General features: G+C 38.7%; 2 protein-coding genes across 2 annotated transcripts; one reads left to right on the forward strand and one right to left on the reverse strand.

Annotated features, from left to right (window-relative positions):
• Window positions 1-9,243: 9,243 nt before the first annotated feature.
• SLC28A3 (solute carrier family 28 member 3) lies at window positions 9,244-33,374 on the reverse strand. The gene is made up of 18 exons (XM_053467237.1): window positions 33,141-33,374; window positions 29,214-29,297; window positions 28,951-29,024; window positions 27,381-27,472; window positions 26,171-26,360; window positions 24,759-24,903; window positions 23,573-23,686; window positions 19,720-19,797; window positions 18,462-18,542; window positions 16,329-16,409; window positions 14,779-14,904; window positions 14,355-14,485; window positions 13,687-13,855; window positions 11,405-11,602; window positions 10,914-10,995; window positions 9,965-10,063; window positions 9,613-9,739; window positions 9,244-9,375 (listed from the first exon to the last, which is right to left on the reverse strand). Exons 1-18 carry the CDS (start codon window positions 33,189-33,191, stop codon window positions 9,255-9,257), a joined length of 2,043 nt encoding a protein of 680 aa, XP_053323212.1. The 5' UTR covers window positions 33,192-33,374; the 3' UTR covers window positions 9,244-9,254.
• Window positions 33,375-42,068: 8,694 nt separating this feature from the next.
• On the forward strand, window positions 42,069-44,083 carry LOC128503208 (derriere protein-like). Its single transcript, XM_053473271.1, has 2 exons — window positions 42,069-42,321; window positions 43,248-44,083. The coding sequence occupies exons 1-2, from the start codon at window positions 42,069-42,071 to the stop codon at window positions 44,051-44,053; spliced, it is 1,059 nt and encodes a 352-aa protein (XP_053329246.1). The 3' UTR covers window positions 44,054-44,083.
• Window positions 44,084-72,089: the final 28,006 nt, after the last annotated feature.

The raw sequence follows: 72,089 nt of genomic DNA on the forward strand, positions 1-72,089 counted from the left end.
TGTTTAACCCTATCTTCCCAAGAACCCCATGATATACGTAATTCGTCCAGTTTTGTGTGACTCTTGTGTGTTTCTGTGGGTCTGTTTTTTAAATTCTTTACCCTCCTGCAACTGTGTCGCTAGTTGTAAGTTTATATAAGATTACTTGGCAACAAATGAAACTTTTTTCTGACAGCAATCAATTCAGTTGAACATTTATACTCTGTAGAGATATTAGGGATTTCATCAGGCTACTAACCTGGCAACTGCTGCTTATGTTTGAATGTGTTTAGTGTTGCTGAGGATCTCTTGACCCATGAAATATCATTAGTTCAACGGGCAGCTTTATTTTATTAGTTAACCATTTCCTTTATTTTTAATGAAATAGTAATAATGTTTGCATTTTCTTCTGGGGTAACTTTCCTTACCAGTCACAGCCTCTCGTTTTGAAGCAAATAAAAAAAAATATATATTTTATTTACCCTTTGGTAAAACCGATCGCCTAGGATCTTATACGATAAAATGTTAAATAGGAAGGATAATTTTAGCAAACAAGCTTCAGTTGATCGTATAACTCCTCACAGATCCTTCCCCAAGCAGTTGTATTGACCATAAGCATCAAACAATAAAATATTTAAGCACTTTTGAGCAGAGCTCCTCCTCACCTTTCTGTAAGTCAAATTGTTATGTTATATACTACATGTTATGTCCTGTTTACCCATTGTACAGTGCTATGGAAAATGATGACCCTATATGAATACAATGAATAATAAATAATAATATAATCTGTCTTATCTTATCTTTTAAAAATGTCATCATATTGCCCCTAGATTTATAACTAGTTTTTAGAACTTTTAGTTTTATATCACATTTGTCATGATAAACAATCCTAACTCATCCTCTTTTGTATTAGATACCCCTTAACCATGTCCTAGCCCACCATTATTTTACCTAGCTGTCAAGATAAGTCAGGATTTACATTCACAGATCCCAAATATTCTTCATATGTTGCCACTATAGTCACTCTGTAAGTAAGCTATTCCGAAAGGGGTTGGAGTTGAACGCTACTTTAAAAATAACTGGTGCTTGCTGGATAACAATTAACAAATCACATCCCACACTAAATTAACCACATTAAAAGGGAAATCACCATAAAATTACCCATCATAATCAGCAACGTGGCCGGTTGCCTGCTAGCCACATTAATTAATATGTACCAGTTTTTGTTTTTTTAATACCATAATGTTTACCTTGGAATTCACTCATAAGCACTTGAATAATGAATGACAAGCTCCTACATAGTGACTTGTAAGCTCCTGCTCCTTGACTCCTTGCATGTGAGCCTCGCATTCACTTGACTGCATTTCTTTTGTGAATTTGTAAGTTTCTGTACGAGTTGAGTGGTTGTTACTTACTTTGAGTCATGTTAGTTGAGTTCACCCTCTTAACTCAACTCATGATATCATTTTTCAGTGATTCCATTGTTTCAAACTAAACATTGTAGCAAATAGAGATTTCTATTCTGATATACAAACAAACATTAAATAATAGGTATTGGAAATAGACATGAAGAGTTGTTGTTTTGGAAACAAAATAGAAGGAATGCTTGAAATTGTAACTTGTGGGACAAAAATATTGTCTTAAATGGCTGAACTTGGAACTATGTGTATTGTTTGTGATGATTCTCTTGGATCAACCAATATCTCAGGAGTGACATAAAAAAACATTATATTGTACCAGTTGTGTTTTTAACAGACTTGAAACAACAATAGCCATGGGGCAAAACACTTTTACAGACTCATGCCCTTATGGACTTTTCTTTTTTCTTCTATTGACAATGTTTCTGTATTCCTGTATTTTTAGTCATTGTGGACATTTTTAAGAGATTTTTTTTCCTTTCCTTATTTTATAGATTAATCCTTGTTCAATTATTCATGTTTACAGTTGTGTTTCCCTTTACAGGAGAGTTGTCGTTACATTAAGCACGATAAAGGGCCATCCCTGGTAAGTCTCTCCCAGATGAAGGGATGAGAACGACTTGCATGAAGAATAGTTTAATTGGTAAGGTGACACCTTTTTGTTTTATAAAGTTCTAAAATTTTTTTTTTAAATGGTAGTTCATAAGCTAAATAATCAATAGAAGTCAATGATTACTCTAGTTCCGAGTCTTCTACGGGTGATCTAATTTTATATGTGGGGTAAATAGGAATCTGAGTGCTTTCCATTCAGCTCCAGAAGATTAAGTCTAATTTTAAATCCATTATCACAGTGCACAAAAATTGGCAGAACTAATTTGCAATATTTTTTAATAGAAACTGTTTCAAAGAATATTTATACCATCTATTTTTGTATGGTCAATGGGAGAACTGGGTAATGAGTCCTAAATGGTCTTTTGGTAATAACTCCCCAATGAAATTAATGTTTCAAAGCCCACTTTCTATTAGACTAGCAAGATGATGGAGGGGGTTAAGAATATCTATAAAAGGGAAAAATTCCAACCCCCACCCTCTAAAAATCACTTATTACTATATAATTCAGTTACAAAAAACACACTAAGAAACATAGTAATGTACTTTATAATATTGCCCAAGATCTTTCAGTCTTTTTTACCTTGTCTAGTACTGCCCTGCATGGTCACATATATGTATTAGACGACAGACATGGTTGTATTGGAAGCTTATACTGCTTTCTTTAATAAGAGATGTTTTACATTTTGCATAAAACTCTGTTTCATAAGTCAACTCACCCTAACTTATTGTTAGTAGAAACTGAATGTCGATTTTGCAGAGATGATTCTAATTATGTTTTTGTTTAGTAATAATTAAAGACATTGAGCTTACTGCAATTACTGTAATGCTGTTTACAAACATAGGAAACAAATGTTAGGACCATGACGTTGAATGTACATTGCAAAATCATACCTGAAGGACCAATGATGTGCACCATGGTACATGTGCGTAAGGAAGTGCCTATGGAACAAATCACCTGAGGTTGTAGAGGTCATGGAGTCTTTTCTTTGTAGTTTTTATTCACTGCCTTTACTATGCACAATGAAAGGCAAACTCTGACATGTTTCTCTTGCAGTAAGGGCTGACCTGGCCCTATATAATGACCATTCTAGAAATCTCACTGATTGAACTACGCATTATGCAGTCCCAGCATAGTCCTCTTTACAAGAGAACATTTTCAGAGTTGGCATTTCATTATCTATAGAGAAGTTGAGTGTTGAAGTTGAGTGTTTAGTGAGTAAACATGTTACAATGGTTTTGTAGCAAAAAGGCTCATAAAATATTTCCTGAATTTAAGCACTTACAGACAAAAAACACTGACATTTAGAAGAAAATCAATAATTTGCTATGGATCACATCCTCTGAATGACACCATGGTAGAAAAAGGTACAGTGAAAACTTAATATGACCTAACAACCCTTTTCTAAGAGTTGAACTATGACATTTTTATGTTAGTTTATTCGTCATTAACACAGGGCAAATAGGGCAGCTGCCCTGGGCACAGGTTTATCATAGAGCCCTAAAACTGAAGTCCCTATGGTCCTCACAGTGACCAAGCTGTCATGTTTTAAGTATTACCCTGTCTCATTTGTAGGTAACAACATGCAGAGGGATCATCAGAGCTGACTGCTTGCAACAAGTACAACTGGGTTGGGGGCTCACATGTAGAGCATGCCCAGGCTCCCAGGATCAAAAGGCCATGCTATTTGCGCTGTAGTTAGTGATGAATCAAGAAACCAAATTAAAAAGATAGTCTCTTATGAGGGATCATGGAATGGGTGAGTGTTTATTATATGTAAAATATTTACAGCTAAGGAAGTATACAAAATTAAAACATGTATTTTGTACATTCTCTATTAATTTACCCCATTCTCAAAATTATAATTACATTTGTCTGTCTAGGATATAAAGATAACATAAAATCTAACCCAAGTTGGTGAGGAGAACATAGAGTCGGTTTGGGTTACATTACTATTTGGTAAATGTCCAGTAACTCATGTAGGTCAAAGTTTATAGACCCCCTGGACAAGTAGACCAGATGAGGAAATAGCTAAAATGACAGCGAAGGGTGAAGTTATAATTATGGGGAACTTTAATCTTCCTGATGTGAACTGGAAAACCAAATTAGCTGGAATTATCTTTAAAACAAATAGTCGAGGAGCCAACTCATAAGGAGGCCATATTAGATTTAGATGAACGAACGGTGAAAAAAGCTGACTTTTCTAAAATGAGAATATATTGCTTTCTTCACCCAAACAGCAGGGCCGGACTGGCCCACCGGGATACCGGGAAATTTCCCGGTGGGCCGGAAGGTCCGTGGGCTGGGCGGCCATGAAGACAGCCGCTGAGCTGCCCCCCAGGCTGCCCGAAAACTAATCAAAGCGGCCGCTGGGTGCTGATGCCAGCATCAGCACCCAGCAGCCGTGTGCGATGGCCGTCTAGTGATGGGAGCAGTGTGAGGGGTGAAAGCTCCGCCCCCCCGCACTGACCTTTCACCCCTCACGCTGCTCCCATCACTATGCGGCCATCAGATTGCTGGGAATGTAATCTGAACGGCCGATGCGTGCTGATGCCGATCCAGCTTACCATATAAATTAATAAAAAAAAGTGTTAAAGTAGCTCCGGCCGGCGGCATCAGCACGCACCGGCCGTTTAGATTACATTCCCAGCAGTCTGATGGCTGCATAGTGATGGGAGCAGCGTGAGGTGGAAGCTCCGCCCCCTCGCGCTCAGACTGCTGCAGCACCGGATGTCAGTGGCATCCTGTCAGCATAGAGGAGAACAGTGTGCAGCTACCAGGAAGTCAAGAGAAGTAGAAGGTGAGTAAAATAATGTATTTTTGTACTGTATAATGTTTTTTGTATTTGTTAAAAACAAAAAAAATCGGCATGTGTGTGTCTGTAAGTGTGTCCCCCTATATGCCACTCTGCCTCAGAAATGCCTTATACCCCCCTATATGCCACTCTGTCCCATGATATGCCTTTTAACCCCCTATATGCCAGAGTTGCATATAGGGGTATAAGGCATTTCTGGATGCAGAGTGACATATAGGGGGTCAAAAGGCATATCTGGAGGCAGAGTGGCATAAAGGGGGTTAAAAGGTATATCATGGGGCAGAGGAGCATATAGGAGGGTATAAAGCATATAGGGGGCATAAGGCTTTTCTGGAGGCAGAGTGCCCCATGATATGCCTTTTAACCCCCTTCATGCCACTCTGCCTCCAGAAATGCCTTATACCCCCTATATGCCACTCTGTCCCATGATATGCCTTTTAACCCCCTATATGGCAGAGTGGCATATAGGGGGTTAGAAGGCATATCATGGGACAGAGTGGCATATAGGAGGGTTGAGGCATATCGGGGAGGCAGAGTGGCATATAGGGGGGTATAAGGCTTTTCTGGAGGCAGTGTGCCCCATGATATGCCTTTTCACCCCCTTTATGCCACTCTGCCTCCAGAAATGCCTTATACCCCCCTATATGCCACTCTGTCCCATGATATGCCTTTTAACCCCCTATATGCCAGAGTGGCATATAGGGGTATAAGGCATTTCTGGATGCAGAGTGACATATAGGGGGTCAACGGCATATCTGGAGGCAGAGTGGCATAAAGGGAGTTAAAAGGGATGTCATGGGGCAGAGGGGCATATAGGAGGGTATAAAGCATATTGGGGAGGCAGAGTGGCATATAGGGGGCATAAGGCTTTTCTGTAGGCAGAGTGCCCCATGATATGCCTTTTAACCCCCTTTATGCCACTCTGCCTCCAGAAATGCCTTATACCCCCCCTATATGCCACTCTGTCCCATGATATGCCTTTTAACCCCCTATATGGCAGAGTGGCATATAGGGGGTTAGAAGGCATATCATGGGACAGAGTGGCATATAGGGGTATAAGGCATTTCTGGATGCAGAGTGACATATAGGGGGTCAAAAGGCATATCTGGAGGTGGAGTGGCAAAAAGGGGGTTAAAAGGCATATCACGGGGCAGAGGGGCATATAGGAGGGTTGAGGCATATCAGGGAGGCAGAGTGGCATATGGGGGGTATAAGGCATTTCTGGAGGCAGAGTGACATAGGGAGTAAAAGGCATTTCTGGAGGCAGAGTGGCATATAGGGGATTAAAAGGCATATTATGGGGCAGAGTGGCATATAGGAGGGTATAAATCATATCAGGGAGGCAGAGTGGCATATAGGGGGGCATAAGGCTTTTCTGGAGGCAGAGTGCCCCATGGTATGCCTTTTAACCCCCTTCATGCCACTCTGCCTCCAGGAATGCCTTATACCCACTATATGCCACTCTGTCCAATGATATGCCTTTTAACCCCCTATATGGCAGAGTGGCATATTTGGGGTTAGAAGGCATATCATGGGACAGACTGGCATATAGGGGGTATAAGACATTTCTGGAGGCAGAGTGGCATATAGGGGGTTAGAAGGCATATCAGGGGGGCAGAGTGGCAAGCCTGGGGGCAGAGGTGCATAACTCGGGGGTAGGTTGTCAAATGAAAGGAAATAAAAACCAAACATGTCTCAATCATAGCTTTTATTAAATATGGAAAAAATAGTCTACATGAATTAATAAAGAAATAAAAGTTTCTTACCAGAATATCGTGAAGAATAATGTGATCAGTGTTTTGTTCCACTGAATAAAATGGAACTTTTTCATCTAAAAATGTTCGCAGTAGTAAATGTTTTGATCCCATTATGTGTAATGTATTTCATTTATTAGGGCCTTTTAACACTTTTGCTTTCTGGCATTTTAATACAAATAATGAGATAAAAAGAATGGCACATAGTGTGACTCGGGTGTGTATAAGGGGTGCGTGTGGGTATAAGAGCTTCACCGTGAGATAAACTATATGGGGCTGGTCTCCAAATTTTTCCAGGGCTGCTTTTCAGTCCCAGTCCGGCCCTGCCAAACAGTGTTGCTGTAATGCCTCAATGTCAAGGTATTCAGCAACATTGAGATCGGCAGTAGGGGCCCCATGTGGCCCCTTCCCCAGATGTCAGCGACCGCCATACAGTGTATGGTGATGGACACCTGATTTAAAAAGAGCTTAGGAGCCGATCAACGTACACTTCCTAAGGCTAAACTGTGTTGCGAAAATGCTTCAATGGTGTTATAATTTAGTAAATAAGTCATACTTTTCTATATTTTGATCACATTCTATGATTTGCAATTCGTACATAAAGACAGAAATTGTACACCGTTCAAAAATATTAAGTGTTTTGTTAAGGATCCTATATTATTATTATATATAATTATGCAAGTATTATTATGCCATTCAGGTTCCCACACAGTTTTATAAATAATGTTTTCTGTACAGCACAGTATGTTAAATATTGCAATAAAAGAAAAAATGTAGTGCTGGGAAAAATGTGATTGAAGACACCTTCTCTTTAACCGATACAAGCTACATCCATCTTTTTTTGCTCTATGCATGTATGAGAAAACAGAGTTTTGGCATCACCTAGTGGCTAAAAACTGTTTTTAGAAAACCACACATACAAGCTTGTAAAAAAAAAGGTGTTATTTAGTGAAATAAGCTCAGTTTACAAAGAAATACGCTGGTTTACATTGTAAATTGACAACATGGGGTTTGGTTGTGAAATGTAACGTTTTAATTAATTTAACTAGGTTGACCTTTGAATTTGTAACTAAGAGATATTTAAAGTGGTTAAATGGGTTACTCTTTACATTTAAATAAAAATAAAACTACTAAACCAAGTATTTTCTGTTACATAAGTAAATATGCACAAATGAGAGGTAATAATTGCCTTCTCACTTTCTGTTTGTGGTATGGTTTGGAAATTCTGTATTAGAAATCATTGTGTTATAAAACTAATTATAAATTAAGTACAAATGAGGTAAATTAATACTTCTATTATTATACTAATATGTAACATTTAACAAGCAATGTTATTACAAAAATATTTGGGTTATATAGGATGAAAAAAGACATGCGTCCATCAAGTTCAGCCTTTCCTATATCTGTTGATGTGTTGCTGTTGATCCAAAAGAAGGCAACCCCCCCCCAGTTTCGCTCTTTCCAATTTTGCACTAATCAGGGAAAAAAATTCCTTCTTGACCCCAAAATGGCAGTCAGATTTCTCCTTGGATCAATAAGCTGTTTCCCCATAGTTAAAGATTACATGCCTGAATGTTATGTTTTTCCAGGTATCCATCCAGTTGCAGTTTAAACGTCTGTACAGACTCTGATAAAACTACCTCTGCAGGCAGAGAATTCCACATCCTTATTGTCCTTACTGTAAAAAACCCTTTCCTCTGCCTTAGACTAAATCTCCTTTCTTCCAGTCTAAATGCATGACCACGTGTCCTGTGCATAGTCCTGTTTATGAATAGATTTCCACACAATGGTTTGTATTGGCCCCGAATATATTTATATAATCTTATCGTATCCCCTCTGAGGCGACGTTTTTCTAAATTAAACAGATTTAAATTTGTTAACCTTTCTTCATAACTATAGTGCTCCATTCCTTTTATTAATTTTGTAGCCCGCCTAATTCTAAATTTAGTAATCACCCAACTTTAAAATGGCTGCCATCAGCAACAATATTTTCCTGACTGAAACTTACTAAGTACATACAACTAAACAGGCTCTGGAGACTTGGAAGCATTTTACAAAAGTAACTATGCTTTTGGTTATAATTTCATGTCATGTATGAGCCTCATACTTCTAATTTGATACACATACCATGTTTCATTCTTTTGATAGTAAGTATAAAGCAAGAAATTTTACCACTTAACAAGTTTATTACATGACGCACAATATATAAAAAAACACATATAAAAGTATTTTGAAGGAAATTGTTGTGGCTTTCAAATTTCAGCCAAATTATTTATCTGCATATATGCTTTTTTCTTCTAAAACATGTTTTTGCACTGTACACAATGAAAAATGAAACTGACATACTCCATTACAAAATATACATCTACTGTGTATTTAACATGTTGTGGCTACTCATTGCAGTCCCTATATTCTATCAAATAATAATGCAGGGATTGGGGCCCTGAGTTGGTACCCTGCCAAGGGGCCAATTGTATCTTAAACTGCCAATGTAGTTTGGGCCTGTCAGACCTGGTTTAGATAAGGTCTGAACCAGCCAGCCAAACATTTATTTGATGACATAATTGGTTCTAAAGAAATCCATTGTAGTGGCTCTGAGAAGGAGTGCTCATACCCATATGAGCACTTTGATAATACTGTCTACAACATCTTATTTCCTTTCCACAATCAACTTAAACTTATGGTAACAACCAGCTGCAATTAAAAGATGTAGATTCTGTCAAACGGCAGCAACCGGTTAATGCACCAATGCTGTAATTTCCTCCGATGGAAACATTTCCTGGACTTCCAGCGACTGCCCTACAAAGAAGAATGTAAACAATGTGATCATCAATATTTTCACCTCAATAGACAAGTAACATGCAAAGAGAGGACATGAATTAACTCACTCTTCTTGAAAGGTCACAATTCTGAAATTGGTATTTACTATTAACTAGTATGGAACACTGCTTATCTCTCAGTAAAGCACAGACATATAGATAATATATATATTAGGCTATTGCAGAGAAATATATATATATATATAGATATACAAACCATTTATAGAGGTCCAGGCAACAGTCAGCTATTTCTGGTGATTTAGTTGGTAAACTTGTTGAATTGATAAAAGCATTTTCTAAGATGTCTTGGCACGTGTTTTGTAAAACCGGTGGAGTTAATATTCCTAAAAAAAATCAGGTAGTAACGTGTTAGTTACATTCACGAGATTCCTCAACATTTGTATTTCATAACTGAAACTGTCCAAAAAATTTAAAAAACTACTATTGACCACAATAGTATTAGAAATCTAATAGCTGATTATCAACACTGACCTTTTTTTTTTTTTATCAATTTCCAAATGCAATATCAAGCTATCCATGCATTAAATGAATATGCAAATATAGAGTACCTGCAATGCAAGCAGTCATGAAACAGGCTACCGTGCCAGCAATCATAGCTCTGATGGCACCTCCTGCAATGTCCCCTTTTCGGCTTGGAGCCATTGAGGCTGATAATAGAAAGGACAAAGTATTTTATGACAGAAATTCTGATTTTACTGTGCAAAAATTTTTTTTTACATTTTTCATGGTTTTCGTTAACGGGTTATGTTACAAGAAATTGAGAAGTGGCTGATAAAGCTGACTGTGAAAACTGGTTGTGCATAAACAAGGGCAGTGCATTCTGGGATTTGCACTGTGGTCCTATCACTGCACGCTGTGGTCTCTTCACTAAAGGGAGAATTGACAGAGGAGCTTGTGGGAGTGTTGAGCTCCTTGACTTCACTATACATTATGAAGGAAGAGTCTGCTGCAGGAAGAGCTTGATTAGCCATGTATAATGTATAGTTAAGTCATCAAGATCATAGTCTCTTCACATGTTAAATTATGCATTATATCGGGCCAGGTCGATCCTTCATCCTACTGGAGAAATGTGCTACTGTTGGCCCTAGACAGCTATAATTGACAGCGAGGTGATGGAACTAAAACCATAACTTTGTCAACTCTCACTTTAATGAAGTTATATTTGCACAGCAAAGGCATACATATATTATATAACATGTATATTAGAAGCAATTTATTGCTCTCAAAGCAGAGATCATTTTTATTCTTTTTTCTTTGTTTGTTTATGTTTAAATGTTCCCTACTGTCATTTACACAAAGGATTAGCTAAAGCATGTAAGGCTTCCAAACTCTCTCCTGCTAAAGCAGCTCTAAAGTATTGCACACATGCATAATATGCCAAATGGGAAATCTGTTTCCTAACAACAGCACAAAATCACCATAAGTATAGAATGATAAAAAGTATACATTCATAGGTAAATAAGTAAATGCACACAAAAAAAATAATATCAACCCTACTTAATCCTCCAATAGTAATTCCTAAAGAGCCAAAGTTTGCGAATCCACATAAGGCGTACGTTGCAATTGTTTCAGAACGAACCTGTTTGAGCAGACACAATAAACCCAATTAGTTTTAACTAAATGCAGAATAAAATCGGTTAAACGCACAATGAATGGGCAAAGCTTAACAAGATACCCTTATTGAGTTGATATGGATTTCAATTTAAGATTCCAGAAAAATTAATTTAGCATCAAAGAACCTGCTGCAGGGTTGCCGGGTCTGTAAAACACAGGGATTCACCTTGAATTTTGGATCTGAACTATCCTATATGTCCAATGTGATACATGAAGGATGTCTTTTTACTGTAATACTGAGTGAACTAAGAATTGTTTGAGATGCTTCTGACTTTTTTTTTTTATTTCTTAACCTTCCTGAATGAAATAAATAGTTCAACAAATACCAAATACAGATAAACATAAAAGGGAAAAAACAAATCTGCAATACATACCGACATAAATTGTTTGATTCCATCTATGTAGAGGGGTCCACCTTCTTTCCGCTTTGTGATCAGACCAGCCAGGTATTCATAAGCCACAAACTCATTAAAAAATGTCTTGTATCCGATAAGTTTTCCGACTATGAAACTGTCTTCCCAGTCCACTCCCATCACAAATGAAAATGGCATGAAGACATATGAGCATATTACCTGATCAATAAAGTTATTTGATTATAGTTAGATATAATTTTACATATTAAACGTATACCATTTTCAAATGGGACTGTTATTTTACAAAAAAAGACATCTGTCATCTTATAGTTCTCCTCTTAGTCCTCATGGACCAACAATAGTCCTGGTTTTATGTCAGTTCCTCTTGAAATAAAAATGGACAATCCCTAAATTTGTTGGTGGTCATTGAGGACAGGTTCACAAACTAGTTAACTAAGGTACAAGTTGTTGATCAATTGAAAGGGATAACTTGAATGGTAACTCAAAAGTTACCTCAACAAAAACTTGTAAATTCACAAAAAAATGATTGAAGAGCTGTCAGTCAACTTGGCTTGAGTTGCTGCCAAGAGTTAAACATTAAGTCTATCAGATGTCAATGTAATTTCTGTGAATAGATAAATTGCGATGCTTTTTATAACCTAATCCTCTATGAATGAATACTGTTTATACTGGGGTACTGTTTAAAAAGTGTTACATTCAGCAAAGTAAGTGGAACAAATAACAGACCCCAGCTTAAACAGAATAAACATTTCTAACCTAATCAGTTTAGTTGTTATTGTTTAAATAATATATTTAAGTTTAACTTTTTCCATTGGAGAACAAGCAGAAAATATTTCCTATGGAGTAGACACTATTTGTAAAATGATTCTAGTAAATTATATTTACCTGTAACTCTCTTACATTATATGCAATTTAGATTTCATAATGGAGCTTTTTAGTATTGTTCCATTTGAAACGATGAGAATGAAGGACAAAGCCCCCTTTCTGGCCATTAGAAGGATTGAATGTTGGCTAATAATTAGATGTAATTATTTGTAACCAGAACCTTAAAAGTGGGAACATAAGATTATCTAATGTTCAGTAGAATAATGCGGCACGTTAGACTAACTAAAAGGGACTGCTATAATTTTTGGTTGTTTTAGTTGCCTGCCTTGGCTTAAATCTATTTGATGAAGAAGTATGAAATTAACAAATACCAATTACAGCATTCCCTTTCCTGATATGATTAACCCATAATTAGTAAAGAACACCTATTATTATTATTATCTTTTATTTATATAGCGCCAACAATTTACGCAGCGCTTGATACAATACATATATTCAAGGGGTATGACAAGATGAGAATTGACAGACTAAGACAAACCTATGTTAATAACACCTTTGTAAATATAGAGACTGAAAGAATAATGTGTAGTACACTCTATAAAAGGGGTTGATTAACAATAGACTCCTCTAGTATGTGGGTAACCCACTCTGCCACAGCCAGTCCAATCAGTGCTTCAATGGGTCATTATTATTATTATAAATACTAATAATAATACTATTATCTTTTGTTTATATAGTGCCAACAATTTATGAACAAGAAAAAATATGACTGGTATGAAGCCACATATATCTTTACATGCTTGTAGACATACTGTTTTATTCTGTTGATCTTCACATCCTGGGAGTTATATGTGAAAAGTAATTTTGGACAAAAAGTTTGAAAAGCAGTTGTTTTGCCGTAACAACTGATGTAATGGGTCCATTCAACTGGCATTCAACTGGCTTCTATACTTGTTCTGGAATCAGTTTTTATACAAAACAATTTGATCATTTTTTTAGTAAGTGTATATCTAGTGGGAGAAGCAGGACTATTGATTCCCTGAGATGCATGTTTGCTCTAAGGGTTCACGGGGCTTTTTTGTCCTTCTTTCGCTTGTCATGGTCTCTGCATCACTGAAAGGAAAGTAGTGCTGGGATATGACATCACAGCTTAACTGCATAACTCAACTATGCAGACCCCAGGAACATATGGGAGAGAGAGCGCTAATCAGCAGCACCCAACTTGCCCTTGCCTAAGAGCAGCCATGCATGGCATCAATGTTTATACAAAATTGAATAGAGTAGATTATGAGAAGAAATTATGGGAACAGGCAATTCTATGCACATACGTCAGTAACACATTAAGATAAAAATAATTCTAAAGTAGAAAACAATTGTTCAGTTGGGTTGATGCATAAAACCTCATTTATAAATTGAATACAAGTAACTTGCTTTATTGGCAGCAGACTAATACGTACCTCAAAACTTAACTGTGGATAGTCAAACATATTTCCTAGCCAAGAAAGGACTGCATTGAAGAAAGCCAAGAGTGAAAGGAAGGCCATCAGGTTTACTGCTATGTTCGCCACCAGAGGAATAGAGGCAGAAGCACCTTGACTTGCAGCTTCTAATATATTTCGAGCATCCCTGATGGCAGTAAAATATAATATGTAAGAGATGGAAGCACAAACAGACGGTATAATACATAAACCAGGGATAGGCAAAGTGTCCATACAAGGATACCAGTGTCCGTGGCATGGAATATGATGGAAATGGGTGGGTCTGTAGACTTTATGGACACAATTAGTGTACAGAGCGGTCAAGATTTAGTAGCTGGGTACGTTGAAGTATGCATTATATCTCCACTTGGAGATTGAGGTACTATATTGGATAATGTTTCATATCAGGGCTCAATATTACAAAACAATTTCATATGAATCTGTGTTTTTTTGGAGACCAAACAATATATTTTGCAAAATGGACTTTAATGTTCACATAAAATGTAAGCTCTGCATTACCCTCCTGTAAAGTGCTTAATATAGTACAGCAATTCATTATACCAGTGCTGCCAATATGTAGATGGACGCCTGGTTTTGACCTATTTTCCCATGATTCTTGGAAAACGTTTGACAGTAGATCTACTTGCCCTTTCTCCAGCTTAAGTCCACTTTGCATATTGACTCGTACAGGTTCTGTTTCTGGCCAAAAAAGCTTTCCCACAGCCAGTGCTGCTGGGGCGGACATCACAGAGGCTGTTAGCAAGTGGGAAGACGATACCTGCAATTTCACAATGAAAAAATGGATAGACATTTGATACTTCATTGACCTTAAAAAAAACATACAATATACATCAGCTAGTAATTGAAAGAGAAAACGAATGACATTGATTTAAATTGTACTTGTTACAATTGCTGTATTTAGACAAAATAACCCATTAAGCAACAAATCTACATTTTAAAACATTACATTTTAAAAGCTTGTTATCAGGTAGTGACACAAGAACAACTTGCAACGTTCTTACTGAGTTCCAATGGCTGTTCGTAAAGACAGCGTTTGATGTCTGTACTCACTCCAAAAGAAATGTATGCTCCTAGAACACTTCCTGCAATTGTAGCGAAGCCTGCTGTCATAACTGCATGAATTTCAGACTTTGTTAAGTCTTTTAAGTATGGTCGTATCAAAAGAGGAGATTCTGTCTAAAACCAACAAAAACAAATTCAAATGATTAAAATAATAAAGTATTGAATAATGATATAACCATGTATGAACAAAGGAAAAGGGGAATGGATCAATACAGAGGGTTCCACTAACAAAGGTTCTACATGATAAACACATTGGATGAACGGAATATATCAATAAGTATTGTATATCCCATGAGATGTCCCAGATGGATGCATTTTTTTTTAACTTTCATTATTGGTAAAATACATCTTTTAACACGTATAAAATTGGATAATAACATGTTAAAGGTTCCCTTTTGGGTATATTTTTTCAAGTCACTACGCTTTTCCTAGGGTCCACTTTTTCCAGAGGCCAAAATCTGAATATATGGACAGACCAAGCCAGATTTCATTTCTGCAGCCATACCTAATCCAGGCTATACAGACCAGGCTTTGAGGACTAGTGAGGCTACTGTCATCAAACTTAACACTTGCAATTCAAAATAGTATGCACAATCATAGAAGTGTTTACATATCTTTTGTCATATGTGCATTTTGTACATGAAGTAGTTCAAGCTAGTGGTTTAAATGAAGAATACTGTAAACATTTATTTTATTCATGGGAATTTGACCAATTTCTCAATGGCTCCAAGTCTTTCCCACAACCTCAGAACACCACTCCTAGATCAAATGTGCAAAATGTCTAAATCATATACTAACAAGATGATCTAGCTATAAATCACGTTCTAGCATGCAGACTTTTTTATGTTACCACAGTTACATTCAGATATTGGATGGTGTTCTTGTTTTTTCTTACACCATCGGTCACTGACTGATGAGCAGCTTTCTCCCCTATTTGTCTGAGAACTCGCTTTTGAAGGTGGAAGCAAGGTTACCACATATAATAGTGTCACATTAAGCCATCACTAAGGGGTTATCCTGTGACCAATTTGCAATCATATATGTCACATGTGATAGACATGTTTAAGGTTAGCAGGAACAGTTTGTGCATAATTCATAATTCAAGTTTTTGAGATAAACCACTTTGCCTTTTTGGGTCCTTAAATGCTTAGAACTTGTCATGTTTACTAAAGATCATATTGGCAGTTAAGTTAATGGTGTAACTTGAGTGGGAATTGTACAAACCCTGCATTCATTTGCAAGCCACCATTCAACAAACAATTCTTGAAAACTGATACGAAAATTGATGTTGATGCAAATCCATTTGAATGGAATGCAATATAGATCAGTTGCTGTTGATTGAACAGTCAGTTGGGGATTACTGAATGTGTAGAGTTTTAGTGAATAAGCATTTATTAGAAGGAATGAGACATGATTTGGATCTTTGCATGCGCAAAGTACTTATTTCCCAGTGAACAAAAATACATCAATATATTTAATTCAAAATAAATATAAATCAATACATTTTACTTCCTCTTAAATCAATATAAAAACATTACCTGTCCAACAAATATGTTCCCAGCTGCAACCAGTGACTCAGTAGGAGTTGTTGCCATGGTGATTTGCATGATCCAACCAACCTTTCAAAAATCAACCATATAATTAAAACATTCAACCTAGAAAATAATTCTATCAGATATTGCTCTGTAAAGTTCTAAATATTATTATTATTATTATTATTATTATTATTATTATGTGAGTAACATTAACAAAAGATATTATAAACTGCAATACAATAGGAATAAGAGTGATCTTTTATACTGAACAGCACATCCTTACAATAATAATGATTTATACTATATAAAGCCATGTTATAGGGTTATGAACCAATAGATGGTAATGCCCCCATTGAATTACTTTTTTGGAGAATGGATACTATATGTCACATGCAACTTATCATGCTAAACATATAACACAGGAAAGATAGTAAGGCTAGGTTTCCACTTGGGTTTTTGTCCGGCGTTTTTTTCTTGATGAAAAAGGCCAGGAAAAACTCCAAGAAAACTGCCACTGCATTTACCTGCGCTTTGGCGTTTTTTCTGGCGTTTTAGCCTTTCTGTGGAAATTGCTTTTTTTGACCTTAGGCAGTTTTTCCAGCCTTTACAAGTTAGAAGTTTCAGCTAAAAGGGATTAGGATAAATGGCAAGTATCTGCCCTCTCCTGATGTCATTTACTTGGTAGAGTTCTACTTAAACGCCCCGGCGGACCCTTTTGTCTCTTTTCTGTGGTTTGTAAGGCATGCTTTATTTCGAATGTCTGCTCCTCTGGGAAGATTGGCCCCAAATGATGGTGCAAATTGTTTGCTGTTGCTTTTGGCACGCAGGATCCAGTTGATGTGTTGGGTATGTTTGTTTGTAATGGCATGTTTGTTCCAAATGGTGTAAAATTCAATATGAACCAGTCCAGGACTTTGTTTTGTGTGAAACTGTTTGTTTTCAGCCTATTTCTCGTAGGACACACAGATACTGGGTCCATCCTCTGCATTGTAACTGTGGAAAAAACGCCATAAAAAACGCCAAGGCAATAAACCCACATGGCTTTTTCATGGCGTTTTTTCTCTCCCATAGACTTCTATTGGAGAAAAACGCCAAGATTTCCTTGCAAAAAACGCGTGTCAACATGCTGCAGTTTTGAAAAACTGCCACAGAGCCCAAAAAAGCAGAAAAACGCCAAAGAGGACTGAAAAAACGCCAAACAGAAAAACGCCAAGTGGAAATGGCATTTTGCGATTTCCTATTGAAGAACAGCTAACATCTGGCTGCTGCGTTTTTCACTAAAAAAACGCCAGGTGGCGCTATTGGCGTTTTTATGGGCGTTTTTAGCAAAAAAAAAAACCAAATGGAAACCTAGCCTAATGCTGATTTGAAGGGTCATTTGTATGAAAAGCAATATTCAATGGTCTAACAATGGGAATAGCATGATGCAAGTGTTGGGGGCCATCAAGTCTAAGAATTGGCTATACCTGCAATGACACTTGTCAGTTTTTCAGCCTCACTGTAACATTGATAGACAAAGGGTTTTACATTTGAACGTGTATATTATAGATACAGACAGCTGGCATGGAATGACCACCGAGAATCGACAGAATCCCCCATATACATGTGTTCAGAGCTATTTTCCTGGCACGTCATATGCTTACCGCCAGTCAGCCCCAGTGCTTGCGCAGTGAGCATCGCGGGGGAGTCAAATGAGAACCTCCTGGGTGCATGCATGTATGGAATCAATGGAAGAGCTTTCCTGCTTCAAGCCAATCAGCTGCTTGGAAAGTCAGCTCACAGAGGAGGAGGGGAACTGCAGTATTTTTTTTCTGTAGGGTATTGACGTGGATTAACAGTGTCTGCTTTTGCTAAAAGGCTGTTCCACTTATCTGTCACTCTCTTAGTGAAGTCAAACATCTAAAACTCTGATCCTCCAGTTTTAGACTATCGCGTTTGTCTTAACATTTTTCCTTTTTTGGAATATACTTAACTGTTGTACTTTGTATTATTATTTAATGCATTTAATTGTTTCTATCAAACCCCTTCCTTCCTCCATCTATTTGGCTTTCCTGGCAATTTTCTATCCTGCACACCATACGCCATATATGTAGTCTTTCTCTGAAATGGTAATAGGACAGAGAAGTGCATGCTTACCTTTTTAATGAGCCATTGCATGAAGCCAATGTGATAAAGCATTGACATAACCGTGCTGAAGAATATCACAATAGGAAGAACCTAAATTGTATAAAGAAAATTAAAATAGGAAATTCCACATATCCATGATATCGACATATCCATACAGCCCCTACCCCCAGAACTTTTCTCCATGGCCACCATCCTTGCTGTGAAGTGCCGTAATATGATGTCATATCTCAGTGCTCCACCTCAGAAGGAATTGTTGTGGCAGATGCACTGTACTATGGAGGCTGTTACGGCTAGGCATAGACTTTCATAGAGCAAATTGGCCAGTTACAGGGAGAGATCTTCTGAATTGGTTTATTGCACAGCGATGAACTGGAGAGTCTGATCACCCAATAAGGCTATCTGCCCTTGATTTTTGTTGCAGAAGGATCACTACCCCAGACCTCTCACTCTAGGTGGAGTGTTACGCCACTGATCATTACCCAACAAGTAACTGTTGTAAGTTAATTAGGTTTACTTGATGCAATAAATTACACCCTTTTACAAATAAATTGTGCATGATGGCACTATATAACTCAGTAAGTAATGGGCTTCTCAATAGCCAATATGAAATGGTACATGACTTTCAGTCCATGTTTAGCCCATGGATGGTATTCTTAAACCTCTATGCTATTGGTTGGGGTCTAATTAAAATATCTACATAGAGAGATGCTGCCCTTACCAGTCATCATTGGGGCCAGAGTCTCATTTACCTACTCTTTGATACTGTTTCTTTATACCTCTATTTTGTCAGAGTTGTGTTAGCTGTGACTAGCAAGTATCTGAACCTAGTTTTGGGAGCTGTGGCATGCTTTGGCCGTAGGGGGAAAAGCTTGCAAGGAGTCTGCGTAATAGTAATGGCTACAACAGCCTTCAGCCTTCATGGCCTTAAGGCCATGCCCTATTCAGCTGAATAATTGGTAGTGACATTATTGGATATGAGATATTGCAATCATTGGTTCATTAGAAAAATCTATACATCCTTTACTACGATTGCTCAAACAATCATGGTGTATTGAATGTGGATTAATTGGTATATACTACTGAAAAAGTCTGAACCCCATAAAAAAGAAAACAAAAAGTTCATTAAGGTGTACAAAAGCTGCCTAGTCCCTCAGAGCCACATTCTGGAGTTTCAGAATAACATTGGATTGTTCATTTAAACAATGAGGTTAAATGTTAGATGAGACAATTTGTACAAAAAAAGTACCAGTAACTTTAATTGTTTTACCTTAAAGGCAAAAAAGTGGTCAACATATTTTTCTCCAAACACAAATTTGGATCCAGTGTCTGCATACTCCAGGAATGTCTGAAAAAAATGGTGACATATTAATTTTGTTATATAAACTCTACCATACCTTAATTTACAGTTAGTGATGTGCTGGCTCTAGGCAATTATATTTTATTAATTTAGCTCCACCGTGTTTGTTTTGTAATACCTTAATTATTTTTAATGATGTTCTTGGTCATACAGGTAATTCCACACTTCACAGTCAGGTGGTGGTTTCAATTAAATGAACTTAAAAACACCCTTGTACTAAGAATTACTCTAGCTGGTGTTCTACTGTTAAAGTACAACAAATTTACTCAGAAGCTATAATGGCAATAGCATGGCTAGTGTTTTTATTTTTGAAAAAAAATGACAACAATGCTGTGGGAATAATTACTTGGGTATATTCACTAAGAGATTGAGGGGTCCAATTAAGAATGATACACTTGATCACATATGTCTAAACATACAAGATGTTTTCAATTTGCCTGCAACTTTAAATTTTGTGAGTCACATGCAAGGGCATGCAGCTTAAATAAAAACTTCACAAAATGTAAATACAGAATGTGACAATGTTCTCCTTAAACATTGTATCAGTAGGATGCAACGTTTAATAACTGAGCAACCTCTCCTGAGTCCATAAATAATCAGATACCTATGCACCTCTGCCACACAGATGCTTTATTAATGGTGTCCAGAGGAGTCTCATTGAGTTCAAATGCAGCGCAGTCCCACTGATTCAGCTCCTTGGTAAGCAATATAGCCATGTAAAATTAGATAGGACTTGCCAAACTTGGGGTACTTTGATGTAGTGGCGAGCTAAGCAATATACGGCCATATAGTATGAAAAAATCCTCAATATTTATGCCTTAGATTGATGGTTTTTTTAATAGTATTCGCTGAGAATGCGCTGAATTCTTGCTCTGTTTTGTGTCTTTAAGTTCACCGTAAAGATATGCTTGAGTTATGTTTTTATACTCAGCTACTGCTACGACAGATGGGGTGCTTTCACCAGTGTCCCACCTGGCAAAAGTCAGACTTAGTCCGGGCTACGCGTTTCGCGTAGACAACCTCCGCTCAAGCGACATATATTCAGGCTTTTTCTTTTTTTCATAAATTAATATTCAGATTTTGGGGGGTCGTCTTATAATCGAGCAAATACGGTAATACCAAATTTAAATAAATTTCACAATATTTTATTATGCAGGTCATTATATAATTATTAAAAACTAGATTGTTTTATTGTTGTCTTCGTAGGTAAATGGCAGGGATCATACATAACTAGATTTTCCTGTTAAACTTGTTATGTATTGCCAGGGGTAAAATGTTACTAGATTTGTATATACAAAAGTTTTTATCCATGGTTCCCAAACCAGTTTTGATTTTCTGCGCTTAGTTTTTGGAATCTTGTACATGCAATTACTTTTAATTACATATAAGTAAGCATATTGGCTCATTGAGGTTTAAAGGTGTAAGTGATCTTTCTAACACTATTTATTTTGTGCTTTCATGACACACAGGAAGAATTCAAGTTAAAGTTCAGTAAGATACAGGATTAGAAACTGAGACAAACAAATGGGAACAATAACCTATATCCCATGTAAGAAAAAAAATAGTGTATCCATATAGTACAAGTAAAATGTGCTTACGCACATAAAGATACATTTTGAGCAATGTTCGGTTTAATTGAACACACATACAAGAGAATCCAAAGGAGAATAAGTACACTCAAAACCAATAAATTATTTTAGGGAGGTGCCACCAGTCTTGACTTGTACAATGATATATTCTGTATTGTTGTTACAGCATAAACTGCATTAATTTGATCAACCAAACCGGTCGGTTGTCTTAATTTGCAGAGCATGAGTCAATGAATGTGTTAAAACTCATACTGTCCTGGTAACCTGTTCACACCCTTGTCCTTTAAAAACAATTCACCCTTATTACTCAGCACAGGTCTTCGAAACGTTACTGAGGACATTCGCTTTACTATATGAGGAAATTGATGAATTGATTGCATTTAACTACAACAGTAGCAGAAACAATACAGTGGCATCCAGCATGGTGAGTGGCCCTCAGGGCAAAAAAACAGAGGGCTTACCTCTAGTGATCAGGTGGCAGCAGCTGGCCAGTGCTGAGTGGGTCATCTAAGAGTGATGAGAGGCCTGACAGTCCTCCCCCTCCGTCCCTGCCTTATCAACTAAGCCACTTTTGCTATGTTCTTGGATTAGGCCTACTATCTCAAGGGGAGGTAGGTCCAGAAATACATATGTTCCTTGTTCGCAGGCCTCTCATGATCTACACCTGGCTCCATTTGGCATTTAGATCCAGGGTGACTGGGATGCTGCGCAATCTCTCTTGCTAGTTTCCTCAATGGCTCAACTGTGCCATGGAGCAGTGCAGGTGCAGCAGGGCAGTTGCAGTTAGTTTGTGGGGGTGGTAAACCTCAAGTCACAGGCCAGGCGTTAGTGGGGCTGCTGCCGGTTGTGCAGGGCTTATTGGACCAGCTTGGGTACCTGGCTGGCCACGGGGTGTGCAGGCGTTGCCTGGTGCAGATGGCCATATGAGTATGGTCTGCGGTTCCTCCGGTGAGAACCCAGGGCATGGAGCACAGACATTGCGGCGGTGCCTGCCCCTGAAGCCCCTGAAGCACTGCCTGCAGTGGGTATTGTATGTGTACAGACACCAGAGCGGACTATGGGGAGTGACCCCCCGGCAGCAGAGGTAGCCCATGGGCCCGCATACATGTACTTTCAGGTCCTCTGGTTTCCTTACAAGAAATTAAGGAGAAAATGTGGAAAAGAGATATTCTCTCTCTTTCCTCAGGAAGGTGTGCCTCCTCCAGATAAGGAGTTGAAAGAATCAGAAAGGGATATGGAAAAGTACCATTACAGAAAAAGACTTTTGGGATCTGGATATGGGCTTTTTCCTTATTGGCCAGTATGTTCTGCAAAAAGACCACTGAGCAGTGCTTGGGGCCCTTTTACTACCAGGACATCATATGGAAAGCCTGCTGTGTGTATGGGGGGTTTTGGTTGGTGGAGATATGACAAGCCGTTCCCCCAGAGGCTGGCAGTTCACTTATTGTTGGACTGAGACCAGAAGGACATCGCCTTAATGTGATCGCAACAAGGGAGGTCTGTCCTTTGGACAGAGCCGCACCGGGTGCTGTTGGCAGTTTAACGACAGCCAGCACAAGTAAGGTAGGAACTGTAGTTTTAGGGATCTGAAGCATGTTCCCTAGGGTAATAAGACTCAGGAACACCGATTTAGAGCAAACTGTATGATTTATCTGCAAGTGTACAAATCAAACACCCCAAAACAAAATCATAAAATAAAAGCCTAGCCTTGGAAAGCTTTTACTTTGCTGGCCAGCCCAACTGCTTCACTTCCCTACCGGACCCAGCTAAGCCAGGTACTGGAAAACCTCCCCCACACAAAATACACAGGTCCAGGCAGGTATGCCACACTTGGCTTTGGGATCTTCTTCGGAGCCTCTCCTTGCCCTGGGAGCAATGAAGAACTTCTTCTCTTACAACAGTCTCAGTGATTGTTAGGCTACAGGGGGGTTTTCATGCCCAGCACCTGTGCCTGATACAGGCTTCATCAATGTCCTGTACTGAATCATACGAACCTGGCTTGGGCAACCAGTTTGCTATAATACTCCAAATGCTTCACCCCAGGGACCCATAACTTCTAAATGTCTAAATTATCTATATATATAGATATATGTAGGTGGAAACGGCCATAACATGACATAACAATAAATGTGTTTCATTTATTACATGAATTAAAAAAATATCCTAAAACTCACCTGCACTTGTATACCAAGCCAATCAAATGCATCAAATCCTGGTTTTGTTCTTAAAATAACAAGGCCCAACAAGAACTGAAGTCCAATGCCCCAGAATACCTGCCGCCAATGTACCTACAAAGTAAACTGTTATCAAAATGTTGTTTTTCTAATTGGTTGCATATAGATTAAATACAGTATTAATCCAGCAGCCCACAGATCAAAGATTGCCACCAACTTGAACAAAGCAGAGAGTGAAAAACACCAAAAAAACCAAGCTATGCAAACTTCACATGGCACTATTTGTCCTGTGTATATGCATATTTTATTATTACTAAATTTTATTTATAGAGCACAGGGAGATTATGTAGCACTATCACAATGATGGAAGAATAGAAAATTAACAATAACATTAACATGCATATCTATAGCTTTTTTTTCCATTGGTTTTATAGGTCAGGGACACAGTAGCTTGTCCTGTGCCTCAGTTGACATGCCTAAAATATATAGGTGTCCCAAATTACTTTTATATTGACAGATGCAAAAATACTATTACCTAACATAAGAAAACCCAGCTTAATCTATACGTGTAAGCCGTATAGAAGGTCAAAATAATTATTTTTGTATTATGTACTATGCATTGGAGGCCCATTTTACTACACGTTAACATTCGCAATCTAAAACAGAAACCGAAAGCAATATTTTGTGTGCTAGACATGGGTCTAAGTAAAAAGATAGATATCGTAAAAATGAAGAAAAAGTAACCTTATTTAGGTACTCAGGAAGCATGTATGACAATGACTGAAATATTTTCAGATGCATGACCATTGTCCAAATCATGACACTTGTGCTGATGGTGTGGCGAAAGGCGAGGGGGACTAGCCCCAGAAGTGGGTAAGAGGCATGGGCACCAGCCCACCTTCCCTGGTTAGCCACTTCAAGATAGTAGTGTTGCAAAGAGTCAACTTGGGAGCTGCAATGGATGTTTGTACTGAACCAACACAGACTTTTATTAGTTTTAAAGCTCCTTGTGCTGGTCAGGAACGATCCTGCTCCCCGCTGCCCGCAAAAGGCTGTGATTTACGGGGACAGTGACTGTTGGGAGGTATGCAAGTGATATACTATATAGAACAATCATGTGGTTAAGTTCTGACTAAGAAACAATCAAAAGGAATAGGTCTTGCATATTGTTCCATACTGCACTTACCTTAGTCGGATGCTTAGAGAATATGAGCATTAAGAGAATGTACATCACAAGTCCACCAAATGATATCAGCTGATTGGCTCCCATTTTTGCAGTGTCAAAAATAAGCCAGCAAATAATCCCAACAATGAGACTTATCCAAATCACCCTAAAGCATAACAAAGAGAATAACTGATCTAGATGAATATGAAGCATAACTTGCACAAATCAAATTCCAAATAACATGTTGTTTTACAGACGCTAGAAGCATTTTGGGTTGTCCTCATGACAACACTACACTACACTAATAATAGTGTGGTATGCTTCATGATTTTGGTAGAGGCAGCTGGGGGAGGAGTTAAATTACTCCAAACTGTAAGAGAGCCCACACATTTTTTACATGATGATAGGGCCAGAATGAGAAAACTGTTTTGGTCATACTTTTTCTATATTTTTCCTTTACTGTGTTTCTATCATTATACATTGGTATCAGACTGCCTCTGTTGGCGGTTTATATTTTTAAATGTTAGTGGGTTAACTTGCTTAAAGAGATACATTTCTGAGAAATATATATATATATATATATATATATTGTGACAAACCCTATAGCATGCGGGCCATACATGTCTCTTTTAGGGGTCCTCTAGGGCAATCAGAGTCAGGAACAGCAGCTTTGAACAAAACAGCACTTTATTTTAACCGCTTAAACCCCAAAACCAAATCATAAAAATAAAACCTAGCTCCCAATTGGAGCCCTCTCTAACTTAACTATGCTGGTCTAAACTGACCAGCCTAATCACCCACTACCTCAACCTCCCAGTCAGACCCAGCTACGCCAGGCTCTGGAAAACCTCCCCCAAACAACACACAAAATGTCCAGGCAGGTATTGCCTCACTTTGCTCAGGGATTGTCTTCTTCAGGGCCTCTCCTTGCCCTGGGAGCACAGGGAACCTCATCTTCCCCCAACAGTCTCCCTGAGTATCAGGCTCCAGGGGTTTTTAATGTCCAGCACCTGTGCCTGATGCCGGCCCCATAGGAATCCCGGACCGGATCCTGTGGACTTCTTGCCGCCTGGAAAACCCGGCATGGAATTTCCACAAAATGGGGAAATGGAGCATTGGCCCACCCTGCTCTCCAATTGCTCCACCCCAGGGACCCATATTTACGATCTGGATAGCACCTGTACCCAAATGCCACACTAAGCATCTCCCTGGGGTTTACACTGTCACAATATATATATATATATATAAAATATCTACTGTATATATATATATAATATATATATATATATATATATATATATATATATCTATATATATATATATATAATATCTACTGATAGCTCACAAAGTCACAAAGTGTATTGTAACGACACACATAAAGTGGAAGCATACCTCTTAGGCTATTAAGAATGTTACAAGTTATCCTAACTCACCATTTCATCCAAAACCACTGCTTCTTGAAAAACGTCCCGACGGGAGAAAAGCACTTGACAATTTTCCCTTCATATCTGTCCATGAATAAATCCCAGCACACAAAAAATATGGCTAGGACTGTTAGCACAAAGAGTGCTAAAGCCCTTTTGAAGTTCAGAGCGCAGGCTGCAATCACCATTGCCAGAAAACCTATTAGAGACATACCCTTTCAGTTATCCACTGGAATGAAATGCTCTTTATAAACACATAGATTTATTTATGGTTAAGTGTACATATTTTAATAACTTTAATTATATTACATCAAACATTTTATATATTAATGTAAAAGGGGTCTACCCTGGTTTAACTTAGTTTTGTCATGTCAGTCATATAATTGCATCACCATGTCCTGTCTCCTCTTTCTTTTCTACATGTTATCCTCAATTGCACCTACCTGCAAAATTGATGTGCCTAATTTGGCTAGGAATGGCTCAATAGACATAGCTCTGCCAAGTTATACAGATTCCCTGTTGGCATCGAGTTACTTTAATCACTTCTATCTCCAGCTCAATTGGGTGGGACCTTGGCAACAAACATTATATTTGACCTAAAGCAACGGTCCAAGTGGTTGATGGATGCCGTCACGTTTGACTGCAGACTCGATAATACCCTAATTCATAACTGTATTGGACAATTGCCTACTTAGAATGAATGTTAGTGCTAGGGCTGAGGAACAGATCCTTAGGGCTAGAAGGAGACCAAATATGCCTAATAATATAAAATTGATTTATCACTGTTAAAATGCTTTACCAGAAAGTAACTGAATAGTAATCCAAAAACTTGGAAAACTTGGTGTAGCTTCCCAGAAATCCATCTCTGGTGTTCCTTAATGGGAGGCAGAAAGGAGGTGTTTTTCAGGTTATTGAGGGGGGTAGTCATTGGTAGGGGCAGGGAATTAAAGCATATAAGGGGGCTGGGGGGGCAGGATTGTGGCAAGACCTGGGAAGGAAGTGGGGCTAACATCATTCCATTGACTCCCATTGACCAGTAATCAGTTCTTATTTCTAGAGCCTATGGAGAAATCTGGAGTACCCAGGTTTGCTAACAGGAAACTAGTATTATACATATTCTTGTATCTTCACACTATTGACTTTCTTATTAAGAAAATATTTGCTAGGTCACTTTCTTTTCAATCTGTAAGTAGATAATGATATAACATTTTCAACTCACCTGCTAACAGAATACCGTAGATTATATGTCTGATTATGGTTTTGTGCTTTCTGTAGAAACCACATACTGCATTGTATATCTTTTCCAAGAAACTGTGTAAGAAAATAAAAAGGAAAGCCATAATTAAAGTGACATACTGCCATGAGTTAGCGCTAAAATAATAAAGAACGTATAGTCCCAGAGGTCTCTCAACCAATCATAATTAAAATAATATGATATAGCTGAGAATTTATTAAAAAGACTCTAACTCTTTTTTTAAGGTAAAGTAAATGAAGGGTGCGTTAAAAAGTAGCATTATACCAATGTGGCTGAAACTATTGTACAAAGCAGTATGTAGCACCAAAATCACATTGTCTGCTTATCAGTTTTTTAAGGGCATATCTTAAAACACAATATATCTAAATTCAGTACATTTAAATATATTTTAATCTGTGATGGTTCTACCATAAACAGTTTCAGCAGATGTTTGTGGTACCTTACTGGTCTTCAGTGAGTTTCACTTAACCTTGTAAATGCCCAATTTGAAATAAAGCATTCAGTCTGATTAATGTGGATACCAATTCACAAGATGATGTCCATTTAGCTCAATAGTTTATTTCCTCTTCATAATGTCCTCTGCATTACGGATTCAAACAACTGAAGGTCATGTTTTTACTTTGCCAACAGATGTGCAATTACAATGAAAGTAACAGAATAGTGAATGTGATTGGTTTCTTTAATTAATTGTATCTACATGATGTTATGATGCTCTGTGAATCAAAGAACCTACGTAACAGTTTGTGACAGGTTCACACCTGATTTGTATGATAATGAGCCATTTATAAACATGAAATTTAGGTCACAGACAGCGAGGCACCTGTCACGCAAGTCTCGTAGATAGAGCCTTGTGAGTTTAAGGGACATTATACTATAAAAATCTTTCTGTTATTTGTTGATGTATGTTAGTATAGAGCCCCATAGCTGGAAGCACAGAGCAGTTCCAGACGTACAACTGCCAAAAGTCCTATAGTAATGCTTCCGGTTTTCATGGTGGCTGATTTGGCGTTTTTGCAATTAGATAACAGAGTGTCCTGTGAATGGAACAACCTGTGACCAGTGATGTATTGTGGCTTAGGCCTAGGGGCAGGTCCAGGGAGTCACAGCTAAAACTGAGAGAGAATTGGTGCCTCGCTACTCAATGGGCCCATTATAATGGAGATCTCTGATCACCCCACTGGGGCCATTTACAGTGTGGATGACATCATACCTTGACACACAGAACAAAAGATGGCAGCTGGGGATGTAGGGGCTGGAGGCATTGTCCTGAGTTAAGCCTAGGCCAGCACCCAACATAAATACATCCCTGCCTGTGACATCTTGCTACCATCCATATACTGATCATGAACCTTTGTAAGTATTTAGCAATCACCTATTTTATTATCAGAGTTTCATAACAAGTTAAAAGAGCTTGGTACGTCCAATCAAAATAAACATTCCATAGGTTGCCCTGGCCACATGACCATTATTTAAATTTTCCCCAGAGCACTTCTACATAACCCCATACGTGCCATATTAAATCATACAATCCTACCTTTTCTTTTCAGAAAGGGTTTCATCTGAATTCCATTTAGCTGGAGCAGCCATACTACCATCAGACATGTCAAACTAGAAGAAGAAAAAAAGACATTCAATATTCAGATAGAACAAGGAAGCAGCAGCTACAGTAGCTGACATTTTAATATCACCTTACTACTGTAATACATATTTCCAATACCCTGCATTCTTAGCTATCTGCTGATACAAAAATGAAATCCATGGCATGTTAGTTATGTTGATGTGTGTTAATGTTATTACCTGACCAATAACCACAGCATCTCCTTTATAACTTCCATTTCTAATGGCGTGGTTCTTATCCTTGTTATCTGTGGAATCATCATCCTGTTGGATCAGAAAGTATAATGGTTACATAGAAAACTTAAACAAAATAAATATATATATATATATATATATATATATATTCTCTCTTCAAATGATATGTTGCACCCAGACATATGACTGATATATACATTTTTCTATTCTAACACTATTAGCTGGATTAGAACGGCGATCGCAAAAGTGACTAAATCTGATTCAAAATTATGACTATGATTCATATATCCCCATACTACCTATTGCATAATTGAATGACTTTCCCAGAAACTTTCACAATCACCCATTCTTCCTGCTCCCTGCTGACACCTTTAGTTAGGATGATGGACATTAAAGCAATGTCTATTTACAATTCAATTACAACACCCGATCCTGTCTCGGTTATCATTTCTAGAAACACATGGCTGTTATGTATTTATCTAATACACACATGATATTGTTGACGAATGTATGTTGGTAGTATATTATTTAGTATTTTGAGGATAATAAAGAACTAAGTCAGAATAGAGCAACATTCAGACTCAAGACTGACTCTAAGAGATTAGTTTTAAAAAAACTTGGCACGTGCAACATTACGCCTTACAACATCTCAAAGATTACCCAATTTGTTCTGTACTGAAACGTGAATGGTGACTCCACACAGGACCATCCTTGTTGTGGGAGAGTTTCCAAGTTTCTAAAAGCAACTACATGCGATGCATTTCTTACCAAACGTGCCTGCTGAACGCTTATGCTTACACACTCAAATGCTTACACTTGTGAGCAGCCGCCGATTGCTATACATTACAAATTACCCACATAACAAAATACATATGTACGCATGTACTGGAAAACCAGTGTATATCCCATGTACTACAGAAAGAACCTCAAGTTTGTCAGTTTCTCAGTATAATCATAATGTATCAATCATTATTTATTATTATTATCTTTTATTAAGGAAATGTTCTTCCCAATGCCATGCATATTACCGCTGGTTACACACTCATGCGGTGTCTTCCAGGGAACTATTGAGGTTTAATAATATTATCTGTGGAACCTCATAGTTTGGTCTATTATTCTAATTTATTTTAAGGTAAGTTAATTATGTCATGCAAGGCCGAGTTTCTCTGTACCTAGTTGGAAAGTTTTAAGAATGTAATCACAAGAAACCCAACGAGGCTGTACTTTACATGGCCTAAACTCCAAATATGCTTGAGCATTAAACTAAATCTGTCATGTGAGACAAAAATATAGAAGTCCAATCAATTTTCTAAGTAACATAGTATGCTTTCAAACCCATAGCATGTATGATCTTAGAAATCTTAAAAGTACTGCACTTCACACAGTGTTGAGAGTGTGTATATAAAAAAAATATTCTGGTATACATTTGTAAAGGGCTCTTGTCGCCATAGTAACCAATGCAATAGTCCTTCTAGATGGGCCATTCTGTTGGTTGCTGTGGTGATAAGACCACTTTTTTTTGTACTAGAATCAGTTATACATATCCCTCACTATGTGTTTGTGGTTTACCACTTGTTTTAAGAAACACAGCCTTTAAAATGTTATGTGTGGCGATTATTCCAGCTTTCTCTTTGGTCATTTTTTAACCATGCTGTTTTATTTGTAGAAGATAGATTACTTAACAAGAATGACAAAAAAGTACTGCATTACAAAACTCGGTAAGCACTTCTGTAGATAACATTCAGTGCCCTGCACTCAAAACATTGTAGCTGTTTAGCATGCACTTTATATTCAATATCAGCTTGTCCTACGTTCCAGGAAATTCTTCTATTTCTTGACTTTTTGGAGGGGTGCGTGGATACCACAGCTTGTGTCACTGAGCCAAAACCCCATGTACCACAGTCACTTTCTGGCTGGGTATATATAATGGCAAAGAGTCATGGGAGTTGTGGTTCTATACCAGCTGGAGGACAACCTGATATTCATTCATTCAAAATAAATAAATAAAAAAAAGATTTTAACTTTACAACAACATTTTAACTGACGTTCAAAGGCACTACGAATTATGGTTTTAGTTATAAAACTGTTAAATTCAGCAGAGTAAGTGGAATAGCACCTTTAAATTTAATGCAACCAACCATAGTTTTTTTCATTGAGCAGAACATGTTGTCATGTGAGAAAAAATAAAGAACATGCCGTTCGACAATATACATTTTTCTTTATTCAATAAACCCAGTTGTCTCAAGAATCCTTCCTAAGTGCTCTTACATACAGAAAACCTTGAGATTTCTGATATTGCAAACACCAGAAAGAAATATGGAATGTTGAAAATGCTAATATTTTATCAGCCTTAGTTTTATGAAATGTTACATTATAACATGTAATATACTGCAGATTTGTGCTGCTCTTGAGATATTTTTTTTATTTTTCATATAAGAATGCTGATATATAGAAACACAGAATATGATGGCAGATAAGGACCGTGCAGCCTGTCTTGTCTGCCCATTTTAACCTTAATCAGTTCTTGGTCTCATCTTCAGGAAGCTTGCCCATATGTAAAAATGTTATACGTTCATTACCACTGAATATGTCTTATAAAGCTTGGCATAAAATAATGTAATTTTAATAATGTAATACATGACTGATGCATTTATATTTATATTTACAACTGGTCCAGACCTAATATAGGTTACCCTTGTGGCCACTGACTATTAAATAAGTACATTTCATGTACTCCCCATAAAATACCCTGCAACGAGCGACGTTTAGGTTGTGGCAGTACCCCATCACAAAGGCAGGGGGTAGATCGCCCTTTTGGCACAGCACACCTTAAGACTTCATATTCATGTGATGACTTCATATCCTGGCACTCTGTTGAAGGATGGAGAACGTGGTGTGGGCGCTGCCCTGGGTCAGGACTTGGGCAGTGCCAGAGGTAGATACATCTCTGCCGGCAACCCAGTACCATGAGCAGTAATGAATATACCAATAGTTTTACTCAAGTCATTAAATCTTTTCCTCTGTATTTTAATTTAATGATAACTATTAAATCTCATTGCTTTGAAAATAAACCAATGCATCCCACCTGTAATGCTGACAAGGTTTTTTGTAATGAATCCACACAATAAAAGTTATACAAATTACTGTTTTTCAACCTTTTCCGAGTCCACATGAACCTTTTGGTCTACAGGTACCCCATATATCAAAGCTTCTTAGCAAGCACCAATGACTCCTCATTCTAAGAAAACACTGGATAACCCTTACTCCAAAACAAGTACACCTTGGGGCACACATACAACAGGTTAAGAAACCCCAGTGTATATTTGTACAGGAGGTGACTGACTCTGTATGAGAATCATAGGAGGTTTTAACATTGCACTTGCACACATTATGTGTCACCTGAGAATTCAAGCAAATAATATAAACATTATGGGGCAAGCCAGTCTCTTTACACATTTAGCCTATTGGATAATCTGTGCCTAAACATACATGCCACAACAACTAAGTGTTTGCTTGAAAACAACAAAGGACTTTGGCACCCATTCTAGATCTACTGTGGCCTGGCTATTTCGTATTGAATTGAATGCTAAATCATTCCTGTCCTTGCAATGCTCCGATCAGTTGTTGAATTAATTACATTCTGTAATTCAGTAATTGAATTATATATGTGTAAACTTTCATATGTTCTGCTGGATCATGGGTTGCCAACGTGCTTTTCTGTAGCTCTTGCAAAACTTTAACTCCTATGATTTACAGATGACTATATGTTGACAGAGAATCGCAGAAGTTGTAGTTCTGCTTTACCCAGAGAGCTCCTGGGTGGTTACCCCTTTTCCATACACTTCACATGACATTCATAATATTTTCTAGCAAAACAATATATATTTTTTATAAGGGGCAAAGGTGACATACCTGAAAGGCAGAGTTGGTGAAACCATTATTCCCCAAGGAAGTCAAGTCCATGTCTCACCAGGCAGCTCTGTAGCAGCAGGTTGGGAATGTCCTCACAATAAAAGTGTTCTTCTTCATTGAGTACAGAGGTGTACCTGGCTGCAGCCACTCCTAGTCTGTAGCTTGCTGACTTGCTCCACCCTTTAAACAACATACAGTAATTGTTCACTCTTTTACACGTTGTTAAATAAGTCACTTGGCTATTTTCCCTATAAAGGCAGGGATCATTCAAGTAAGTAGGAAGTGTTTTCCTGATTAAAAAAACATTTGATTACTCAGGGAATTGCAACATCTTTTTCATGTAGATTTTTGTACATTATTAAAAGAGTATCTGTACTCAGCTGCAAAAAAGCTGCCAAATATGACTGCTCAAGGAGGAATGAGGAATTATCGTTTGTGTTTACATTTTTTTGGAACCAAACATGCTATTCATGCTACTCAAGGAAAAAAAACCAAATATGTGGACACCTGACCATCACACCTGTATGAACATGTTGGACATCCAATCCCAAAACCATGGGCATTAATATGCAGGTGTTCCCCCTTTGCGGCCATAACACCCTGCACTCTTCGGGGAAGGCTTTCCACAAAGTTTTGGAGTGTGTCTGTGGGCATTTGTTCCCATTCAGCAAAAGCAGCATTTATGACAGCAGGCACTGCTGTTAGATAATAAGGCCTGGTCTTGCAATACGCATTCCAACTAGGAATAGGAAAATGAAGTGTGATTCATCACTTCAGATAACGTTTCCACTGCTCTAGAGTCCAGTGGTGGTGTGCTTTACACCACTCAAGCAGATGCTTGGCATTGTCCATAGCGATCTTCGGATTGTGTCCAGCTGCTAAGCCATGGGAACCCATTTCATGAAGCTCCTGATGCTTGTGCTGATGCTGCTTCTAGAAGCACTTTGGAACTCTGTAGTGGGTACTAATACAGAGGACCAGCAAAAAAACCCACTCTTCATAGCTGAGCTGTTGTTACTCCTAGATACTTCTACGTTATAATAATAACATTTATAGTAAACTGGGGCAGATCTAGTAGGACAGAAATGTACTGAACTGACTCTTGGCAAAGCTGGCACCCTATGACAGTGCCACATTTACTAAGCTCTTCAGTATGACCCTTTCTATTGGCAATGTTTGTCTATTGAGATGGCATGCCTATCTGATGGATTTTGTGCACCTATTAGCAATGGGTGTGACTGAAACACCTAAACTCAATAATTTGGAGGATTTACCACATATTTTCAGTCTTATACTGTAGACCTGAAGTCACATGTGAGAAAATAGAAGACAGACGGTCCTGCATTCATTCTGCATATTAACCCATCTCACCACCCTGTAGACAGCCTTTTCAACTTGCATTTGATAAAGTACCTATGTACAAAACATGTTAAGCCGCTGCACACAATGATATTATTTGGGGGATGTTACTATGTCTTTACAGTTGTTGCCATAAATATTTTTGGATTCATTTTATCTCTCATGATGGCTACACGGGGATATGTTGCCTTAGGCGACCTTCCTCTGAGCTTTTCAGTATTGATTGGATTTCTATTTTGGGTTGCTTTTATATAGTGCAATTGGCAAATCTGTTTCATATCTCTTGGCTATGTAATAAAGCAAAAACATATAAGTGCCCAAGATAATAAGATGTGAAAGATGTAAAAGGCTGAGGCTCTTGAAAACATTACTGTGAGGTATAAAAAGGCGTACAAAACGCAACTATTGTTTAACCCTTTTGCTGGAAAAATACCATTGGATAAAGAGCACTTTTTAGACTATTTAGACAAAACTGATTTGCATGAATGAACTGCAAATATCTTCATACCTATCCACTTATGAATAACCTTGTAGACAGGTAGGTCATAAATAAAAAAAAAAAAAAAGGTCATGGTCATTACCTTGCTTACTAAGGGATATCTTGATTATGTTCTATTAGAGAGCTTCAGACGGTTTGTAAACAGTTGTCTACAAAAGCACATTGAGGTGCAGTAAAAAGAACACTAAAGAGTCCCTTGAATCAAATCAATAACACATGTCTACAAAACCAAAAGAGGTGAAATTAGATTTTTACCTAATGATTCCAGTTTATATATAAACTACACAATGCATCTTATTGATGATAGAATGCCTATGAATAATTTTACAAAAGCAACATTTTATCATCGATCATGCAGAAGCTTGTGGACAAGAGATCACAATAGCCTCTGGATCTATCCACAATAGCAGGATCGGTAATAAAGTGGGTATGCAACACCTCTGACCTACTAACCACAATTGGAGTCTGTACACTAAAGATGGAGTGTGCATGAGAGTTACTGATATCACCAGGGCCGGCCCGACAATGGAGCCGAATGGGGCAACCGCTCCAGGCGGCACTTTTGATGGGGCGGCACTTTTTTTTTTTTAAAGCCGAGAAGAGAGAGGCCGCAGAGTGGTTTTCGCTTACCAAGTTGTCAGTACCCGCTCAGCGCCCCTCTCTCTCTCTCTCCTCTGCGAGCCCTCCTCTGTGAGCCCTCTAGCTCGTCATCGAGACCGAGCAGGGAGACTTACCGCAGGACTGCTGAAAGGTAAGTACGAGGGGAAGGGTAGATAATGGGGGGACAGCAGGGAGAAGAAGGGTAGATAATGGGGGGGGGCGGCATTTTAAACTTCGCCACAGGAGGCATTTTGTCTTGGGCCGGCACTGGATATCACCATGCAATAGCAAACACCAGTGAGCTCATCCTGCAAAGACTGCGTTGACCCTGCATAATGCATAGATGAAAGATTTCTTAAAACCATCCTTGCTGATTTAGTTTTACATTTTGCAGGGTCGCCTCAGCCACTCTCAAAAGAATTTCAGATTTGCCATTGACAATCCACAGAGACAGCAGGGAGATAAAATCTTCAACTCTAGTGCAAACTCCCTCTTTAGTGAATAGACCTCAATATTGTGTGTTTCATTGATGGCAGATCATTGTATGGCTTAACCTGATTACATAAATATACAAATATATATATATATATAAATATTTACACTCACGGACCACTTTATTAGGTACAGCCCCTTTTGCCTTCAGAACTGCCTTAATAGTTTGTGGCATACTTTCTACAAGGTGCTGGAAACATTCCTCAGAGATTTTGGTCCATATGGACATGATGGCATCACACAGTTGCTGCAGATTTGTTGGCTACATATCTATGATGCAAATCTCCCGTTGAGATGATATGAGCTTTGTGACATGGTGCATTATCGTGCTGGAAGTATTCATCAGAAGATGGATACACTGTCTTCATAAAGGGAAGGACATGGTCAGGAACAATACTCAGGTCGCCTTTAAACGGTGCTCAATTGCTACTAAGGGGCCCAAAGTATGCCAAGAAAATGACCCCCACACCATTACACCACCAGCCTGAACCGTTGATACAAAGCAGGATGGATCTATTCTTTGACGATGTTTACACCAAAGTCTGACCTGCCATCTGAATGTCGCAGCTGGAATCAAGGTTCATCAGACCAGGCACTGTTCTTCCAGTCTTCAATTGTCCAATTTTGGTGAGCCTGTGCAAATTGTAGCCTCAGTTTCCTGTTCTTAGCTGACAGGAGTGTCACCCGGTGTGGTCTTCTGCTTCTGTAGCCCATCTGCCTCAAGGTTCGACGTGTTGTGCATTCAGAGATGGTATTCTACATATCTTGCTTGTAATGAGTGGTTATTTGAGTTACGGTTGCCTTTCTGTCATCTGGAACCAGTCTGCCCATTCTCCTCTGACCTCTGACATCAACAAGACATTTTCTTCCACACAACTGCCGCTCACTGGATATTTTCTCTTTTTTGGACCATTCTCTGTAAACCTTAGAGACGGTTGTGTGTGAAAATCCTAGTAGATCAGCAGTCATACACACTCTCTGGCCACTTTATTAGGTACACCTGTTCAATTGCTTGTATATACATATAAATATATATATAAGCGTCTAGCCTGTGTTTCTATCCTGTGCCTGTTTATGTACCTCTTGTTTTGATTTTATGGTCTATGGACTTGATTAAATTTTGATATATTTTATAATGGATGCTTCCTCTATATGCCTTGTCAGCTGGCAACCTCTGATTCATATATATATCTATATATATATATATATATATATATATATATATATATATATATAGATATATATAGATATATATATATATAATGGTGTGAAAATAATGTGAAAAAAACAGTATTTGATTTTTTATACTAATGCGCATATAAGGATATTGCTTTAGATTATCTTAATTGTCCTTTTATTAGGTTCTATTTCTTTTGGACTGCAGTAAATCAATCATTATTCTTATTAAATCCTTCTCTGGTTACATTTTGACTATTGACAATGCTCTGCCATATCTCAGTCTATGAAGAAATGTAGGAACAGCAAACTACTGAACAAAGGACTTATCATTGTACAGATACCACTAATACATTAGCTGCATTGAAAAGTGTACAACAATTTGTCATGGTTGGGGCATAAGCAGCACCTGTGCCAACATGGTTTACTGGAACTTGAATTAAAATGCTTTGAAAGCATGTTATAACGAAATGTGCCGAGGTCATTTACCATGTTTTGCTTTCCTGTTCGTAAGCTGTGATGTTCTAAATAACGCAAAATACCATTATGGAAAGTGAAATGCTTGCCGAGGAAAATATTGGAGTGTTACTTAGGCTTCATGGACAATGTATTTAACTTCATACCACTCTGGTATTGTGGTGTGCAGCCGCACTCACCATGCCCTGCTTGTGCACTATGGTATCTCATGGTGGGTTATGGTTGTCAATAGACACTTTGTCACCTAACACTGGAAGAGGTTTTCTGTTATATGATTCCTGGGACTGGTGATTTATGTTGTTTGTACCTCTGTTCTCAGCTGGTGGCGTGTTAGTCTCATATTCATAGAATCGATTTGTCTTCTATGGGTGTGCTTCTTCTGATTCTTTCAAAGCATTGTTACCAGTTCCTGCTATTCCTGACCAGACTTTGATCTATATTCTTTGTTACCAGACCTGTCTCTGCACCGGGACTGTTGTATTTATACTATGGGCTGACAAACATTCTTTCAGTATATTTGATTTTACTAATACCTTTCATGCTGCTTGATGGCGATGTTGAAACTCTCTGTGTCTTGAGTTAATGGCTGTGGATGCTGGGGAAGGAAGGAGGCGCTGCCCGTAACAAGGATATCATTTCTAGAATGCTACATTGCAGGCATTTTTTTATTTAACATCTTGGCTCATGCAATTTTATTTGTGGGTATATAACACTATGTAATGTTTTGCACTGAAATGACCAGTCTGTACTATTGTGCCCCCCTTCCTTTTACATTATCTTACCTGAAGTACCCTCGATCTCCGGGCTAGGCCCCCACCATATTTAACTTAATCCAATAACGACAGACACCAGAAACTTGGGTTTAAAAGGCCACAGCCAATTTTATTTATTAACCAAGTCATTGCCACACAACCTTAGGCCCGATACCTTGTTGCATTAACAGGGCAAAGACTACCAAACTGAACACATAAATATAATAAATAACATCAATAAACATAAATAATTAACAAAATCCATAAAGCCTACAAGGCAAACTAGGAACACCACACATGGAAGGACATACCAAGATGCCCAAACCCAAATCTGAGCCTCCCAGCACCACCTACCGGGAACCTCCCACCACCCCTTAGATGTCTGGTAAGCTACCAACCCGGCTGTGACAGCATAACACCCCCCACCAAAACACAATAAACAAGGAGGAAGGATGGGACAAACAACACAGGGTAAGGTGACTAAAAAAATTGGCCCTCAGCCTCGTGTCACAACCCCTTAAATAACTATCCCCTAAACCCCACCCCCAACCTAGCAAAATTGGCACCAAAGCCTGGCCCTACTCGGGATCCCAGTCAGGGCCCACTCTGACCATGCTGGCCTCTGCGGGCATCATTCTGGAAGTTTGTGGTCTGCAGAGAATTGATTCTTAAATACTTTGAGTGTTTGAGGTTTCTTGTGGTTTTGGTCTTAAGTCATCCAGCTGAAAACAACTACCCTTCCCCAGAAAAATTCTGCATTATATTTTTGTAAATTACTTCCTTTGTTGACAAACTCTAGATCTTTCTCAAACATACAAGATAGACTAAGAGAGCAGGATATAACATAATTGAGAAATACACAAATAGACAATGCCTTCTTTGAAATTATATAAAAAGATTACATTGATAGTTGAAATTCTGAATATCTATTTACATATATATTTCATCAATTGGATTGGAATGAAAAATGAAACTAAGAAGGTACACAAATATTGAAAGGTAAATGCAATGTGTACCCTGCTGTTACTCAGATATTTCAAAGTAAAGTTCAAAAGTCCAGCATTTAGTCATCGAGTGAAAGCCAAAAGTCCAACAACCTGTAACATAATAAGCTGTCTTGTATCTGTCATAGAAATCATCATTTGTCAAGTTCCAGACATCCCCTATAAAAATCGAAAGACAAACATGAAACTATTTCCCAGTGGCGGGGATATGGCATTTGTATCACTAGCATTCACAAAAACTCTCTCATGGAATGCCAACATAAGACATGCTCTTTCAAGGCTTATATTAGATCTGGAGCTCAGAGGGTTTGCGAAAAGTTATAGCAGAAATGCTATATACCACCCTTTACATGCATACTGAATATTGAGTATGGCCGGGCATATCCAGCCACTGGCTTCACGCTGCAGCATACAATATATTACTAGAGTGGTAGATGGGATGAGTAAGTTGCTTTGTCGGCCAGCAGGCCACCCAGCATTTGCCCATTGTCCCAAATGGCCCATTCCAGGCCTGAATAAGGAAACGTTTAACTAGGGACCCAAGTTGTTTTTCAGCAGTCATTCCAGGTTAACAGCTTGGTTCCTGAATATGGGTTGCTGTTTAATTATGTCAACTTACTTCCCAGCTACAACTTCAACCAGCATCACAAGTTACCAGTCATGGGATTCTGGAAGCAAATAATTAACATGGGCAAACACAGTTATGTGTGATGGCAAAAAAAAAGTTGATCTGATACTATTTATTTCCGAAAATTGACTCCTGATGAGATTCTATTCAGTATTACTGATGAAATGGGGTAAAAGTGGGAAAACAACAGGCGCCGCAGTGTGAACACTTTGGTGTAGGCTTTGAAGCCGAGACCAAAACAGAAAGATAATTGAAAGTAAAAAGATTTAAGAGCATTCCTTATCTGTTTAAAGGTAATTAATGGAATTAATTACATGGGCAAACGAATAGATTGCACTGTTTATTTTTTCTTTTGTGGTCTTCAATTAAAGGTCAAAAGGCATTTTAGAGGGGAAGCTTGATTGCCCAGTGTTTGAAGAAGGTCTGGCTCCCGACACTTCATTGATTACTCTAATGAAGAACGAAACTGGTCTAGGGGCCGGGCCAGGAAAATCTCAGTATCTATAGAGGTGTCGTTTAGCACCTAGGCTAAAGTGTACAAGGATATTCATTAAGGGACATCTGTGCAAAAACAAGGAACTACATGAATGTATATATTTCTCGTCCTATATAATTGCAGCGATTAGGAAATAAGAGGTTTAATCTAGTTTAAATATGCATACCAGTGTTTCAATGCACATATTTATAATCCTAAATGCATCACCATTATATATAAAAATACTGTAAGATGGCTTATGCTAGAACATGGTAATAAGCAAATTTCATTGCCATTGTATGATTGATGCTGTTGTATTTAGATCCTTGTATATTGCATTGTAGATGATATGCTATTATGCTGTTGGTTTTCATAAAGTACTATGTTTTAAGCTCCCTCACATAGGACTTACCACCATACCATTAAATGAAGTCTTGGAGATCTGTGATGAATATATATACCATATATATTGTATTACAGAGTAACCATACAACTATTACACCACAGTCGATCACCACTTTACCCAAAAAGAACATTTCAAAAACACCCAAGAAAGAAAGCCAAAATGATAAATGTTTTATGACTGCAAAAACAGAGGACTTGATGTGGATTTGAACACATTATCAAAGCTTTCTATAACCTGCCCTTGATTCATGGCTGTCAAATTTACATGCTCGCCCTTGCTTACTCATATATCCCACTCTCCCCTATCTTTGCAGTCTGTAGGACTGAAGCCTATTTATGACCCTCCTGAGTCTTCTGTCTCTGTGTATTATCTGCCCTGTTCTCACCCCCCTTCCCCCAGTAGTAGGATATGTACAAAATATTGTTAGTCCAATAAAAAGGTATTATAAGGTTCTGCAATATTCTGTTACTTTGTATATATATATATCTATATATATAGATATAGATATATATATATAGATATAGATATATATATATATATATCTATATATATATAAAATTACATAGATTTTTTAGGACACCATAGACCTCTTTTGCTTTCAGGACCAGTCTATTTTTAAGATGAAGAAGAGAGCTCTGAGATCCTAACAGCTCATGTAACTTTACATATTTTTCTATGTTGGCTCTATAAAAGGTATCAACCTCTACAAAAAACTTCATTTACTCTTGTGCTAGCATAGCTGTACCCAAATTTTAAATTATTATATTATATTTATTTTATAGTCCCAAGTAACCCTGAACACAACTTCAAAGAAGCCTTATCCTGGGTTCATCATCTGGCTGTAATAATTATATTAAAGAAGGAGTGCATTTCGTGCTTACATTTCATTTGCTTGCCAAATTAGTGATATATATGACCAGGATGAGATCGGTGGGAGGAAGGTCCTTTCACACCTCTTTGCTGCCACCAGGAAGCCGACAGATTTTACACAACTAGCCACCCTGTAATGTATTAATGACAATGTCCAGACCCCAGGAACAGAACACCAAGACGCATCACCATGGAAGGATCTCTCTTTTTCCTGTTCTTCCTCTTCCATACGCTTTTCCTAGCTGAATCCTCTGAAATCTCGATACAGGAAAGAATGCTTCTTAAAGCCTTGGGACTGAATGGAAAACCAAACCCTGTTAACCCCGGTCCTGTACCTAAAACATTGTGGTCCATTTTTAAAAAGGGAATCCAAAATGATAATCCTTGTAGAATGGAAGGATTTGAAGTGCCTGGTAATATTGTCAGGTCTTATCGAAACCAAGGTAAGTGAATTTTTTTTTTTTGCCCTTTGTTTAACTGAAGCGAAAAAAATTCCAATGACATTATATAGTGTGACACTATAGAAATACAATTTGTTTGTAAAATACCTAGCCTTGTGGCCCTGCTTATTGTGAAGTTAAATTAGAACTGTGTTATATTTATCATATGCCATACGCTTTTAGGGGTTTTCAGAAAAGAAAGAAGGGCAGGGAACATCGCTAACACACAACCAGAAAAAAAGATGAAATTACATTTTTGTAGAATTGTATACATGTCATATATCAGCTTTCTGTTATTTGTAGTGGTTCCTCTTTAAAAGTATCTGTGAAAATACAGACATTTCTAGCTAAATTGGGTATTCTGGGTTATAAAAATGCCATTTGGTAATTGTTTCTGCAGATGAAAAGACATTTTCCCTCAAGAACCTGCTATTTTCCTTTATTTTGATCAACATGTCTTTGATAAAAAGATGACCCTTTTTTTAACCTATTTAACAATACATATTATCCTTATGTTGCATAACAGTGGGCGATCAGGCTCCCTGCAACACTACTACTCAATGGGCCAGTTATAAGGGAGAACGCTAATTTCCCCAACCAGCCCATTAACACTATGGAGAGCTGTGCTGAGTCGGAAGGGGTGGCAAGCAGCTCTGCCCTGGGTCAGGCCTAGACCAGCTCCAGAGGTAAATACGCCACTGTTTATATATATATCCCTGCTACAGACGTAACATCCCACCTGAAGATATGTTTTATAGCCCATGCTAACTATATTTATGCCACACTTACAATGTAGCTCTTCCTCATAATGGTTGACCTGCAAGGAAGACATGTAACCTTTTAATAGAAATTCTGTTGCAGGTATATTGCCTTTCTACAGGCTAGTAATGTTTTTATTATTTTCTCCTCTTTCTCTCCCTGCTTCTTAGGACCATTAACATCTAGTGGGGCACCGCATCAGTCATTGTGCTCACGGAAACATCTTTTCTTTGACCTATCGGCCGTAGAGAAGAAAGAGCAGATAACTTTGGGGCAGCTGGAGATTAAGTTTAAACGCAACACCTATGATGGGCAGCAGTTCCAGTTGCGTCTGTATCGCATATTACAGATGTCTTTGAAGGGAATGCGACAACACAAAACCAATCGAAAACTTCTTGTGGCCCAGTCTTTTCGTCTCCTTCATAAATCTCTCTACTTCAACTTAACCAAAGTGGCAGAAGATTGGACCAACCCTGAGAAGAACATGGGGTTGGTTCTGGAAATATTTCAAAATGCTACCAGTACCAAAAGTTCATCTACTCACTGTGAGCAAATTAATTCTTTCATCCATGCCTCTCTGTTTACAGTCTCCCTTGACCCATCTGGTTGCAAAACCTCTCGAACCAAGAGGAGCTCTTCATCTTCTTTGCCATCTCCAGCCAACATCTGCAAGAAGAGAAACTTCTACATTGACTTCAAGGATGTGGGATGGCACAACTGGGTCATTGCTCCTCGAGGATATATGGCCAACTACTGCCATGGAGAATGCCCGTACCCTCTCACTGAGATGCTGAAGGGTACCAATCATGCTGTGTTGCAGACTCTGGTGCACTCCACAGAGCCTGAAATCACCCCACTCCCCAGCTGTGCTCCCACCAAGCTATCTCCCATCTCAATGCTATATTATGACAACAATGACAATGTTGTGCTAAGACACTATGAGGACATGGTAGTTGATGAGTGTGGTTGCAGGTAACCATGTACTGAACTGTCTTTTCTATTTGCTGTCTGCTGTCATCTCATACAAGATAGTTTTCTGAGCACTTTTTTGTGCTCTTAATTGTTTTTTTTCTAATTTATATGGATGTAACTTTTGTTCGCCACATCATTTTTATTATGGAACCATGAAGACCAATATTAGCATGTGCTAATCATACATGGCACCCAAGTTCGTGACTAATTTCATGATAAACATCAGTTAAATAAATAGTTTAGAGAAGATAAGCCGTTATATTTTGGCATTTTGAAATAAATTCATCAAAAAAATATAGTTCTGGCATTTTTCACTTACAGACAGTTGTAGAAGGTTTGCCTATTCAAAGAAATTTCTTGAGGCAAACAGTTTCATTTTTTGTGTTGTGTGGTATTGAGCAGGGTATCTTGTTTCGTTTTATTATACCAACACTATCTCAATGCTATCCGGAACTCTACGTTGTAGGGTATTATGTGATATTTTGGCAAGTCTCTGTAACCCAACACTAATTATTTCACGATGCCATTTTTAGCTGAGTAATTCAAACACAACTTTTGAAAAGATACCTACCTAAAAGACAAGCAAAAAAATCACTCCATTTTATGTATCATCGGTAATATTTTGTATGCAACTACAGCAGCTGAATAACAATACCCCAAAGTATACGTTATTTGTCCCGATTTGGAAACACATCATCTGCATTAGATTTATCATTGCAGAGCAAATCTGAAATGGTGCATGACATGTTTTGGAAGCTGCTAATTATTCAAGTTAGATATGCTGAGGATATAGCTTTGATAGATTCTAAAACCACCCACAAATGTAAATATTCCTGAAAAAACGAAGCTACTTCACTAGAGTACCTTTGGCACAGAGATGGCTACATAGAAGGGTCATTCTCTCTTAACCCCCCACAAAAATATATACTATATGACACCTGCCCATCATACCTATATGAGCCTGTTGGACATCCCATTCCAAAACCATATTGAATTGACCACCTTTTTGTGGCTATAACAGCCTAAACTCGGAAGTGTGTCTCTGGGGCTTTATCCCCATTCAGCTAAATGAGCATTTGTGAGTTTAGGCACTGATGTTGGACAAGAAGGCCTGGCTCGCAATCTGCATTTCCCCTGTGTGGATTTGAGAAGGTAATCTTGTACCTGTCCCATACTCACCTACCTTTCTTCTCTTTTCTGGAGCAGCAGATTGGGTGAGGATGAGACAATGTCAGTCAGTAGGGGATCCCGCTGGCGTCAGTGGGTGTTCTTGATAACTTTATGACATTCTCTGTGATGTCAGTGGGGGTTCCCGCTGACATTGCAGGAAACATAACCATTTAAAAGGGAAATGATGCAGGGAGCGGGGCGTGTCAAGACCCCGCTCCTGCAACTGTAAAGTTCCCAGGTATGGCCATCGGGCATTTACCCAGTGTGCCAGATGGCCAGTCTGGGTCTGCCATTCATTATGCAGATGTCTTAAAGTTAATCAAGCTGCACCCATGTTTATAGATGTTTTATAACTTTTCATTATTCCAGTTATACAATGATAATTTTTCTTAATGCTTTTTTTCATACAGGACACTGCGAAAACAGAATATTTGCATTGTTTTTCTATATCTTGTTCCACCTCACTTGGAAATAACGTAATAATAAACTTTAAAAACAATCAGATTAAAATGCTGCACTCCAACAGAACAACGTCAACAGATAAGTAATATACGGTGGTATTGCATTTTAATAAGTTGTTATTTTGATAATGCTCTAAAAACACATGCAAAAAGTCCAACAAGCGATCATGTTTGTCTGCTTGGAGTATTAAAAGTGGATCACAATATTTGGACAGCATTAGATATAATTGTGTCTTGAGTTCATTGCCATGGTTCTGTAAATATTGATTTTAATAATCAGTGAAACACAGTTGGTCACTAACAAACACGCTTTATACAATACAATATTTCATTAGGGGTTTTAAGGTTGAATGTATTTATTTAATTGGCTATTCATCTATTAACATTCCCTACCGACCAACAGAAAGAATAAGCTCTCAATAGAACACTCTCTTCATGACCAAGGATATTTTGCACCTAAAAACTGGACCATTTTGCCGTTTCAACCTGTTTCTAAAAGCTGACCATCTGAAACAATGTTCAAAGTAAAAGAGTGACTGTTGTGACCTGTGGTGACCCCATCCCCTGCGGTCTGATCACCGATTTTGCTATCGGCAACGTAGGGCAATAAAAAAGAAACTATTTCTTTCTCTTGAAAAATAGAAAAGCTAAAACACGTTTTTAAAATAATAAAAAATAAACTGAGTGTAATTGCTTTGGATACATTTGATTTTTTTAAAAAAGAAACTGATTTAATTTCCGGAAGCAAAAATCTGCAAAACGTGGTGGATTAATTCTATTGACGGTAATTTTAGTAATTTAACAAAAAGAGACAAATAATTTAATTGAGAGGAAAATATGCAAACCCTGTGATCAGCAAGTTAAGAAGGTATTCATATAAACTGGGTTCCTAATATATCATTTTTTGACTTTGTAAACCTGGTTATAGTAATACATTTACTGCCCCTGGAAAAGGTTCAAATCCACGTTGGCCTCTTGTGAAAGAAAGATCGATGTTAGAATTGTGTCAATAGATTTGCACTATATGTAACTGCACTGTGAGCATCAGTAGAAACTTGTTCAATAAACTTGTCTTGGAAATTCCCAAATCTTGACAGCACTTCCCTCTAGAGGCCATTTGGGTAACTGTAAAAATGACATTTGACCAGATTCATATAGTTTCAGAGAGTACTGAAACCACTGAAAATTCTAAAGTGCAGAGAAAAGAAAATGATTCATACTGTTTTGTAGACATGACGGAAACATTGTTTCTATCAACTATAGTGCAAATGTATTTGCAAACTTGCATGAGTTGGACAACAACATTGGGGGAGGCATTGGTGTGCTCTTATATTTACTCCCAGTGGCGACTCTAGAAACAATATATAGGGGGGGGGCACACAAGATATCACAGTCAAACTGGGGGGCATTCATGATTTCCAAAAGTAATGTGCTATGGAATTATACTTTTGTTATTGGGCTAAAATAATACTTGATCATTCAACATGGGAAGCCTGAAGCCACAATTGAGTGCGACTAATCCTTGAAATAAATATTATAACACAATAAATAACTTTTCCACTAAATGATTTCAGGGCCTTGAACGTTTTGTCCCCTGAAGTCACTACAACTTCAGGAGGGCATTTTATCTCTGGAGAAATATAAATTAAATAATTCCTACTGTAAGTTAAGTGCCAGGAACAGATGACCAAACACACACACCAACACAGGCTCTGTCACACCAACACCCAGACACACACACCAACACAGGCTCTGTCACACCAACACTCAGACACACACACCAGGACAGGCTCGGTGACACCGACAACCAAACATACACACACACACCAGGACAGGCTCTGCCACACAGACACCCAGACACACACACCAACACAGGCTCTGTCGCACCAACACTCAGACACACACACCAGGACAGGCTCTGCGACACCGACAACCAAACATACACACACACACCAGGAAAGGCTCTGCCACACAGACACCCACACACATCAGGACAGGCTCTGCCACACCCACATCCAAACACACACACACACCAGGACAGGCTCTGCCACACAGACACCCACACACACCAGGACAGGCTCTGCCACACTGACAACTAAACACACACATCAGGACAGGCTCTTCCACACCCACATCCAAACACACACACACACACACACGGACAGGCTCTGACACACTGACACCCAAACACACACCCTAGGACAGGCTCTGCCACACTGACAACTGAACACACACCAGGACAGGCTCTGCCACACCAACACCTATACACACACACCCGAGGACAGGCTCTGCTACACTGATAACCACAAACACACAAACAGCAGGGCACAATCCACGTCACAGACGTCTGCATCAGGATGGATTTTTCACACTGCATTGTCGTTTATACCCCCTTAGTGTTTTTGCCCCTGCTGCCCATATATATTAATATTAGCCCCAGTTGCCGATAGCAGGTATAGATCAACACATTAACACACAACCCAAGCTTTGCATGGATAGATCAACTGAAATTCACCTGTGATCTCAGCACTGAAGGTATATATCAAATAAACAGAATCATACAAATCCTGTATTTGCAGGTATACAATAGTATATGAAACGTAGCATTGCAGGTATAGATCAAATAAATACATGGAAACAGCATTGCAGGTATTAATCAACTGAATAAGACATACAAACACTGTATTTGCAGGTATACATAAATAATGTATGGAAATATATAGATATAGATCTGCAGAATAACACAAAAACCAGGTTTGCAGGTAAAGATCAATTGGAATTCACATAAAAACACGTCATTAAAAGGTATATTTAAAACCCCCTAAACTACAGGCATAGATCACAGGTTGCACACCCCAAAGCCAGCCCTGCCGTCCACACTTTCCACACAGCAATCACACTCCTATCATACCCAGGTAACCAGTAAATGCTGGTACCTAGGCATGATGGGACTGTGCTCGCTGTGCTTGCTGTTAGCAATCACACTCCTATCATGCCAGGTCAGCCAGTACATGCTGGTACAGGGTGGCTGTAAGTGATGTGTAGACCCCATACTGCTGGCAGCATCAATACACAAGGGGGGCAGCTAGCTAGGTTTTAGCATGTACTGGCTGACTTGGCATGATAGGAGTTTGATTGCTAACAGCAATCAAAGTCCCATCATGCCTAGGTTCCAGCACTTACACATCCAACCAGTAAATGCTGGAACCTAGGCATGATGGGACTGTGATTGCTGTTAGCAATCACACTCCTATCATGCCAAGTCAGCCAGTACATGCTGGTAAAGGGTGGTTGTAAGTGATGGGCAGACCCCATACTGCTGGCAGCATCAATAGACAAGGGGGGCAGCTAGCTAGGTTTCAGCATGTACTGGCTGACTTGGCATGATAGGAGTTTGATTGCTAACAGCAATCAAAGTCCCATCATACCTAGGTTCCAGCACTTACACATCCATGCTATCACACACACACTCATTCATTCATTCACAGATTCATTCCCTCAATCACACATCCTCATTCAAACTCCCTCCCCACCCCTTACCTGCACTGCAGCTCAGCAGAGGGCGCGGCCTCCCTCTGCGTTCTCTGGTAAAGCACAGAGGAAGCGGGACTGGAGCAGAGTTATGTGATGTCACGTGAACTCTGCTAGGTTCCGCTTCCTCTATGCAGTACAGAAGACCCTCCCACAGGTAAGTAGCAGGGCTCGAGGTGCGGCCCGCGTAAGATCAGTTGCCATGGCTGCCGATCTTACTCGGGCCGCACTCTCTCTCTCCTCCGCGTTAAAAAAATAAATAAAAAAAAAGAAAGAAAGACGGGATCCAAATTCGGCAGGGGGGCAACAGGGGGGCAAGGATTAACCTAGGGGGGGCAATTGCCCCCCTTGCCCCCCTGTAGCGACGCCACTGTTTACTCCCCAATTGAATAGCATAGGGGATGGGTTTAGCATTAATATTCTCAAGTTCCGACTGGAAGTAGGACAATTGCCCTATGTGCCGGTCCAAAATATTTTCCCAACACTTACATATGAAAAATTCATGATAACAAACAAACACTGGTCCTCAGTGGACTCGTCTGGTCCAGGTCAGACCGGTGCTTTGCGAACAATTTAGGACCGGGGTGGGGGTGGTGGTGGGTATTAATGCAGTGAGGTCACGTAACACGTTGTTGAGTAATCCCGTAGTAAAAATCTGGCAGCACTCAAAGTGCGAGCACCAGAAAAAAAGCTGCAAGTGATGTAAGGGGATGATGGTGGGAGGGAGTATTTGTAAATGAATGTATGTATTTATGTATGTATGTTAGTTTGAATGAAAGTGTATGTATAAGTGTATTTGTGTGTTATCATGAATTTGCATGTGTAAGTGTTTGTGTGTGAGCATGAATATATTTGTGTAAGCATGGAACCATATGTGTGTGTTTGTGTGTGAGCATGTATGCGTGTCTGTACATGTATGAGTATGAGTATCAACCTTTTAGTCTCACTGAGATACTCCAAATCACCAGATTCCTGGCTCCTTCTACTAAATTACGCCATTCTTGGAGAGAATTATTTGGAAAAGAATGCACTAGGATAAAGTCCGTCATGAAACTCTTGAACAGCTCCTAGGCCAGTTTTCGAAGGCATCGACCGTGACCACGAACGGTTTATAAGAAAATGAAATTTTAAGCCTTTGCTTAATTGCTGGATATATTTTTATAATCTGCACCCTTTTTAGTCATAGTAGTGAGTGAGGCAACAATCTTGAAAAAAAAATCATAAATGAGATTGGAGCCCCTCTGAAATAGCTCTGATACAGTGGGGCAAAAAAGTATTTAGTCAGCCACCAATTGTGCAAGTTCTCCCACTTAAAAAGATGAGAGAGGCCTGTAATTTTCACCATAGGTACACTTCAACTATGAGAGACAGAATGGGGGGAAAGAATACAGGAAATCACATTGTAGGATTTCTAATGAATTCATTGGTAAATTCCTCGGTAAAATAAGTATTTGGTCACCGACAAACAAGCAAGATATCTGGCTCTCACAGACCTGTAACATCTTCTTTAAGAGTCTCCTCTGTCCTCCACTCGTTACCTGTATTAATGGCACCTGTTTGAACTTGTTATCAGTATAAAAGACACCTGTCCACAACCTCAAACAGTCACACTCCAAACCCCACTATGGCCAAGACCAAAGAGCTGTCAAAGGACACCAGAAACAAAATTGTAGACCTGCACCAGGCTGGGAAGACTTAATCTGCAATAGGCAAGCAGCTTGGTGTGAAGAAATCAACTGTGGGACCAATTATTCGAAAATGGAAGACATACAGGACCACTGATAACCTCCCTCGATCTGGTGCTCCACGTAAGATCTCACCCCGTGCTGTCAAAATGATCTCAAGAATGGTGAGCAAAACTCCCAGAACCACACGGGGGGACCTAGTGAATGACCTGCAGAGAGCTGGGACCAAAGTAACAAAGGCTACCATCAGTAACACACTATGTCGCCAGGGACTCAAATCATGCAGTGCCAGACGTGTCCCCCTGCTTAAGCCAGTACATGTCCGGGCCTGTCTGAAGTTTGCTAATGAGCATTTGGATGATCCAGAAGAGGATTGGGTAAATGTCATATGGTCAGATGAAACCAAGGTAGAACATTTTGTGGTAGAAACTCAACTCGTCGTGTTTGGAGTAGAAAGAATGCTGAGTTGCATTCAAAGAACATCATACCTACAGTGAAGCATGGGGGTGGAAACATCATGCTTTGGGGCTGTTTTTCTGCAAAGGGACCAGGACGACTGATTCCTGTGAAGGAAAGAATGAATGGGGCCATGTATCGTGAGATTTTGAGTGAAAACCTCCTTCCATCAGCAAGGGCATTGAAGATGAAACGTGGCTGGGTCTTTCAGCATGACAATGATCCCAAACACACCGCCCGGGCAACGAAAGAGTGGCTTCGTAGGAAACATTTCAAGGTCCTGGAGTGGCCTAGCCAGTCTCCAGATCTCAACCCCATAGAAAACCTTTGGAGGGAGTTGAAAGTCCGTGTTGCCTAGCAACAGCCCCAAAACATCACTGCTCTAGAGGAGATCTGCATGGAGGAATGGTCCAAAATACCAGCAACAGTGTCTGAAAACCTTGTGAAGACTTACAGAAAACGTTTGACCTCTGTCATTGCCAACAAAGGGTATATAACAAAGTATTGATATGAACTTTTGTTATTGACCAAATACTGATTTTTCACCATAATTTGCAAATAAATTCTTTAAAAATCAGACAATGTGATTTATGGACTTTGTTGTCTCATTCCGTCTCTCATAGTTGAAGTGTACCTATGGTGAAAATTACAGGCCTCTCTCATCTTTGTAAGTGGGAGAACTTGCACAATTGGTGGCTGACTAAATACTTTTTTTGCCCCACTGTACATTCCTCCAGGGCAAGAGATTTTGGCAAAAACAAATTCTGCCTCTAGGAGGGACTGTACCAGGAAAAAACTCATTAGGCAATCATGATGCTGAAGTTGAATATATCCATCAAATACATCTTCTTTATTAGGAGGGGGTAACGAGGAGGGTATAACAGAAGCAATAGACATGGAATTAGGGGAAATCTTCCGTAGACAGCATATTAGACAGGAATCCCCCAGGATCTGATGTCTCCAGATTGCCAGTCAGTCATGGGGTTGTGTGACTGCAGCCAAAGCTTATAGGATCACAGTCCTCTCTTTATCACATGGTCAACCAGACATGTTCTTGATGACTTTCCTTCAACATGTACTATTCAGCTGAATATTTGATACAGCAAAGAATAAATAATGATGATTATGCTGATACATTTCATTTATAGTGTTATAAAATACTAGTGTTGGGATTTTTTATTTTCAGGTAGACTCCCTAAATATTTGTGAAAGGTTCTATTTTCTTTGTAAAGGCTGTAAATGACTGTAGTGCGGAGAACCATTTGCTTAATTAGTATCATCATTATGTGCAGTCTCCTCAGCTTCCACATGGGGGAGCTGCTCTCTTGTTTATCCTTGTTTTATGACCCTGAGATTTTTATAACTTTCACTAATGCAGCCTTTGGGATTTTGTGGGAACTAGACTGAAATATGGTTAAGCAATCTGCCTCATATGACATATAATCTCTCAATTAAATATACATTACCTTGCCACTCGGTCATTGCTAATGTTAATCATTAGGGGGAAAACTTCAAACAGTGCATGGACATTGCAATGTACTGTCTGTCTGCCTGTTTTACATTTTATGCTTCTCTTAGTTTTAAAAGTGTAAAGGTTTTAGCAACACAGCTTGGCTAAAGTTGGACTAAAGCTACCACGTCTGTGCCAGACAACATTTCTAGGGTATGCGGTTTAGTTTGTTCTCTTTCCAAAATAGCCTCTCTTTTTTTAAAGCTGTTAAAGCATTTTATAGATGGCAGGTCCAACACACACTGTAATTGAAACTAAAGAGTAAAACATTTGGAGCACATTCTCTAGCTTTATCCCAAGGAGGCTCACCAATCAAGGTGATTAGTACAGTCATATCTTTGAATTTAGAAGTCCAGGATATCATGCCTTTTAATGCCATAGAGGAACACCAGATCCTCAATCTTCTTCTTATGGGGCCACACTCCCCAAAGGGATATGTAGCACATTCCTTTCCTCCTGGAAGGGAAGACCAGAGAAAAGGGGAACCACTGAAATTATCAAGGGCCACCCCATGCAGACCATTATAAAATGGTTCTCCTGTAATGGTTCCTTCACTTTTCTTGGCAATGTGAGACCTCTTGTAAAGCCATATGGTGGACCAGTTGAAAAAAAAATCTCAGCTAAAACAGTTCTTTATTACAAATCTTTACAGCCATGTGACATCTGCAACATAAACCAATGTTTGATAGCACAGAGCTTTTCTCCATCCCACTAGATGCACTTTACCTGGAGGAAATAAAATCTTTAGGCATAGTACATATTTTGCACTCATCTATTCTTGGAATAGGCTCAGACTAGCTATCTGATACACCAAGCCTGATTTTATTGAGAGGATGGTGGATAAATGTAACAACCCCCCATCAGAAGTGATAGAAGCTATTAAAGTGAGGGAATTACACATGCATGGGATAGGCAAACGATAGCCTTAATCTAAGACAACAGTTTGAGTCTTTACATCAGGAAAACTGCCCCGGATTAAATGGACTGAAAGTTTCTTACTGCCGTCAAATTCTATGTTTATATATTGGGAGAGAGTCCTAAGAATTGTGAATATGATACATATATATTGTTCCAACTATTGCAGTGAATCTATCCTTATAAGCCTCAAGTAAATACATTGTATGATTATTTGCTATACTCTTCAAAACATTGCATTTCAAATGCACTCTGCCTCTGATGATAATGAAAGAGGTAGAATATATATATATATGTATATATATATATATATATATATATATATATACTGTATATTATTCATCTTACAATGAAATGTAAGATTTGAGAAAGTGACAAATCTACTTTAATATCTAGAATATATTTATGATTTAAAAGTAATTTGTAAATGATGAATCTAAAAGTGATGGACCGTAGCTGAGAATCAGAGACCAGAGATGCAGAGTGTGCAGCATAATGCAATATGCTAGTGCCCTGGTCCAGAATCCCACTGGGAATTTTTCCCAGTCTAATGAACGCCATCTGGACCTACACTCTGTCATTTTTACACAAATGTGGTTTCCACAGGATTCCATACCTTTGTGAGCTGTACTGCAGAAGAATATACAGTAGAAGACACCGCTTTAGAGATTGGGATCAAACCCCACAAGAAGAACAGCAGCTGGTGCTGAACTACAACAACCAACAAAAATCCAGGATTTATGCTTATTAATTGCTGGCAGGATCCCATGGGAAAAGAGGAACATGGTTTGGCTGTTACTCTGTATACACCTGAAATACAATAAAATAAATATACATAATAACATAACAAATAAAATAATTGTATCCATCTCAATTATTAGCAAACATGGGGTCATATATTTGTGGTTTCAAGGCATTTCTTTATATGCAATTTGAGCCTTAACTTTACTGGAGTAAAACCACATTTAAAAACGATATGTTGCATTATTAAAGAGTTTCTAATAATAGCATTGGGTTTTAAGCGGTTGAGTGTCTGTAAATGCTAACTCAGCGTATGTTTTGCTAAGTGGAACTGCACCTTTATGTGTCGGTGAAGGCTTTGACTGTATTATCGCTAATGCTGATCAGCTACTTTGGGAAGGATGCAATCAGAGAAATCCCAAGAGGTTGCAATGGAGAACCATCATCACTCTAATTATCTTTTTTGACATATTTATAACACAAATGGCGAGAGAGCCTATTAAGTGGTAGAAGAACATGAATAGGATTGTGTAACCAGGGTAGGACGTAATAACCAGAGTATGTTCTATAGGATTGAGAATCATTTCATACAAACGGGACAAATCTCTGATAGAAGTGAAATATGAGTATTTGTAGATATATACTATTTTGATGAAAAAACAGTGCTTTTAAATCATGTAAATTTCATCATATTCTAGTATTATTGCTGTTTGTATACTGGTAACAGTATACATTTTCTTGCTTTTTTTTAAAATCACGTGTAAAGCATATTAGAAAGATATAATTTGACGGCAGATAACCATTCAACCCTGTCTGTTTTCCAGCTGCAAAGACTCGACTTAATCAGTCCCTGGTCTTAGCTTAGATTCAGAATAGCCATATCTCTATCCCACTCATGTTTACAACCTCATGATATATTTTCTTTCATGAAGCCCACAGGGGCCAGAACGGGCTATAATGGGCCCTGAGTGCTTAGCAGGGTTAGGCTGAAGCGGCAATTGTGGATTTAGGGGAGGTGTTTTGGAGGAGGGTTATTTAAGCTTGGTGGACACCTGGGTAAGGAGCCATTTTTGTATAATCTTACCTGGGGTTTGTCACACTCTCCCTCTCCTAATGTGGGTTTTCTGTGTTTGTCACAGTTGTGGGCTGTATCTTGCCAGGTATCCAAGGGGTTAATGCGGTGGTATGATCATTGGTGGTCATAACTGGTGGGAGGTTCCTTGCGGGAAGTGGTGCTTGGAACCTCAGGTCTAGGTTGAGGCATCCGACTGTCCCTTCTCAAAATTGGTGTGTGGTATGGTACCTGCATAACTTGGCATGCTAGATTGGTTTTGATGTGTATTGGTGTTGTGTGTTGGTAGTCATTGTCTTGGTTAACGCATCTATGTTTAGTATTTCAGGTTTTATGGGACAATGACTGTGGCCTTTTCAAACCCATATTTTGCGGTGGTGTTTTTTTTATTTTGGTAACTGGGCTGAGCCTTCCCCGTGAGTCAAAGCAACATCTGTCATGAAACATGATTACATGTTCTTATACGTTTAGCCATATAGCAAAATCAGTAACAACAGACTAAGGGGTTCATATTCAGTAACTTACAGGAATCTTACTTTATAGGAAGAAATAATTGGGACACTAGACGGACCGAATGGTAATAACTAGACTTGGGCGCCGGCCAACTCTTCGTGTTGGGAAAAATCTTCGTATTCCGCGAATATTCGCCCGTTCTTGTGTTCTGTTTGGGAGAATATTCATGTGCATTCTTCGTGTTTGTTTTTTTGTTAGTTTTTCTGTTTTTCTCTTCAGTTTTTCGGACTACGCAGCAGCTTTGGCGTCAGGAGTTTAAATGTCCGTACGAGAAACTCTATTGGTCACCTGCAGGGGCCTCCTCTGCCATCAACCAATGTTGTACTTCATTGGTTGATGGCAGACAAGCTCCCTGCTGGCGACCAATAGAGTCGCTCATACAGACTATTAAAATCCTGGCCCGGCAACTTGGCCGGCAGAGACCACTGGTCTCCCTGCTACAACCGTTCAAGGTCTGTACAAGCGACTGTTGGAGCTATTTTTGCTTCTTCGTGTTCGTTTTCATGTTTGCCCGAAGACGAATGCACAAGTCTAGTAATAACTGCTATCAAATTCTATGTTTCTATATAAACCTCTCCCTATATATATATATAAATAAAAGAACATAGCTGGATATGCCAAATTTGTTGCATGATATTTTAGCCAATACCAGGAAAAAGATATTAGCAGTAAAATATATATTTCTTTGTTTTATGGCAGTTAGCATATTAAAACTTGTGTGCTTTAGGGCTTGTTGAGGAGATGTTACAGGAGTAGTGCATTTAATAGACTATTAAATGAATCTTTATCACTTGTGTTATGATCGGTTCATAGACCCAATGGTGCCAAGGGGTTAAAAATGTTTATATTATGGTGTTAAACTATATAATTGGGGTTAAACGGCAGCTTATTCATTACTTGAATGTAGCAGTATCTCACGGAACGTGCCAGGATGGTAGTGAACTCCTTATTTTTAACTGGCAGATTCCTAAATGAGGAGTTCTATGATGGAGACACACAGATCTTTAAGTGTGTACGACATGGACAGTCTAAAAGAGAGCTTCTTCACTGTTTTTCTTTTAACCTACAGGTTATTCAAAGAGCTAAAACAGTCGGGAGATCTGATTAATATGCAGCATGCAAGGGGTTAATATTCGTTACTCACTGGAGTGTGAGATGTTTTTTTTGTGTGATGAAATAATTGTAGTTTTCCCAGGCATAAAAGGTACCCATTGTCAAGAACGGGGTCTATACAGACGACTGTAATGACCCACAGCACCCAATGATGGAATTTCAGGAGTCACTGTGCAAGAGCGGAGACACAGGACCAGATGCTGGGTAACCACACTTCCCTGGGTGTTGGGCCATCAGGATTGTGGCCACATACCAGGATGCTGAAATGCTGATGCAGCGGGAGGTATCCAGTACAGATAACAGGATATAGAGATATCTTGCAGCTAAGGACAGAAAAGGCAGAACAGAGCCAAAGGAGTAGAAACTGTTTGCAGAATCAAGAATACAGGTTACAGGGACAGGCTACACACAAAATCCGACATAAATAGGACAGGACACCCCCCTGCCGGAACTGAGGACAGGACACCCTTCTGCTGGTACCGAGGACAGGACACCCCGTTTGCCGGGACTCAGGACAGGACACCCCTCTGCTGGGACTCAAGAAAGGACACCCCTCTGCCGGGGCTCAGGACAGGACACCCCTCTGCCGAGGGGCTCAGGACAGGACACAAAACAGGACACCCCTCTACCGGGGCACAAGACAGGACAACAGAGTACAGGGCTGACAAGACTGACCAGGTTACACATGACAAGACTATACAGAAATAACAGGACTAAACAGGATAGACTAGACAAGGACATGAGTAGAACCCCTTTCTAAGATAATAAGATTGGAGATTTTGTCACATATTATGACCATAGCATGCTTAGCCCACCACTACGCCTTAGTACTCCAATATATCGGTGGGTCCTAACACTAAACCCTGCCTACCGAATTACTAATAAACAAACTAAACATTGAATATGAACACATATCAGAGAAAGACATACCTAGAGACTGCAGACAAACATAACGGGTAGGGCACACCTTATAAAAGGAACAGAAGCTGAAGTTAAGATCAGGACAGGAATCAAAGAATCAGAAGTTCAGGACAGAGCATAAGGAAATCCAGGAATGGATTGTAGCGAGACAGGGGAACTGTAGCAAAACAGGGGAAACCCTCATAAGTCCCAGAAGAACTCGTTATGCATTGCATATCACTGTAACAATTAAAGAAAGAGTAACTAAGAACCACTGGCTTCTTTTCATTATTTAGTGACTTTCTTACACATTTTACCACATACCACTAGAATTATATAATATATATATATATATATATATATATATATATATATATATATATATATAATATCAATATATCACATAGCCATTATGCATGCATGATATTAGTTACCTGTGCAGTCAGAAATTCAATCCTCAAAGATGACCACTGAAAAGATATTACATTCAAAGAATAAGATGATTATATAACAATGTAGACCACTTAATGTAATAAATATACCTTAAAGGACCAATAATGATCAAAAGATTAAAATAAAACATCACTTTTATTAAAGCTTGTTGAAACGAACAAGCTACAATGGCGCAATTGCTTTGATTGCTAACTGATATTATTTAGTGCTTTGTATTACCCCCTTAAAACATATTTTCATTTTTTTCTTTAGAACTCATATTTATTTTGTTAATTAAGTTTCCATATAATGAACACAGATGCATAAAGAGGTCAACCACAGGGCAGCCTAGAATAGCGTTGGACCTATTCACTGAAGCCCCCTACGTGTAAGGTGCAAAGTTAGATTAGTACTTAGCAATGGTAAGGTGGCTCTTATTTTTCATTAATTAGTTAAGGAATCCTGTAAATCATTTAATAATTATTAGCCATTCTCAAAGTTACAGGAGGACATTCACTCATCTTGAAGTTCACCACAGCTGAAATATAAGTAGGTGTGGTGAAAATATATATTATTCTTCGCACTGCAAACTAACACCAAAATATCTTCATTCACCACCGAACGCGGTCTTCAAATTAACCACATCCCAGATAACTTGGAACCATTTTAGACAGGATGCTTACTGACGAAGGTCACCTATTTCAAAATGCTTTTAGGATTCCTTAAGATTCATCTCCAATCTTGCATCTTTTATCTAGCTGAGTTATTTCTGCTGCATGTCTCCTTGAAGCACTGTAATAAATTAATAATTTATGCTGAACCAAGTAATTCTCACAGGACAGAAGGAATGGTGATCAGATGCAGTCTGCTGTGCTTGCTAAATGCAGTCTTGACTCCAAAGCAGCAGGAAAAACCATCTTGTTTGTGTTTGTTCCAATCGTTAGGGACAAAAAAACAATATCCATGACAATAATACAAAACCAAATTCAGGAGAGCAGTATATGGTAGAATGCGACTTTTAGACACTTAATATTTAAGCCATATATATCTGATGCTACCTATAATTTGGAGCAATGATTCCATAACAGATCAATCGTCTATATTTTGCTTTAGAAATATATTTGTTCTACGGCAGACGCACACTTTCTTTGTGAATTATTAAAATGAATGCCATCTGTAATGATATCAAAGTGTGGCTTATCCTTATTGAGCAAACACAAAGTAACACAACATTATGTTTGAAGAAATGTAGCCAGAAGCATAAATACAAGACCAGCACCGTATATTTGTCACATTATACAAAAACATGCACAATCCTCCTAGAAAGTACATATCCAAAAACGAAATGTGAACATGCACAGATATAAAACAAAAAAAGATGTTTTCCCCAGCCCCAAATTCTCAATCTCTGAACATTATTTGCTTGAGTTGGATCTTTTCTGTAATCAAGATACTGTGAGCTTTTAGAAAACCGATAAACACAAAAAGGGAAGCACAACCTAAAAAGCAGATACATTGAAATTGGGTTGTTGTTGAAACTACCATATGTGCATACAATATACTATTATTACAAAATACTATTTTAAAGTAGCTATCCAAAGCTTAGCCAGTCCTATCCAATCCTTACCTAGCTGTATTGCCTACCGTAGGGCTGAATCTGAAAACCAATACCACTTTTACAGTCAGGGAATTGTCTCCAGCTGACACCGTCTCCTCTGCAATATTCTATAGATTCCTTATTTCTACGGACAACCCTGCTAAGGTCCCTAGGATATCACAAAACACAGTTTCCACTTGGGTATATTCATAACATAATTTCTGACCACGGGATAAACTGTGTCTCTTAAACTGCCTTTGCTACCAATGTCTGCTCAAAGCAGAAGCTCCTAAATTAGTAATTTTTAATTAATATATGAGTAAATGATACACTTGTCCATTTCTACGTATGAACCTTCTTACTGCACGCATTCCTGTCTTACTTCTGTGATATATACTTTATTGTCTTACACAAAGAATGTCTATTCAATACTTTTTTAAGGCTTGCTTAAGGGGTTTTGAAGGACGCCTTGTAGTATATGTGCCTGGTGCAACAGCACATTCAACCATGGGCACAAAACCGAAAAAGAATATGTGGGAATTTATATATATACTTAAAGCAGACAGTGCAGAAATCCAAGAAGGCATGTTATACTAGGACAAAACCCAACCTGTAATATGAGACAAAACAGTGAAAAAAAATTCATAAATTTCTTTTGGAAATATACTAAATTCTTGAAATTCTTGCTATATCAAACCTTTACAATATAAAACAATGTGGATAAACGTAAGATACCCTGACTTATTACCTGGACTGACCTGTTCGTTGGCCAGAAATGTATAAAAAAGGAAAAAAAATGCATAAAGTTGAAATAAAATAAACCAATATGTAAGATAGATTACCGAAATATTATACGGTAATTGTTAAATCATCCTTGATGCCCCTGCTGCTAGGGCCTTGTTATATAAAAACCCCACTGTGCCTCCTTGTTTCCAGTTATCCATCCAAATTTCTGCCTACTTTATAGCATTGTACTAAATGTTTTAACTTGATTTTCAAGTTCTGATCATCTTTCCAATTTCTAATTTCAGTTTCCACAGATACTTCCAGGTTTCAGTGTTCTAACAGATGTGGCTTATTATTATTCGACATCACACGGTTAGTGGATGGAATTCTACTTCTATATATGGTGCACTGGACGTAGATCATTATTTATGGTTCAGCAACATCTACAAAAGGGAAAACGGGCAAATTTAATTTCACTGTAGATTTACTTCTCAAACTACTCTCAAAGAACAGATGAAGTCAGAAATTCATTATTTGTGTGTATTATTGATGAACACATGGGTTACATTTTCATTTATTTAGTGCTGCTATGCTATGGGAGTAGAACACGGCATGGAGCCAGAAAGGTGGGAAGTGATCTTAGGAGTTATCAGGGTGTCAGTGGGTGGGAGAAATGGGAAGGTTTCTGTTACAAAGGAAACTACTGTCCATGTTCATTTCTTTATTATGATTAGTAGACAAAGCTCCTTGCATTTGACTCTCTAGCTACATCCCTTATCATTGATACAGTTACAGTATATGCTCAGTCTACCAATAAAGTTATCACCGAGTGGTCACTGGGACTTCTGTTTCCTCCATATGTCTGCCAGATTCCCGTCACACGTCAGGTAATCAACAGCCTTTATAAACCAGGGGTGCACCTCGGCTCCCTTGCTGGAACATTGTACTTCCTTGACCTGCAGGTCTGTGAGTGTGGTTTTGATCTGTGAATTCTGGTTTTGACCGCTGGCCTTGGACGAATCAGTTTTTTTGCACTTTGTACCTTGTGTCAGGAACTGGGTCCATACAGACGACTGTAATGACCCAGGGCGCCGAAAGATAGAGTTCAGGATGCAGTAGCAGAGTCATAGGGCAGGGCCTGGTGCAGGGCAACTGCACCACCCTGGTGGTGAGCATCTAGGGTTGTGTAGCCACATACCAGGACCCTGATATAGCAGCGGAGGTAGTCCAGAACGAAGCAAAGATATATCCTGCAGGCACCCTGGAGCAGGCATGAGACATAGCACTAGACTCATGTGCGGGATGCTGCAAGCTGGGAGTGTGGAAGCTAAGCAGAGTAACAGCTGAAACATAGCGAGCAAAGGACAGGGAGTCCAGGCAAGAAACATAACCAGACAAGACATACATATTACCGGGCACAACAGGGAACAAGACAAGGACTACTCAAGATCCGACATGAAAAGGACAGGTCACCCCTCTACCGGGGATACAAGAGAGGACACCCCTCTACCGGGGATACAAGACAGGATACCCCTCTACTGGGGATACAAGACAGGGCACCCCTCTACCGGGGATACAAGACAGGACACCCCTCTACCGTGGATACATCACAAAATGACACAAATACAGGAACTATCCTAGGACTATATGATAACTATCACATCTTATGGCCATAGTATGCTTAGCCCACCACTACGCCAAAGTACTCCAATATATGGTGGGCCCTAACGCTAAACCCTGCCTACAGCGGTACTAAACAAACCAAACATGAAATCTAAACACATATCAAAGAGACATACCTTTAGACTTCAGACTGAGACAAACATAACGGGTGGGGCACACCTTATGAAAGAAACAGAGCTGAAGCAAAGAGCAGAACTAGAAGCAAGGAATGGAAGATCAGAACAGAGCATAAGGAAATCCAGGAATGGATTTAAGCAAAACAGAGAAACTGTAGCAAGACAGAGATATGCAGCTCTGCAGCCAGAGCTGGCCTTAAGTGTTCTGGCGCCCTGTGTGGACTACTCCTCTGGTGCACCCCATCCCCCCAAAAAAGAAAGGAAAAAATCTTGTAACAAACAACTAGCTTTCATTAAAGATGGTTTATGTGCAAGTGCAAACAAGTACAGTAATATATAACATAATATAACATAATATATAATATAATAATATTCCCTTGGAAACAATGGAAACAATAATATACATTAAATACAAGGAAAAAACAGCTATTCTGCTGTAACAAAAACATTTTTTTTAAATATTGAAAGAATTGGACCCCAGAAAGCATTTCCTTGGGCCCTGCTCCACGCTCCCTAGCATGCAATCACTCCCTCCGCTACCACACCAAAAAAAAAATTGCCACACTGACTGCAGATTAGGGGAAGTGAGAGTCAGTGCAGTCTTCCCCCCTTCTCACCCTGACCATGACTTTGAGAGGTCCTCTCCATGAGCGTAGGAACCCCTAAAAATCTGGGGGGGACAGCATTTCCCCCATCAGATCCCTACTTTCTCCCCATCTCTCACACTATCTACCCCCTCTCCCCCCTCTCACACTTTCTTACTATCTACCCCCTCCCTACCCTTCCTTCTCACACTATCTACCCTCTCACTACCCTCTTCTCACTAGCTACCCTCTCCCTACCCTCCCTTCTCACTAGTTACCCTCTCCCTATCGCCCCCTTCTCACTAGCTACCCTCTCCCTACCGCCCCCTTCACACTAGCTACACTCTCCCTACCCCCCTTCTCACCAGCTACCCTCTCCCTACCCCCCCCTTCTCACTAGCTACCCTCTCCCTACCCCCCCTTCTCACTGTCTACCCCAGGGGTGTCCAAGTTTTTTCTGCAGTGGGCCACTTCATCAGAATTGTATTGTTTCTCACTGATTTCTGGGCCTAGAAAGTTTTGTGACTACAAATTCAGGACTCAGGATAATTAAAAATGAAAATATTCTAGGGATCCACCAAAATGATAATTCTGGACCAAAACATTTACGGTTCACTCAGCCAAAACCGAAAATGACCCCCCACCTTTAAAAATAATAATAAAAACTCAAATTTTTAATAAAAGTAGGTAACACACCACAATTGGACAAAAAAAATAGCATTATGACTTGGCATGATAGGAGTGTGATTGCTAACAGCAATCACACTCCTATCATACCCAGGCAGCCAGTACATGCTGGTACAGGGTGGCTGTAAGTGATGTGCAGACCCCATATTGCTGGCAGCATCAATATACAGGGGGGGCAGCTGGCTAGGTTTCAGCATGTACTGGCTGACTTGGCATGATAGGAGTGTGATTGCTAACAGCAATCACAGTCCCATCATGCCTAGGTTCCAGCACTTACACATCCAACCAGTAAATGCTGGAACCTAGGCATGATGGGACTGTGATTGCTGTCAGCAATCACACTCCTATCATGCCAAGTCAGCCAGTACATGCTGGTACAGGGTGGCTGTAAGTGATGTGCAGACCCCATATTGCTGGCAGCATCAATACACAAGGGGGGCAGCTAGCTAGGTTTCAGCATGTACTGGCTGACTTGACATGATAGGAGTGTGATTGCTAACAGCAATCACAGTCCCATCATGCCTAGGTTCCAGCACTTACACATCCATGCTATCACACACACACTCATTCATTCATATACTCATTCATTCACAGATTCATTCCCTTAATCACGCATACTGATTCAAAACCCTCCCCACCCCCTTACCTTCACTGCAGCTCCTCGATGCCACTCACAGACTTCAGCAGGGGGCCCAGCCTCCCTCTGCGTTCTCTGGTACTGCACAGAGGAAGCAGGATGTGAAGTCATGTGAACTCTGCTGGGTTCCGCTTCCTCTGTGCAGTACAGAAGACCCTCCCACAGGTAAGTAGCAGGGCTCGAGGTGCGGACCACGTAAAATCGGTTGCCTATGGCCCTGGGGGGGATTTCTTCATTATCGGTCCCCCCCGCATGAGTTACTGGGGGGGATATGTCCCCCCCGTCCCCCCCCCGGTTCCTACGCCCATGGTCCTCTCCCCTGAAATCATTCCCATATTTGCACACCCCAAAGCCAGCCCTGGTGTCCACATTGCCCACATAGAACCTGATCAGCACCCAGATTACACACATATTAGAGCCCACCATGAGCCAACTTTGCCCCCTAACAGCCCAGAAATCTTTGTCGGCAAACAGCCCGCCCTTCATGTGCCATCTGCAACCAGGTGCATCTACATCTGGTTGCCCCGCACAGCATCCTGATCCTGAACCTGAACACAGCGACTCCCACCAGACCCGGTCCTAACACACAAAAATACAATTTCTTCCTGTGCCACCTAGTTAGAGGGATAAAGAAACAAGGGCGTATGCAATAAAACTGCATTATGTTGCTATTAAGTTTCCTTTGCAACACACAATATGGTTTCAAGATGACCTTGGCAAAGAGCAGACTGGTAGGAATGTCTAATTACCCCAGTGTTATACTTGTGCTTTTCTCAAACGTATCACATAGCTAATACTTCAGGCACATGACTTGACCCTGTAACCCAAATATTCAATAGATATAGGAGTATGATAATGATAAATTAAACATATGTTTAAACCAAGACCATTAAACAGAAACGGTTAAACATGGATGCTTCCCATTTGAAAGAACATCTGGGGCATGATACATTATTCAGTATTCACAGTAGTCATTTTTTAAGCAAAGTCTTTGGCTTACTGCTCAATGGAAAATAGTTTTATGGGAATGATATGTCTGATCAAAGACAAAACATGGTAAGCAGTTGGGATTTTCTTCATATTGTAAAAATGGTTAAAATCAGAGAAAAAAATTCCTAGAAATAAGTTAATAAAATACACAGAAATTATAGAAATAACATATATATTGTTTAAATATCATCAAGCAAAAGGACACAAACAAATACTGTATACTAGTCCAAGGAGGTTTGTGATCTCATTTAAATATCGAAAATCAAAATAGCTCTATTGGTCAAAGAGTAGATGCCTTTAGTTTGAGTTAATACTTTTTATTGGACCACCATAAAAAAAGATGTAAGCTTTACCACCTCAGAAGTCTATTATTCGCCTGTAACCTTACGTGACTCTGCGTCCTTTCCTGCATTGACCCAATAAAAAGTTATTACCTTTTGGCTGAATACTGCATCATCCAACTTAGTGGCCCAACATTCATAGAACAAAAGCTTTCACAGTGAGATCCCATCTCTTATAGATGCTTAGGGTCCCTCTTGCTCTATTAAAGCTCATATAGTATAAAGACAAGCTACATCCATAGGTGTGATGGATTCATCATAAATTTGTATCACTGCAATGACAGCTTCTTTAAAACAAATTTGTGATCAAAAGTTTTGCTTTCTTGTAAGTACATAGTGAGACTGAAAAAAGACATAAGACCATCAAGTTCAACTTATTCAAGATATTGAGTATCTCTTTTTACTACTTTTGCATACAATAAAGGATGAGCTGGGCCGATCGGCACTGAATAACACGGAGAGGACAGGTGTTTCTCCAATCAGTCACCCTTTCCCCTAGGACAGGGGTAGGCAACCTTCGGCTCTCCAGATGTTGTGAACTACATTTACCTTGATCGTTTGCCAGGATTATGACTGTAAATTCATTATGGGAGATGTAGTCGACAACATCAGGAGAGCCGAAGATTGCCTACCCCTGCCCTAGGATAACGTGGAGAAAGTAGGTGTTTCTCCTATTGGTTGCCTTCCTCAATCAATCACCTGAAGCCAAGATGGCTCCTATAACCATGGATGCTCATGTAAGATTTTTTGTAGGCCTATTTTGTAGAAGTCTACCTACAATACTTAAATCCTTAAGACTCTTCACAAGATATAGAGAGAATACAGAAATCTCTGGAGAAGACCTGTACAAATTATTGAAATCCATTCATTTTATGTTTTAGTGTTTTTTTAGTGTTTACATTATTAATTTTACAGATTAGTATCCTACAAGTGTACATTAAATAAAAGGTTTGCGTACTGCACTAAGCTGGCCTGATTTAGGACATCTTTCTTGTACCATTTATTAAATATTTAGTCGATGGCCTTTATTTGCTGCCAAATGATTTCACGGGCCTAGTACGTACGATAACAATCTTGAGTTGGCCAGTTTAGAACCATTCTGGATTGCATTAATTAACCCTGCTTTTGCCAGGGCAGCTGTCAGTCGGTCAGAATTCTTCATCATTCTTTCTCGAACTGTGCAAATAAATGTACCAAGAAAAAGTTGCAAGGGCAGCATTTTTATAAATTATATATGCAAAATATACACACATTTTAGATTTATGTAAAATATTCAGACACATGACTTAATAATGTCCTAATCTTTTGCAATTCAATTGCTTAATGCAACCTATTTGTTTCTGCTCCGACAAAATGTATATTTGCACCTGACAACTGATATTTCTGCTCTGAGATAATTTAAATCAATACACTGTTTCCTTTACTCCTTAATTCTGTGTAAGTGCTGAAATAAGAAGACATATTATCCAGACAGGGAAACAGAATGTACTGGAAGGTTTAACCATTTGATCTCTAAAGACCTGGGTGATGCCATGACAAGCTGTGTATGAGGTGGCCCTGTGGTTCTTGAAGGGTTACACAAATGTTTTTTTATTAGCACATTGGGAAACTGAGATTTCAGGTTTCACGATAAATTAAATAAGGCAAAGTACAGAGGCGGAGAAAGTACTCCTATCCTTCTAAGTGACATGCCTGTGAAACTGTCCTGGGGTAGGTAGATTACAAAGTTTGTTCCAATGTAACTTTCTGCCATCATTTAAAATCACGGCTGTTATCTATATAGGTATAAAATGAAACAGAATATGCGCAACAGAGCATTGGTAACTGCCGTGTAGTCTACCCATTATGGTTTTACAGCTTTGTACCCAAATTAACCACAAAGGCCACTGCAGATTTTAGTAAAATAAAATGTTTAAATGGGCTGCGGGAAAGTAGCCAGTAGAGAATGAAGAAAAGCAACTTAATATACTGTAAATGTAATATATACAGTAACTAGTGGGCCGCTTCCTAAAAGTCACTATGTTGGTAAATATACAAAAGTTCCAGATCTGCTAAATTATCCATATATCCCCATCCTCTACCGTTCCAAATAAGCTCACAAACGGTTGTATAGAAAGAGAAGTGTGGTAAGACACATGCGGAATGATAAACCAATTGCCATTGCAGCATACAACAGTACACCTTCCACATTAAACAAAACAACAAGAACGGTAGCGATTTTGGAGAAAATGGAGATGCCATCAAGAGAACCCTGATATTGTTAAAGTTTATGTGACTCTACACCCAATAAAGTGTATCCCCTACAAATAAAAACTCTTAAACTAAGTCTTCTCTTGGACCATACAATTATGTCCATTTTCCTTGGTAGAAGTATCCCCAAAAATCCTACACTTGATCCTCTACTATTTTAAAGAGTTATTTCTCCAAGTATCATCAGATGAAAAGGTAAAATAAAAGAAGTAAAGTAAAATAAAATAGAAGTAAAATAAAAGAAGTAAAATAAAAGTAAAATGTGTTAGAACAGCGCCCCGGAACTCTTACTGAGCAAGCTCTGGAGTTAGAGTTAGAGTTTATAGCAGGAACTGCGTTTGGCCGAACACATTTCTTGCAAGCCAGTAGTGGGTTTTGAATTCTCCAGATTATATTCTGACCAGGGTAGTCCTTAAACATAAAGTCCATAACTCATAATTAAATGGAGGATAGACTGAAGATTTTTTGAGTTGATCTTGCTTGTTTGGAGATAGTACACTATATGTATCCTATTTACTGCTACAGTAAATGTTCACATATATCCATACTGTTTTAATGGGAAAGTAGTCCCAACATATTCAATCACGATGTAAAGGTCACATATGGGAGTGCAAATTACACATTTAATAAAATTTGATGTCAAGCTTGTAAAAGTAGTTTGTGGCCAATAATATTCCTATGGGAGCATTATGGAAGTAATGCATGATTTGCAAATGTTAATACTCTAGGGAAAGTATGATGGCATTGGAGGAAATAAGTGGGCTTAAGAAGCAGACTGGCTACAAGGGTCTAGGCAGATGAGATGTATGCAAGCTTGAGTTTAAATATGACTGGGATGAAATGGTAAATATAATGTAACTGTGTCTCTCACATGGATATATGTGCCTAATACTGAATGTCTGCTCTGAAGAAGAAGGAGGAACACTTAGGTCATCTCCTTTTTCTTTGTGCATTCCTTATAAGAAATCGGCGTCCACCAAAGATGGACAGTTACTTAAGAGAAGAAGAGGATGGTAATACATATACATGTCTTATTTTAATAATATCGCTATATTTACTTAACTGAACTGTCAAAGGTAAGATTTGGAAAAGTTACAGATCTACTTTAAGCAGTTTTGGCAGGTACTTGGCTGTAGTAACAACAGATCACACTGTTTGTAATCTTGAATCTTAATTTTATTTGAGAACACATTCTTATTGATTGCTGCATTAATGCTTTTACTGAAATTTAATATTGAACTGTGGACACTATAGTCACATTGAAATTTAAAAATGCAATATGTAATAAATTCTGAAAATATATTGCAAGTCAAATATACATATATATTATGGGTGACATACATTTTATATACCTAGTATTACTTGGTCTTCTAAATCCAAAGCTGAATGGAACTGATGGCAGCAGAATTTACTTGATCTTAAATAGCTTAGATATAAAATCAAATTAAATATCTCAAAAAAATCACATAATACTATATCCAGTTTTCCTTTAGAAAAACAACAATTCAATAAGTAAATTACGATGTAGAGCTTGCGACTTCTAAAACTTATTGTTGGCTAAGAAAGACAGATTAAATGGCATGGGGAGACTTATTTAAAATATTTTCACAACATTAACTATGCACTGGACGGGCCAGCTCAGCATTTAATTCGAGGGGAATCTATCATGAGCTGGCCCTTCATGATTCGTAGTCTACAAATTTCCCACTTCTGTTGGTTGGGTAGTAGCACTTCACCGGGAGAATCCAGCTCAATCCCAGCTACATTCATAGTGAAGTGAGGGAATGAAAAAGTTTACTCAGCCTGGAAACTCTATGTTGAGTCAATATACTCAACAACTAATACAACTCAATAAACTGTCTTCAGATTTTGGATGTAAAATTAAGAATTAAAGCTTGTGCTCTCTTAATAGGAATTGGGTAGACCTGATGGGCCATTTGATTGTTAAGTGCCAACAAAATCTATGTATATGTAGACACAACGTTCACTAAATAAAGTGTACGCAATATTAAACAATGATGGTACTATGAATTGAGTGCACTGCCTCAATAAGCTTTAAAAAGTAATAGGACTGTAGTAACTTTTGAACAAGGTTTTTATCAGCAATGGAATTAATTTCTTTTGTCCAACACAGGAAGATCTGCACACACGCATTTGTTTTCCTAATAAGTGCTGCTTCCTCCTAAATTCCATTAACTAAATGTTTACACAAAACTACAAACTGAAACATAGTATTTCTTTTCTGAAACATTTCTTTTGTTCTTCTGCATTTTTTCATTTAATTAAATTATCCACAGAGGAGAGAAATTGAGAATACTAACCTCGGACTGCGTTTAAACTATTTCCTGTTTAATTCCTAAATTTCTCAGATGGCTTGGAACAGCAACTTAATCTAAAGCGCCTGCATTTTGGGGTGCTCCATGCCAAATGGGTGGCAGTATGGTAAACCCAGAATAAGTCATCATCTTTAGGTTTGTGTACTAGGACCAGTGCCAGATAATCCATCATGCATACTTGGCATGTGTCCAGGGACCCCTATGTTTTAATGGACAGTCCAACTCTACAGTGAGGTTCTCGACATTCTAATCAAGGCAATTCCCACCATGTTTGTGTAAACGTACACTTGGGGTTGCACAAATGTCCTGAATTGTATAGTCAATGCTAAATAATCTCGTGAACAATTTGGCAAATTGAGTTCAACAGTATCAGTCTATTGTCATGCATCTGAGGCAGTGACTTATTCTGCAGGGAGAGAGATAGAGATGCACTTAGCTCCAGTTTCTTCTATATCATCATTTAAAGTAATCCACTTATCTTACCCTATCCGCACCTTTATGACTACAGGTCCAAAAATCCATAGCAAATATCCATACCTATAGGCAAAGAAGAGGAATGATTTATCTTATTTCCCAGGTTTGGTGACCAAAAAAAACCTTTACTTTAGAAATGATACAACTGGTTTTCTGGATGAAATTTCGGAGAATAAAAATGGAAACAGAAATTGGGTTGTCAGACACATACTCTTCATCAAATAAATCAAGAACAGTCTGTAGCATATTCTGTTTTATTTGCTTTTCATTAATAGTACGCTGACCATATTTTTTTAGATGAAAATTGTTTAAATTCTTTATGTGATTCCAACACATTGAATGAGCATGAAATATACACTTTTTTAGGTGAATTGAAACAAAACTTAAAAAACCATAATAGAATGTAAACTTATTTTGTCTGGGACAGGCCTCAGTCAGGGGACTTTCCCCTAAAAATATTTGGTCACCATAGTGTCATGCAACTTTCATTTATAAACTTATAAACGATATGCTCCAAAGGAGCATATACTACAAATGATTACTATGAAACATTCAGTAAAAAAAAATAAATACATCAACAACATTTTAAGATTTCCCTAAATCATTAATACCCAATATAATATTGTAACGCAATACTTCACATATCTTTAATGCTTGCCAGTGAAACATTAGTTCTAACTGAATCATAAATATTAAAATACTTTATCCTCTATATCTTGGAAGGGCTAAATTAAGTGCTGAATCAGCAGATATTCATTAAAGTCAGAAAAAAGGCAAGTTGCACAATCTCTGTTGCTTTCAAATACTAAACACCTCAAATTTCCCATACATATTACAATATTTTTTAAAAATAGTAATAACTTATAACAATAAAAAAGAGGTCCACACAACGATTTATTTATCTGTGCCAATCACTCCTTTAGATAATGGTAATGCAGAGGGTTTGTGGGGTTACACAAAGATAAATAAAATGATATGCATCAATTATAGATGTACACAAGGATTCTATATTAGCAAATTCACAAGTGCTATGTTATAATGGAGAATACTATTAATGTGCATCTTATAATGCAACCTCTATACATAACTCTGGGTAAGTGACGTGGGTAGTGCTAGTGTG

Source organism: Spea bombifrons, chromosome 1 (genome assembly GCF_027358695.1).
Source record: "Spea bombifrons isolate aSpeBom1 chromosome 1, aSpeBom1.2.pri, whole genome shotgun sequence".
NCBI classification, from domain to species: domain Eukaryota; kingdom Metazoa; phylum Chordata; class Amphibia; order Anura; family Pelobatidae; genus Spea; species Spea bombifrons.

Excerpts from the sequence above, each read along its gene's own strand:
- SLC28A3 (XM_053467237.1), bottom strand. The coding sequence starts at position 33,191 with ATGGACTTGACTTCCTTGGGGAATAATGGTTTCACCAACTCTGCCTTT. Across the intron at positions 24,904-26,170 it reads CAGTGGTTTTGGATGAAATG|GGTGATTTGGATAAGTCTCA; the intron begins GTGAGTTAGGAT and ends GTTATGCTTTAG. Across the intron at positions 10,996-11,404 it reads GAATCAAACAATTTATGTCG|GTTCGTTCTGAAACAATTGC; the intron begins GTATGTATTGCA and ends CTGCTCAAACAG.
- LOC128503208 (XM_053473271.1), top strand. The coding sequence starts at position 42,069 with ATGGAAGGATCTCTCTTTTTCCTGTTCTTCCTCTTCCATACGCTTTTC. Across the intron at positions 42,322-43,247 it reads CAGGTCTTATCGAAACCAAG|GACCATTAACATCTAGTGGG; the intron begins GTAAGTGAATTT and ends CCTGCTTCTTAG.